The following is a 66,858-nucleotide window of genomic DNA, read 5'->3' on the forward strand; positions in this document are numbered from 1 at the left end:
CAGCTGCAGAGGAGTGGTGTCAGGTGGCCTTTAGCATTTCCCATTGCCTAGAAGACTGTCCATACAGGTCCTCTGCAGCACACACTAGCAGTGGACTTGCTGCCTCTTGCTCACCTGGTTGCATGTGCCCTATCCTAGGACTGTTTGCCTCTATTAAGGTGTGCTAATCTTTGTATGAGACTCCAGAGTCCCAACATTGTCCTGCTTCAGAGCAAGCACCAGGTCCTGGCCCTAGACCTTCCCTGGGCGCACTTCTATGATGGAGCTTTGCTCCAGTAGGTTCTGGGTGAGAATAAGCAGTATGCAGCTGCCCCGCTGGGGATGTTAAAGCGGTTTATGCTTTGGTAAGTGGCTGTGATGATGTGACACCTCTCCTTTGGCAAGGTTGGTGACTCCTTAAATCCTCATGCTGCTGCCCTCTGGAGCACAACAGGAGCTTGTTTAGAAAGCAGAGGTGAGTTAGCTCCCAAGTGAGGAAAGACAGACTCACCTTGGGGAAGGAGGTCATCTGTGTCAGCATCTTTGGAAGAAAATGCAGTCAGGCTTGCTATCAATATGACTACTGCTCTATGGCAGCAAGATAGATGAGCCTGAGGTTAAAGGAATTAAGAGGTTTGGTTCAGTTCCCTATTCTGCTGTGATCTCAGGCAAGTCAGCATCTCCTGGCCAGAGCTTACCCTTCAGTGATGGCATTGTGGACGCTCACAGTATTTTCAGTGTGTTTAGTCAACTGCAGTGGTGAGGGCCATGGAGATGTGCAGGGAGGGAATTCCCCCAGAGCCCTGCAGTGGCTGGGCTGGCTGGGAGGAAGAGCCACAGGTCTCCCGAGTTCGTTGTTGCAGTGATGGTTTGGACTCCCAGGGCCGCATGAACTGCACATACAGGCAAACATAATGTTCCTTCTCATGACCAATTTTTGACCTGCTCCCAATGGAGAGAATGCATCAGGCAGGTGAAAGCCTTCAGCAGCCCCAAAGGGGGACGGGAAGAGCTCGGCTTCATATCAGAGGGCCCTAGCCCATTGCAGACTTTCAAAGTGGAAGGCTTGTTTACTTCTTGGATATCAGGTTTCCTGCAGGAAGGCCAGTAACTGCCAAGGTTTTTATTGGATCCCACTAAAAGGAATTTGGAGAGTCTTGTGCTTGTAGTCTTTCTCTGTATCTGCAGTGGTTAAGGAGTATTTTTACCTTTGAATGGGAGTGAGAGTGCAGGGATTTGGCATCTGTCACCGGCAGTTCCATAGTGGTGGTGTAGTTTCAAATAGGTTACCTTGTTGTCTCCCTTGCAGGAGAGTCATTAGAAGGGATCAGGGCTGGTGTTTGTCTGGGAAAGCACTGAGAGCACTTTGGAAATGGTTGAAAGAATCTCAACTCCATAGGGCTTAAACCATGTGGGAAGTGTTGTTTCAGCTCCTCTCGTCTTAGTGGTGATGGGTTGGGGTATTTCACATTTGTTATTGGTTTGGACAAGGTTTTGACTGTTCTTGGAGGTAATTTTATAGGAGATTGAAATTCTGAAGACCATGTACAGTGGCTTGATTGCTTCAATGTGTTGTGGAGAAAACTCCAGAGCTCTGATTGCCCTTGAATGCTGCCAGCACTGACCAATATCCTCCAGGGCCTGAGGTATGTGCCAAGGCCCATTCCTGTCCAAGCATGAGGAACTCTTAATTTGGTGCTGGGGTTTCCTAGGGCCCCTTCTCACCATGGTTATAGAATCACTACCCTTAGAAAGAGAAAGAAGAGGGGCACCAGTTGTGGTTTGGATCTGGGTCAGCGTTGCACTTGGTAAGAACATGAGTGCAAGCAGTTTTCTGGCTCTCAGTATGGCGGAGAAATGAAACAGGTCATTAAGGCAATGAAGGATAATCAGTGGGTGAGAGTGGTCTTGAGCAGCGAGGCCACCCACAGTGGCCCATCCAGCTCTGGACAATGTGTGAGCTTTTGCAGTCTCTCTGCTTGAGTTCATCTCGAGCAAATCAGTTCCGCAGCACTGGGCCATTCTCTCAGTAAGAGGTGTTGAAATTTTGTGTCTTGTTTCCAATTCTTGGGCTGATGGGCACAGACGCTAGCAGTTCTGAATGATGGCTCCTAGGGTCGTTTCAAATACTAGAGTTCTTGGATATCTTAATTTAGGGCTTGATCTAGTGAAAGAATGTTGCTAGGCCCTGTGCACAGCAGCATTTGCAGGATTGTATCCCTGATTGTCCATATTTGGTGCTGGGTTTGGTATATGTGAGTGCCTGTTGTCTTAAATCACTTCAGACGAGCAATTTCTTCCCTCCGTTGGAAGGGAGACACCTCGGGAGTGGAGTGGTCTTCATACTGTAGTTTACCTTTTCTGAAGAAGGAAGGAAGGAAAAGCACTCTTGCTTTCTGCGATGTTTTAAGTGGGAGGCAAAACTCACCATTTGGGGGTTTTGGAGAGAAAGAGACCTCTTTCCTCCCATTTGTCACAGCGAGTACTGTGCACATGCTCTCCGGGTCGCTCAAACCGGATACTGAGCATAAGTAGTTTCCTGTTGCTCTTCCAGTTTCAGTTGCAGGATCTGGGATCGGCATCCTGCAGCAATGAGCACTGAAGAGTAATGTCTGTAGTGGTGGAAATTTTGCTTGCAAAAAAAAAAAAATGTGGGTACACTCTCTGATTCTTGGTTTTACTAGCAAGTTGATACCAATCTCATATAGCTGGGCATTGGCTTATGCTCTCCTGAACATCCCAGATAAAAAGGCTTAAGTATTTTCTGTGATTTCCTTCAGGCAGAAGCCCTTGTGCCCATAGAGGGGGAGAAGGCTGCTAGTCCTTGTACAGGCAGGTTTCCTATATTGGTGAAAACATGGGGGACAGCACACTCGGAGTGGGAGGAGTGAACCTGCCCTGGCGCCCGCTTTCTGCCCGGACTGTCTCTGCTTGCATGCAGCTTTAGCATACCCTCCGCCCACCTTGTGAAGCAGATGGTGCTCCCAGAGCTACCCTGCAAGGAGCAAAGAGGTTGTGAAGGGCATGACTGGCTCCAGAGGGGTCCTTGCCCATCACTACCTTACTGGAGGGAGTGAGCACCTGGACAGGGACTGAATGTACATCCACATCAGTTGGAAAAATGAGGCTGTTGGCTGGGTAAGCAGCTAGTGAGCTCTGCGGGAACCTTGACTGCTTACGCTCCCAAAACAAAAATGCATGTGGAAGCGACTTGGGAGCGTGTGCTGATGAGTGTCTCCTCTTTCCAACGCCCACCACCGCAGCGAGATCTATTTATTTAGAGAAAGGAGTAAATTTCTTTTTCCCTTCAGGAATTATTGATCCTGGAGAGAAACCACATTCCCAGAGCAGTCTCCTGTCTTCCTTCTGTGACCCTCTTCCTCTGCTCCCTGGCGCAGGGGTCCTGGAGACTTCATTGCGTGCTTTTGATCCCTTTTGATTTGAAACTGCAGTGAGCCATGTCCATGGAGAAGATGAGCCCAGGGTGGAGAGAGGGTCATGGGGGAACACAAGAGGCAGAGGGGACGTGGGGGGGGGGGGAGCAGGAAGAACAATATTGAACTTAGCGTGAAAACCACTGAAGCAAACAGAAACTTGAAAGCAACAAGGGAAGAGTGTTAACTGCAGTGTGGAGGCCAGGGGGGAGCTGAGCAGGGCGACCATGAAGTGAACCGCGGCAGGTCGTGCGCGGGGGGTGCCGCAGGCCCGCACGGCGGAGGGGGCGCGGGGGGCCCGTCCGCCGTGCGGCGGCCGCTGCGCGCCCCGTGCGCGCCTCTGGGCTGCCCGCCGACGGGCGGTACGGACCGCATGCGCCCGGGGCTGCGCGGGGAGGGGGCTGCGGACCTCCCCCCGGCCTGCGCAGGGCTCCGGCTCTGCACGGCACGGAGCGTGCGGGCGCCGGCGCCAGCCCTCCGGGGCCCCGGCCGCGGCAGCGGGGCGGCCGCGGTGCCCGCCCGCGGCCCCGGCCGCGCCGTGCGCCCTGCCGGGGCCGGGGCGGGGCCGGGGCGGGCCGGGGGAGGCGCCAGGGCCGGCGGCGGCGGAGCGCGGCGAGCGGGGGAGGCGCCGCCGGAGCCGCCCCGGGGAGCGGGGCGGCGGCGGGCGCGGAGCCGGAGCCCCTGCGCGGCGCCGGGGCCGCTGCCGGGGCCATGCGGCGGGCGGCGGCGGCGCTGGTGCTGCTGGCGGCGGCGGCGCTGAGCGGCGGCGGCGCGGCGCGGAGCTGCCCCGCGCAGAGCCTCGGCTGCAAGTGCGCGGCGGAGCGGCCCAAGGCGCCCGGCGGCCCCGGCGCGCCCCGCCGCCGGGTGGTCTGCAGCGGCGGCGCCCTGCCCGCGCCGCCCGAGCCCCGCCTGCTGCCCGACGGCACCGCCACGCTGTGAGTACCGCGCCGCGCCGCCGCCCCGGCTCCGCGCCGCCGGCTCCCCCGGCGCCGCGGCTCCCCGGGCCGCCCCGCGTCCCCCCTCGAGGCCGCAGCCCCCGGCTCTGCTCCGCCGCCGCCGCCGCCTTCCCCCGGTGCCCGCCGCGGCTCTGCAGCCCCGGCGCACCGCTCCGCCCCGGCTCCGCTCCGCGGCCGGGGGTGCGCGGAGGGCGGGTGGCGGAGCCGCTCGGGGCGCCCCAGGCCGGCCCTGGCTGCGGCGAGCATCCGCCGGCTCGGCGGGGCGCCGGGCTGCGGAGCGGGGCAGCGCGCCCGGAGAAGGGCCGGCGGCTGCGGGCGCCCGCGGCCCCCTCGCCGGACCGCCCGGAACGGCCCGACCCGGCCCGGCCCGGCCCTCGGGCTGCTGGGGGGGGGGGGGGGCGCGCCCGAGGTGCCAGCGCTGCTGCGGGGCGGATGCTGGGAGAGGCGGCTGGTGCTTCCCCCCTCCGTGCGTGCGCGCTGCGCCGGGAGCTCCGCCAGCGCCGCGAGGGACCCGAGCAGCTCGCAGCGGGGCCGAGCAGCTCGGATCGCCTGTCCCCGCTCGGCCCGAGCAGCCGCCCAGCCCGCGGCCTCGCGGCTGCTCCCCGGGGCTGCCGGGAGCGGGGCGCAGCGTCGGGGCGCCGCGAGCCCCGCGCTCAGCGCCCTGCGCGCCCCCGGCTCCCCCTCGTCCCCTCCTGCGCTCGCGCCTCCCGGGTCCCCTCGTCTGAGCCCGCAACACCAGGGAGTGCAGCACAAACTGGGGCTTTCTGGGCAAAGAAAGTGGATCTGCAGCAAGGAAAAGCTTTTTTCTGCTCTGTGTAACTTTTAAGTTGTCCTTCAATGAGGTTTTGCTAATATGAAATAGCTGTAAAGGATCGCGCTCTCCCAGTATCCCGATGGTTGTCGAAGTCTGAAGCGTGAACCTGAACTGAAAATCCAGGAAACTGGCTCCTTTTCTATGCTTTCCTCTATAGCGTTTGGTATTTTGAGTGCTGGGGAAGGATGTTTTTGTTGTTTCAAAGAACTACTTTTAGTGGAGATATTTATTGAAAACAAATCCATAGTCGTATGCAGGTTTAGAGGATCTAAAGCTTTCATTTTCTCCCTTGCCCTTAGCGCAGGGGAAGGTCTGGGGTTTGAGCAGGCGCTGGCAGTCTGCGTGCCTGCTCCTTGTAGCAACGGATTTCAGCGTTTATTTATAACTGCAGAAGAGATGTTTGAATTAAAGTCTGGTTTGGAGGGTAGGGAGGCAGTGTCGCTGCTGGAGGAAACGCTGCTCTCGCCCGGCTTTTCGCCCCGCGGAGGCTGCTGTGCTGTGTTTGAGCTCCCGCCGCCGGCGAGCGCGCGGCAGCCCGTCGCGTGAGCCCCGGGCTCCGGGCACGCTGCCCGCCGGGGCCGGCGGCCGCGGGCCAGCGCCCCGCTGCGCGCACTCCAGCTTCTCATGCGAGCTGCAGCTCGCTTTGGCCGGGCTTTATTTAACACCCCAAACGAGAGGGGCTGCGAAGCGCGAGGGGATGCAGTCGCCGTCCGGGGAAGGGCTGGCGCGCGCTGGACCCGCCGCGCTCCTGCCTGCTCGCGCGTGCTCGAGCCCCCTTGGGCGCGATTCTGCATGCATGCCGGTGTCCCGTCAGCTATTTTTAAAGAGGCTGTTGGCTCTGCACGTGCAAGGGGCATCGCCTCGGCTGAGCGGTGACGTTCGTTTGTGGAAACAGGGTGTCCGCGAAGGCGTCTCCGGCTGGGCGCCCCGGTGGAGAGCAGCTGAGGGGGCCGGTCCTGCCGGGCAGCCGTGTGCCTCTGAAACATCTCTGATGCACAGGCTCCACGATTTAAAGCATAAGAGTAACGTTAAAAGCATGAATCATCCTGAAACAACAAAATTGATGATGTTCATCCTGGACTTCACTGCCATCGCAGGATGCCGGGACGCTGCGGAGGCGTGCGCTAGCTGCTTCTGCGGTTGTGTTCTCCTCAGACTGAGTTTTCTCTTAATTTCCTTTTTATTTCTGCCCTTCCTAACGTATCAGCCCGTTCTGACTGTCCACAGGGGCTTTGATTCCTTTGTCAGCTCCTATCTGGGAGAGGTATGTGGTGAATTGCCTGCTCTTGGGTTTTTTGGGTGTGAGCGAGCATAACTGCAGGGCTGAGCCCGGCACTGAGGCTTCAGCGCGGCGCTGAACGGCCCGGTAGCGGCTCCTGGAGCACCGCGTTGGCACGCAGGCTGAGGCGAGCCGCGCGTGCCCCGTGCGCAGTCCAGCCGAGAGGGACGGGGCGTTCTGGAGCCGTCCGCGCCGCGCTCGCGGGCTGCCTCCGGCGAGCCCCGGGGCTGCGGGGACTGTGCAGCGAACATTAGGGAATTACAAGATACCACTAAAACGTGACACGAAACCTACAGACGTAGGCAGAAACCTACAAATATGTGGTGACCCTGGACTCTGCTCTCTTGCAGTAAACATGATTTATTCTAAACTTTTTCCAGATGGAAAAATCAAAACCAGAGGCTCTGGGTTTGTGAGCATCTCCTGGGGCTGCTGGGCTCCGGGGTGCAGTCGGACGCCGGCGGAGGCAGCGAGCCCCAGCCGCGTGGGTGCGTGGCGAGGTTGTGTGCACCTTGGGAGCACCCCACTGGGAAAAGTGGCGTGTCGAGCGCCTGTGGGCAAGGCGGGTCGGAGCAGAGCTCCCGCGCCGTTCCCTGGGGATGCTGCGCGTCAGCACTAGATCAGTTGCTCTTCGAAGTCACAGGAAATTTGTGGTGTGTTTTGTGCAGAACAATGGCGCTGGGCACTTAAAAACGGAGCCTGGTTCCAGTCTTTATCAGGTCTGGGCTGGGAGCAGGAATGCATTAGTGCTAATGAGCAACCCTAATTCTGCGCCCAAGAAGGAGGCTCTTCCCGGCAGCCGCTGGCGTGGGAGAGCCCACTGCCCAGCCTGGCCGCGCGTGCCGGCTGCCCAGACGTGCTGGGGCGCGAGCGGGAGGTCTCTTGCGTTACGCATCTCTTGTTCGGTCTCTCTTTTAGTTTTTTCCCACACTCTCGGTTTACTTTATTTATCTTTAATTATTAGGCCTGCCCTGAGGAATCCAACCAGGCGGTCTCAGCGGCAGCTGCTGCTTATTTACTCCGCATGACTGAGAAGGCTGGTTGGCATCGCGGCGCACGGCGGGGCGGCCGGGGGAAAGGGTCCCCCGGACGGGGACATCTGCGAGCGGGGGGCCCCGGTCCTCCAGCAAGCACCGGGCGCCGCCGCAGCATCTCTACCAGCAGCTGGTGGAAAGCCCTGCGGACGGAGGACCCGCTCCCGGCGCTCCCGCCTCGTGCCTAGCAGAGCTGCGGCTCGTTTTCTTCTTCCCTTGGTCTCTCGTGGGGACGGCTGCTTCGCAGAGAGATAAAACCAAAGCCAACGTGATGCCAGCAGATGTTCAGCTGGAGAAATTAACTCCATGTGGGGAAGTGGCTTTGGCAGAAGAACAGACCTGATGTCGGAGGATTGCACGGCTCCGGGAATGGGGGTGCTGCGTGCTGGGAACCGTCTGCGGTGCTCTTTGCTGGCTGCGGTGCGGCCCCCGGGGCCGCCGCGTGGGCTTGGTCCCACAGGGCGATTCCCCTTGTGGATAGCCCTGGATCTCCACGGCAGTCCCAGCAACGTCCCGCGGGTCTTTGGTCTTACCCATGAACCTCCCATTGCGGGGGGGTGATCAGAGATGTCCACGTGCACGAGGCAGTTCTGGCCTGGGTAGATGCAGCGTGCTTTATGTAGTGAAGAAGCACTTCCTGCACCACGGAGTCAACGCTTTGCTCCGGTGCTGTAGAAGAGCACGTGCAAATGCTGAAGGGAGGTGCGTGCGGTTTAGCGAGGGGGATATTGGTCATACAGGCACAGTATCCCGGCGCGATCTGAGCAGACGTTAGGGGATGCACACGTGTGCTCTCGGACACCCGCTTCGCTTTATGACGATGGTCAGTTTGAGGTGAATTATTATTTGCATCTAGCTCAACACAGACGGAGTTGAGGGGGGAGGAAGAGGAGACGTGAACCGTAATAGATGGGCCCGTAGCTCCTTCTGACAGAGCGGCCCGTGGGGTCGGTGGCCCGTTTGGAGGATGAGCCCGATGACCCTCTCCTGCTTCTCTGCAAAGTGCCTCGCAGCTGCGCCTGCCGCGTGGGGACGTCGCTGCAAAGCCGCTGCGAGGTGACGGGACCCTTCAGACATGTATTAACAAGGCTTTAATTCCCTCCCCCTCCAAGTGACCCCTGTGCTAATAGCCTAATGGAAAAAGTACTGTATCCCTAACAAGACCCAGATAGCCGCGTTAGGCCGTGGCCAGCCCTGCTGTCACACAGGCAGGAGCCCAAACCTCTTCCAGATGTGGAATCCTAGAGCAGGCCTCATTTATGTGCACAGCTTGATTGCACTGAAATTACAGATTTTCTGCAGGGAATAGAGGGTTTTGACTTATGACCAATTTCCAGTTCTACTTGAACTCCCTTCTCCGAGTCCTGTTTATCCCGGACCCTGCAGATGGTTTCTTTCTGAGACCTTTTTCAGCTTTTTATTTGTTATTTATTGGGCTGCAGTTTTGGCAGGTTAGTTTTGTCTCCCTCCAAGCCTCGAAAAAACAGCGGAGCCGGCCGGCCCGGGGGCGAGGGCTTGCCCGCCGTGCCGTGCGGTGCCGTGCGGTGCCGTGCCCGGGGGTGGCGAGGGAGAGGACGTCCGTCTGCACCTCTCCGCAGCGGCTCGGGCAGCTCCTGCGTGGCTGCGCAGCCCAGGCACCCGCTCTGCGCCGGGAGCACCGGGGCTCCCTGGCTGAGCCCCTTGGCCGTGCAGGACGGAGCAGGGACGTGCCACGCGCGGGTGCAGTCGGCCTCGCCGGCCGGGGCCATCCGAGGCCGTGGCAGGGGCCGGGGGCGGTTGCAGAGGGACCCTGGGGTGCAGCGCCCGGCGCGGTGCTGCAGCGCCCGCGTGCTCCCCGGCGCGGCGGAGCGTCCCGGCTCCGAGCGGGGCGGAGGAGCCGGCCGAGCGGCTCGCGGCGTGTTTGGGAGCATCTGCTGAAGCCTCTGTTCGTTTGGAGAGCGAGAAAAACCACCAACAACAAAGAACGGGGCTTTTGGCATTTGCGGAGAGGGTTTGGAAACACGAATTCCAGAGGCGCAAATGCCTCCGTTATTGCGAGCGGGATGGTTTGAGGAAGCCCCTGGCAAACGCACGCCCGGCTATTTTGGGACACCGTCTGCAGGCTCTCGCCAGCCTGGGGAGTCCTTCCTCCCCCGTCCCTCTCCACGCGAAGGTCGTCCTTGCTTACGCCACTCCGACTCTGGACGTTTCACACTCTCTCTGGGGCTTATTTTTCCTGTGCTAACAAAAGCCAAGGGTTGGAACAATAATTTTCACCATCCGAAATAGCCGGGCGTGACGCGAGCCTGGAGGCAACGCCCTGGGCACGTCGCGGGGAAGGGAAGAGCCCTGCGGCGCGGCGCGGGGAGGCCGGCTGGCCGTGCCACCTCCGGGCCGGGCGGCCCCCCGCACGCCATCCCCTCCGGGGCGCGGGCTGGCAGCCACCGCGGGCTCCGGAGCCCTTCCCCAGCGCTTCGCGACTCGGCGCCGCTCACCAGCCCCGGCGCCGCCCCCCCCCCCCCCCCCCTTTCCCGAATCCCTTGCAAACCGCTGAGCTCTGCTCAGGGCACAGCCTCCGCCGTATCTGCTCTGAGCATATGCTTTGAATTAACGCACTTCGAGAGCGAGGCGTAGCTGGCCCTCCCCGCCCCCCGCGCCCGCACCCCCGTTATTGACCTCCGCTTGGATTTTCCTTTCTGCTGCGCGTCCCTACCCCGCTGGCCGGGCCCTGGCGAGGGCAGCTAGCATCTCGCTGCCTCCTTTTTTGGTTGGGTACATAGGAAGTTTATTGTTTTAGCAGCCCGGTTTCTGGAGCCATTATTTATCCAAGTGGATTCCAGCACACTTGAAAAAACAATCTTGTTTTTCACTTTTGGCTCCTCTTTCGAGATGAAGAAAGAAATCCCTCTATCTCGCTGCCGGCACGGATCCTCCGCAGCGGCCTCGCAGGGACTTGGCGCCCCGGATGAGCTGCCCTCGCTTCGAGCCTCGAAGCGGCTCAGTGCGAGGGATTTCTGGCGCGGGCGGCTTGTGTGCGGGGGGAGGAGAGAGGCTGCAAACCCCCCCGGCGCTCTCCCGAGGCGCGGGGCTGCTGCGGCGTCGGCCGCGGCGCGCGGCTCCCTCCGGCGACCTGCCCCTGCCCCGCGCCCGCCTGCCACCGAGGAGCCGCCGGCTGTTTCCATTTGACTCCGTGCTTTCGTTCTTAATCCCGGCATTGTCCGGAGAGGCTTTTCCAGCCGCCGCTCAATTAGCCGATTATCGTCCCGCCTGGCAGGGCCGCGCTCCTGGGGGGGGACGGGCATCCCGGCCGCCCGCCCGCGCGGCTGAGCGCTGCGTCGCGTACGACGGCGGCGTTTTTACGGGTCGCGCTCGCAGCCGGCCGAGCTGCAGGCGCCGGCGTGGTGCCCTGGCCGGGGCAGCGGCGCGGGAGCCCCGGCGCGAGCCGGGCTTGCTCTCGCGTTTTGGGGCTTCCCGGCTGATCTCTCATAACCGCGTCGCGCCGGAGCCCCGCGTGCTGCGGCGTCGCCTGCCGCCGCGCAGGGCCGGGAAGTCAGGCGAAGGCTGATGGGAACTGGCTGAAAAAACAAAGTCCGTTTCAGAACATAATATCCATAAAAATAGTGAAAACTAAACAAAACTGTGTTTGAAAACGGTCGGTTTTAATGGGGAAGAGCAATCTGGCTGGATTCCCCAGGAGGGGGGAAGAAGAGGAGCTAGGATTTCTATGCGGAAAATATTTCTCAGGAAGAAACCTTTCAATCAAGCTGTTATTATAATTGGTATGTTCATTTGCCAAATACTCGTTTTGGTCGAGGGTTTCCTAACGAAGCAAAAACAATGTTCCGAGCGGGAACGTAACTAGCTCCCCGGTGGCGCGGCGCTGGAAGACGAGTCCCGTGCGCGCGGGGAGAGCGCGGCGGAAGGGGAGGGTGGAGGGTCCGCAGCCCCCTCCGCCCGCAGCCCCCTCCGCCCGCAGCCCGGCGGGGCTGATTTTCCACCGCGGAAGCAGGGCACGGCTGTGGCCTGCTTTGTGAACCGTGCTGTCACCGCGGGAGGCAGGCGGGGACCTCGGAGGTCTCCGCGGCTTTTGCGTCCCCGGCTCCGGCTGGGCGCCCGGGGGAGCCTCCGCCGCGGCGCTGCGCGGCACCGGGCGCCCCGTTCCCGGGAGGCGGCGCTGCGGGAGGGCGTCCCCGTCCCTTCCCGGCCGCCGCGGCTCTTCCTGGGCCGTGGCCCGTCCCGGCTCCCCGGGGCTGCTGCGCCGTCGGTCCGAGGGTGCCGCGGGCAGGGCGCCCGGGGGTGCCGGGAAGCTGCGCCGCCGCCTGCAGCGGTCGCGGTAGCCGTGCGGGGCCGCGGCGGGGAGGGACGGGCATCCCACGTGTATTTTCCAGGCCATCAGCACTTGGATTCCTCACCCCGGAGCCTGGCTGCAGATCACACAGGATGCTGATTTCATCTTGGACGGCAAGATCCTTGCCTTTTAAGGAGGGGATTGCGTTTTTACGGCCGAGGCGGGGATGGTCCCAGGGGGCTGAGGAACAAAGCGGCACCCCCGCGCGCCCTGCGACCGGGGAGCCCCGAGGCTCCCGGCTGGTGAGGGGCTGGGCGAGCGCTGGGCGCCCCGCTGCTGGGAGCGTCCCCCGTCCCCGTGCCGCACGCAGCAGCCTCGCGCGCTCCGCGGCCCGGCCCGGCTCGGCCCCGCTGCCTCGCAGCGCGGCTGCGCCCGGGTCTGCTTTGCCCGGGGTGTCCTCTCTCCCCCTGCCCGGCTGCAAAAATGAACGGGCCGAGCTAAGGGCCGTGTGCTTTACCTTGCCGGCGGCTCCCCCGGGCGCGGGCAGCAGCGGAGGGGATGCCCAGCGCGAGGCCGAACGCCCTCGCGCTCCTCTGCCCCGTGCACGTGCCCGCGGCGAGGACCCACGGGGCCGGAGGTTGGCGGCGCTGGCCGGCTGCGGATCCTCCCTCCCTCCCGCCGCCGCCGAGGTGTGGAAGCAATTTGAGGGCTCGCGGTGTTGCCGGCCGTTTCCTCTCCCCGGCGGCGGTGCCCGCTGCCGGCCCCTCATTAGCGCAGGATGTGGCCGCCCGCTAATTGCTGCCGGAGGGCTCGGGGCCCTTCTCCCGCCGCCTGCCCCGGCTCCCGCAGGGCTTTGCCGCCGTGCGGGCTCTCCGCCGCAGCGCCCCGCGCACGCGCACCCCTGGGGCGTCCCAAAACGAGGGGCCGGCGAGCTGGACCCCTGGCTCGCCGGCCCCCGCGCGGTGCAAACCGCTGGGCCGCCGCAGCTCGACTAACGGTGCCTTTTCCCTCTCTCCCCTCCCCGCTCCCCTGCTGCCGTCCCCGCAGGCTGTTGAGCAACAACAAGATCACGGTGCTGAAGAACGGCTCTTTCTACGGACTGCGGGCCCTGGAGAAGCTGTGAGTGCCCGGCGGGGCGGGGGCCGCCGGCGGGGGGCCGGGAAAGCCGCAGCGGCGGCGGGGGGCCGGAGCCGCGCGCGGGGGCTGGAGCCGCGTCCCGCCAGCCCGCCCCGACGCCGGACCGGCCGAGCCTCCTCCCGCGCGCGCGGCCGGCCGGGTGCGCGCGAACGCAGCGGGGTTTTGTTGCCGGTCTCTAATCTCGTCTGTAAACATGGTGGAAAGTGTTTATTGCACTTCAGGCCCGGCGGCGCGGCGTGTCAGGGAACATCTGGCGGGCGTTAGCACGGGAGGCGCGCGGGCCGGGCGTCCGCGGGGCCAGCGCCTGGCGTGCCATGCCGTGCCGTGCCATGCCGTGCCACGCCATGCCGTGCCGCGCCATACCGCCGGAGCACCCTGGCGCTGGCGGGCCCGGCTCCGCGCCCACGGGCCGATGGGGGGTCCCACGTCCCGGGAGCCCCCAGCAGCAGCTCCGGGAGCCGCGGAGGGGCTGGAAGCCTCAGCGGGGGGCTCCGCTCCCTGGGGGCCGATATGAAAAGCGACATTGTCCCCCCGAACAAAGTCAACTTTCTTATCTCCCCATGAAAGGCATCTCTATGGTGGAGCTTTAATAAGGGGAGATTTATGGCCCCCATATGGATTCGATCTGTAGGTATGCAGGAGAGGGGACCGGCGCACTGAGGGCGTTTTGTTCCCGCGCGGCCCTTCGCAGGGTCTCACGCATTCCTGAGCAAAACGGGCTGGAAGCGCAGCCCGGGCCGGAGGGGGCTGCGGCGAGGAGAGGCCCCCGCCGCGCGGCCGCCTCCCGGGTGCCCTTGCAGCGGAGCAGCCCGGAGCCGGCCGCGGGGCGCGGGGACCCCCGGGGCAGGCGTGCAGGCGAGCGCTCCCCACGCCGCTCTGCGGCCGCTCGGCCAGCGGCCGGCCTGGGACGGTTACGGCCTGGCCGAGGAGACGATGCATGATCCCTGCAGCCCGGGGGGCTCACGGGGGGTCGCAGTTGCTCCCCTGGGGGAGCAGGACTAGCACAGGCCTGGAGTTCATTAGCTTGAACAAGGAAGCATTTATTAACGTGGATCTTGTTTGAGTTACAGGGTGTGCACCTGCCCAGGCCGAGAGCAGCACCCAGCTGCTCTGCCAGGGCTGTAGTGCAGCACGCGGGGGAGCCGGAGGCAGGCGGGTGCCGGCGCAAGGGGTGCACAGGACCCGCTGCGGGGTGTTGCATTGGGGTGCAGGAGCTGTGGCGTGCCCGGCTCCAGTGCAGGGCGTTGGGGTGCACAGGACCCGCTGTGGGGTGTTGCATTGGGGTGCAGGAGCTGTGGCGTGCCCGGCTCCAGTGCAGGGCGTTGGGGTGCACAGGACCCGCTGCGGGGTGTTGCATTGGGGTGCAGGAGCTGTGGCGTGCCCGGCTCCAGTGCAGGGCGTTGGGGTGCACAGGACCCGCTGCGGGGTGTTGCATTGGGGTGCAGGGCATTGGACTGGGGTGCAAGCACTGCAGGGCATGAGCTGCCCAGTGCAGAGTACTGGGGCTAGTTAGGGATTTCCAGACTATGTTAATCCTCGAGGGACTGTAGGGGTTAATCCGAAGCAGTCAGTCTTGGGGACCCGAGCTATTCTGCCTGGGTTCCTTCCATCCCGAATAGTCCATCCCTCCTCCCCTGCTGCTGCTTAAAGCATGGGGTCACCTCTGCCCTCCCTCCTGGCACCGAGCTCTCATTAACGGGGGGGATTAACGAGTGCGCACAGGCAGGGCGCAGCCTGAGACGTGGCAGCGAGAGCGACGCTGGGCACGCGGCCGTACGGGGCAGGGACACGGTGGAGCCCGAAGTCGCCATCCCGCTCGTCCCTTCCCTCCTGCTCCCTTCAACCCAGCACCGAAACCGCTGGTTTAATCAGGCTGGACCCGGGGGTGCCACAAATCTCTTTTAAAGTCTCGTTCTCCCGGTTGCGGGGGGCCAAGAGCCGCCCCGAGCGCCGTGCGCGAGCGCGGCGTTATCCTCCCGGTCACCCCTGCGTGCCGCAATCCCGCGCGGGGCCGGGGGCTGTCAGGGGGGGAGCGGGCGCGTGTCCGGGGCGCCCCAGCCGCCCGCCCCAGCGCCGGCCCCCGCTGCTGCCGGCGGGCATCGCGCCTCGCCGCTCCCGACCTAATTGCACTCGACGGCAGCTGTAATTGTTTTCATCGGCTCGGTGGGAGCCCCGGCGCGGCCGCCGCGGGCCGTGCCCCCCGGGCGGGCAGCGGGGGACCGCGCTCCTGCCGGCACCCGCCGCCCTTCGGGGCTTGTCCTGGGGGCTGGCACGGCCCCCCCAGAGCTGCTGGCTCTGGCCCTGCCGAGCCCCTCCGGCCTCCCCGGGTGCAGGGGGGCCGCGCTGCGCCCGTCTCCGCCGCGTGCCGCCGGTGCCGCCGCGGACGCCGCTTTTCGGGTCCGCAGCTTGGCATCGCTAATGATTTGTAGCGACGTAATGAGATTAATGAGTCTGAGCGGGGCTGGTATGCAGCCCGGGACGGCCGCTCTCATTAGGAGCGGCTCAGCCGGGAAAGGTCCTTTCGCCGCGGGCGCAGGGGCCGCGCGGGGCCGGGGTGCCCGTCCCGTCGCCGTGCGGATGTGCCGGTGTCCTGGCCGGAGCCCGGCTGCGTGCAGCTGACCCAAGCTCCCCGGGGGGGTTTGCACCCCGTCCCCGGCTGCTGCGGTGTCAGCAGGACGGGGCTGGAGCATGCGCCGGGGCAGTGCGCTTCTGCACCGAACCTGTCCCCACCGTGGGCTGCCGCTTGCCAGAGGTGCTGCGACGAGGCCCGGTGGGGAGGAGCTGGGGAAAGGAGCCGGCAGGGCCCGGTGCGGGACTCCGGGCTGGCACTGCAGCCGCGTGCGCGGGAGGGAGCCGGGCCAGGGCCCTGCGGCCGCTCTGCTGCTTTCTGCAGCGCTCCTAAGAAATGCAGGCAGGTTGCAGCAGCCTGGAGGTTACTGTGGGCCCCCGAGCGGAAAGCTGGAGAGGAAGAGAGGTGGGCAGCTGCCGAGGAGGCGAACCATGTTTGCTCGCTGCCGCACTGAAAGGCTCTCGTGTAAAAGCTGCCCAGAGCCCGAGAGAAAAGTAGCTTTCATAGTAAATCAATCCCATGCTCTGTAAACACTGGCTGGTGGTGCGCCCGGCTGAAAGCGGCTATTAACTTTCCTTACATGAAAGCGCTGGGAAGGTCCAAGAAATCCTCTCGCAGGAACTGATGTGCTGCACAAATACAGCAGGCAGGGCAGGCAAAACATGAACCGACTTCTCTGTTTGGCACCATCCGAGCGCTGGGAGCAAGCAGAGCGAAGCGCCCGAGCCGGATCCACAAGCTCTCAGCACGCCTGTCCGTCCGTCTGTCCGTCCGTCCATTGGACCAGGCTGGGCGGCTCTCGGGGGCGGCGGCTGGGGGTCCCCGGGCACACGTGGCGCCTCGCGAGTCTCGTGTCTGCAGAGCATCTCCCGGCCGGGCCGGGGGAGGAGGAAAGGGCTCGGGACCGCAGGAAACGCTAAGCCAAACAAAAGCGGTGCGGAGAGAAGAGCCTTATCATAAATCAGCAGCAGCCCCGGGCCCCTGGCCAGCGGCAGAGGAAGTGACCGAGCGAGGAATGTGCCCTGGCGCTGGGGCCGCCCCGCGAGCGCCGGCTCCCGGCCCGCTCCCCGGGGCCCGCGGGAGGGACGGGTCCGTGCCCGGGGCGCCGGTGTCCCCGGGCATCGGCGGCCGGCCCCGGCAGGGCCCGCGGGGGCGTTCTGCCTGGCAGTTTGTGTGCCGGCTGTGAGAGTTTTGGGTGCGTGTCCAAGGGGCTCTCCCGCGGGAGCGCGAGCCGGGCTGCGAGCTGCCGCCCGGTTTGCGAGGGGGGTGCCCAGGTGGGCTGCAGCGAGCGGATCCGGCCGGGTGTGGGTGCTGCTGGCCTGTCCTGGAAAGCGCTGACGGCGGAGGCCAGAGCGTGGTGGTGTCTCGGAGGTGCCGTGCGGTTGTCTCGGCGGTGCCGCGTGGGTGCCGCACAGGCGGCGGCGGTGTCCCAGGTGTGCGGAGCTGTTCCTTCAGCACCGCCGCTCACCTGGGCCCCGCGCCCGGCCCTGTGCGCTGGCCACGCACAGGGTGTGCGCTAGAGCTGGGTAGACTCGGGGTGTGCACGCTGGAGCTGGCTGGATGTGGGATGTGCACGCTGGAGCCGGCTGGATGTGGGGTGTGCACGCTGGAGCTGGCTGGATGTGGGATGTGCGCACTGGAGCCGGCTGGATGGAGGTGTGCACGCTGGAGCTGGCTGGATGTGGGATGTGCGCGCTGGAGCCGGCTGGATGGAGGTGTGCACGCTGGAGCTGGCTGGATGTGGGATGTGCACGCTGGAGCTGGCTGGATGGAGGTGTGCACACTGGAGCTGGCTGGATGTGGGATGTGCACGCTGGAGCTGGCTGGATGGAGGTGTGCACGCTGGAGCCGGCTGGATGTGGGATGTGCGCGCTGGAGCTGGCTGGATGGAGGTGTGCACGCTGGAGCCGGCTGGATGTGGGATGTGCGCGCTGGAGCTGGCTGGATGTGGGATGTGCGCGCTGGAGCCGGCTGGATGGAGGTGTGCACGCTGGAGCTGGCTGGATGTGGGATGTGCGCGCTGGAGCTGGCTGGATGGAGGTGTGCACGCTGGAGCCGGCTGGATGTGGGATGTGCGCGCTGGAGCTGGCTGGATGGAGGTGTGCACGCTGGAGCCGGCTGGATGTGGGATGTGCGCGCTGGAGCTGGCTGGATGGAGGTGTGCACGCTGGAGCCGGCTGGATGTGGGATGTGCGCGCTGGAGCTGGGCAGATGCAGGGCGTGCTGAAGCCAGCTGGATGAGGCGTCAAGCTGGAGCTGGCCGGGTGCGAGCTGTGCGTGCCAGAGCTGGCTGGACACGGGGCACGTGCTGGAGCCCGCTAGATGTGGGACATGCATGCCAGAGCCGGCTGGATGTGAGGGGTGCGTGCCGGAGTCCGCTGGGCGGGAGCTGTGTGTGCCGGAGTCGGCGGGACACAGCGCAGAGCGTGTGCTGGAGCCGGCTGGGTGCAAAGCACAGGGTGCAGGGCACTGAAGGCCCCGGGACGGCTCCGCTTCAGCCCCATCCCTGCCGGATGGCTCCCCGGGGCTGGTAAGGGGCTCGGCTCGGCTGAGCCTGTCCCCGAGGCTTTCGCCGGGGTCGCACCGTGTCCCTGGCAGTGCGGCTGTGCGGGAGGCCAGACGGAGCCCGTTCACAGCAGAGTGCGAGGTGCTGGCAGAGCCACGGCAGCAGGTATCGCAGGAAAAGAAACCGAGAGGTGCGGGGGCGAGAAGCACCGCACATCGCCGCCGCCAGCCAAGGGTTAACATTCGTCCTGTGAATGTTCCCGGCTCGACTCCGGCTCCCTCCGCTAGCGGGTCCGGGAAAGCAAACACGGGTCAGTTGTTTGTGTTGGCCGAGCGGGGCCTGGCCCGGGATGAGGTCACCCGGCAATGCGTCAGGGCGCCTTTTCATACTCCGAATTTTGAACCGGCCCTCGCGGTGCTCGGCCGCCCGGAGCGAGCGAGCTCCCCGGCGAGGACGGGGTGCTGCCGGGGTGCCCGGGGCCGCCGTGGCCTCGGAGCTGCTCTCCGGCGGCCGTGGGCATGGCAGGCGACGGCGGATCCCTTGCAGACGAGAGTAGAGCCAGGGGCAGAGTCAAACGCCCGCGGTGTTAGGGTCTGGGGAACGGTGGCGAGGGGGAAGCCCCAGGCCGGGGCGGTGGGCTTTGCCCCCGTGCCGCAGGCCCGGCCGCTCGGCCGGATGCGTGGCAGCGCCGCACCGCAAGCGCAGCTTGCAGCGCTCGTAGCGGAGCCGGCTGCCTGCAGGCAAAGCCTCCTCCTTCGCCAGGCAGGCGAAGCCTCCTCCGCGGCCTGGCCCGGCTGTGCCCCTCCTGCGGCATCGTTCAGGGTAGCTCAGGGCCCAAGCGAGCCGTTTGCATGAATTTTTGTCCACTGGTTGCGTGGAAGTGAGCTTGCAGTTTGCCGGGGGAGGGACAGGACCCTCGCTGGCAGCACCCCGTTCTGCGGGGAGAGGGGTTTGCGCTGCTCCTCTCCTCCCCTGCGTCCTTCCAAGGACCCCGTCTAATGATTTTAGGGACTGAAATCGTCGCTGTCCCTGGAATAAGCAAGGCACAGCGTTGGTTGCTAGAGCCGGGCTGAGATGGGGTGCAGGAGGGGTGTGGGCCGTGCCGCGGCACCTCTGTCGTGGGGCTTTGCCTCGCCGGGCGCCTCTGGGGGTCTGCGCCGGGCGCCGGATGAGCGGGGGCTGTGCTCCGTGGATACTGCCGCAAATAAACAAACACGGGCATTCCCGTGCGTTTTGCATTTCTTCTCTCAGTAAATGTTGGCGATCAGCAAGCGGAGCAGCCCCGCCACTTCGGCGGGGAGCAGCGGGCGCTCGCCAGCACCGTGCGCGGGGCCGGGGCGCCGCCGATCCCCTGTGCGGCTCTCCCGCCGCGGCCGGAGCCGCCGCCGCCCCGGCGCATGCCTGGCATGCCTCTGATTAGATACGTGCCCCAATCGAGCTAATAAGCCAAACGCGTTTGTTCCAGGCCGCGCTGCGAGCAAAGCCCTTCCGCGGCCGCGCTGACAGTTGCGGCGTGCTCTTATCGCGCGGCCGCGATAACCCGCCGCGGATGAGGCTGCTGCAGAACCAGCCGTGCCCGCGGGCGGGAGCTCTGCGCCGCGGGGCTCCCGGGCCCGCGCCGCCCGCTCCCGCGGGCCTTGCCCGGCTCGGGCCGCGGTGCAGCGCCGGCAGAGCGGAGGGGCGCGGGGGACGCAGCGTGCCGGGGGCCCGTGTCCCCGCCGTGTCCCCTCCGCCAGCAGGGAGCCGAGTGCTTTCCCCGCTTCCCCTTGGAGAGATAATGAGAGGGAAATGGGACGGAAAGCTGCTAATGAGGGTCCCGCGGGGTGCTGCGCAGCGCTGGCGGGGAGGGACGGGAGCCCGGGCAGGGCGGCGGGCGGCTCCGCGTGCCCGGGGCCCCCGCGGCAGCCCTTGCGCCCGGGGCCGGGCTCGGGGGGATCGGGGCACCTTCCTGCATGCTCCCCGTCCCGGGGCGGGGGTCCCGCCGGGGCCGGGCTGCCCTGCTCTGCACGCTCAGCGCCTGTGCGTCTCCCCGCAGGGACCTGAAGAACAACCTCATCAGCACGGTGCAGCCGGGCGCCTTCCTCGGCCTCCCCGAACTGAGGCGGCTGTAAGTGCCGGGGCAGCCCCGCGCGGCGCGCCGGGGGCCGCGGCGGCCCCCGCGCCCACGGCCCCTCTGCTTGCTCCGCAGGGACCTCTCCAACAACCGCATCGGCTGCCTGAGCGCCAGCGTCTTCCAGGGGCTCTCCAACCTCGTCAGGCTGTAAGTAGCCGCGCGCGGGCTGGGAGACGAGCGCGAGCTGCCCCCCGCCGCCACCGCGCCCGTGCAGGAGCTCCTTCGCGGCCGCTGAGATGCGTCCTGCTGCTCCGCGCGAGCCGAAGGCCGCCGCGGCCTCTGCCTCTCTGCAGTGGGCACAACCGGGCCCGTCGGGGCCGGCACTCCCGGGGTCCCCTCGGCGGCCGGGCTGAGCCGGGCTCTGGCTGTAAGCGGCAGGGTGCTGGGACCCCCCGGGCACAGCGGGGCGCCCGGGTTTGCAGAGCTGCGACGCCTCTCCCCACGGGTCCCCGGCCGCTCCACGCCGCCTTTCTTTGCTGTCTTGCAGGAACATGTCGGGGAACATTTTCTCCAGCCTCCAGCCAGGCGTCTTCGACGAACTCCCCTCTCTGAAAGTCGTGTGAGTATGCGGCCGCTGCCGAGGCGCCTGTGCCCGTCCCCAAACCGCCCACTGGCCCCTGGGCTGCAGGCGTCGGGTGCGGAGGCGCGTCCCCTCCTCCCGGCACGCTGCGTGCGCCCGCCGCTGCGCCGCCCTCCAGCCGCGGTGCCCGGGGCGCGCCCGGTGCCGGGAGGGCCCGCGCGAGGCTCTCGGGGCCGGCCGAGGCGGCTGCGCCCCGTGACGCCGGCCCTCGCAGCGACTTCGCCACCGAGTACCTGACGTGCGACTGCAACCTGCGCTGGGTGCTGCCCTGGGCCCGCAACCACTCGGCGCAGATCTCGGACAAGACGGTGTGCGTCTACCCCCGGCACGTGCACGCCGCGCCGCTCCGCAGCACGCAGGAGAGCCAGCTGCGCTGCGGTGAGGCCGGGGCCGGGGCGCGCGGGGCCCGTCGGCGCCGGGGCGCGGGCTCACCGGCCGGCTGTGTCCCCCTGCAGCGGGCACCCCGGAGCTGCACACCCACCACCTCATCCCGTCGCTGCGCCAGGTGGTTTTCCAGGGCGACCGGTTGCCCTTCCAGTGCACGGCCACCTACCTGGACAACAGCACCCAGATCCGCTGGTACCACAACCGGGAGCCGGTGGAGGAGGACGAGCGGACGGGCGTCATCGTGGAGGAGAGCCTCATCCACGACTGCACCTTCATCACCAGGTGGGTCCAGGGCCGGGCGGCGCCCGGGTGGGATGCGAAGCGCAGACACCTCTTGTGCCTCCCGGCGCCGTGCTGGCCGTCTCCAAACGCGAGGAGCACGCTGGGGGCTGGCCGAGCCTGGGGGCGGCCCGCGGGGCCGTGCCCGGGAGGTCGGCCCCCGTCCCACCCCGCTCCCCGCTCCGCCGCAGCGAGCTCATCCTCTCCAACATCCACGTCTCGGCCAACGGCGAGTGGGAGTGCGCCGTCTCCACCTCGCAGGGCAACGTCAGCAAGAAGGTGGAGATCGTGGTGCTGGAGACCTCTGCGTCCTACTGTCCCGCCGAGCGGGTCACCAACAACCGCGGGGACTTCAGGTAGGACTTCGTGGAGCCTGCGCCCCGTCTCCTCCCGGGGCGCGCCGGTGGTCCGTGTGCGCCGGGGCGGGGGCTCGCTACGGGCGGGGGGCGGTGGCGCCCGGGCCCGCAGGTGACCTGGCGTCTGGTAGCGATTAGCGGCCGCGGAGAGCGTGCGGGCGCCTTTGAACGGCTTCCCGCGCCGGCGGCGCAGCCCGGCTCCAGAAGCAGAGGTGTTGGAATTTCTCTGGCAAGAGACGAAAGGCTTTGGGCGCCCGCCGTAACCTCGGCCGGGCCTTTATGGAATATAAATTACTGGTACAGTAAATGTGGCTTAGATTAGCAGTGCCCCCCTCCCCCCGGCTCTCCCCCCCGCCCCTCTGCGCGGAGCAGGATTCGGGATTAGGCAGCCGGGGAAGGCAGCTCCGCGGGAGCCCCGGCGGCTCCCCGGGGGTGCGGTGGCCGCGGCTCTGGCAGGTCCCCCGGGCAGCCGCGGTGTCTCCCGACCCCGTGTCGGCTCCATCCCGTGCACGTGCGCGGGGCGGGGGCCAGATGTTCCGGCAGCTGGGCCCGGCGGTCGTCTCCAGGGAGGGAACTCTAATCCCGTAAAAGTCTCGGCCGGTGCCTGGGTTGCGCGCGGGTTTTGCCCCCGCGGAGCCTTTCCTGCGGCTGGGAGGGGGCTGCCGGCGGGGGAGCCGGGTCTCAGCGTGCGTCTGCCCGCGGCCAGGTGGCCCCGCACGCTGGCGGGCATCACCGCCTACCAGTCCTGCCTGCAGCACCCCTTCGCCGCGGGGCCGGTGAGCGGGGGCCCGGCCGGCGAGCAGCAGGCATCCCGGCGCTGCGACCGCGCGGGCCGCTGGCAGGAGGGCGACTACTCGCGCTGCCTCTACACCAACGACATCACCCGCGTGCTCTACACCTTCGTGCTGGTGAGCAGGGAGGCGCCGGGGGTGGCGGGGGCTCGGCTCGGCTCGGCTCGGCTCGGCGGAGCGCCCGCCGCCAGGCCGGGGTGACCGTCCCCCGCGCCGCCCCGCAGATGCCCATCAACGCCTCCAACGCCCTGACCCTGGCGCACCAGCTGCGCGTGTACACGGCGGAGGCTGCCAACTTCTCCGACATGGTCGACGTCCTCTACGTGGCGCAGATGATTGAGAAGTTCATCGGCTACGTGGACCAGATCAAGCAGGTAATGCTCCCCCCGGCCCTGCCCGGTGCACCGGGGAGCTCGACGGCGGCGTTTCCGCGTCCTCACCGCCCCGCTCTCCCGGCAGCTCACGGACGTCATCGTGGAGATGGCCAGTAACATCATGCTGGTGGACGACCACATCCTGTGGATGTCGCAGAAGGAGGAGAAGGCCTGCACCAGCATCGTCCGCTCCCTCGAGAAGATTGCCCTGCACACGCTCAGCAGCAACTCCCAGCACATGGCCGTGGTGGGCATCTCCCGGGGCTGGGCAAGGGGCGGCGGGCCCGGCCGGGGCCGCCCTCCGGCGCGGGGGCTCACGGCGGCCCTGCGGCTCTGTGCCTGGCAGAACTCGCGCAACATCGCCTTCGAAGCCTACGTGGTGAAGCCGGAGAGCTACGTGGGCCTGAGCTGCGTGGCCTTCCAGCGGCGGGACGGGGGCCCGGGCGGGCGGCCGCCCCCGGCGGAGCGGGGCACCGAGCCTGCGCCCGACCAGCAGCTGCGGCTGCGCTGCACCACGGGGCGCCCCAACGTCTCCCTGACCAGCTTCCACCTCAAGGTACGGGACGTGGGGCGGCCGGGGGGGCGCCGGGGACGCGGTGGGGGCCGGCTGCCGCTCACCCGCGCCCGCCCCCCGCCCCGCAGAACAGCATCGCCCTGGCCTCCATCCAGCTGCCGCCCAGCCTGTTCGCCAGCCCCGTGCCCTTCGCGCCGCCGACGGACTGCAAGCTCCAGCTGCTGGTCTTCCGCAACGGCAAGCTCTTCTGCAGCACCGGCAACTCCTCCCGCCTGGCCGACGACGGCAAGCGCCGCAGCGTGGCCACGCCGGTCATCTACGCCGGGACGTGTAAGGGCTGGGTGGCCTGGGGGGGGGGGTCTCCTGGGGAAGGAGGGGGCTGTAGAGCCCCTGGAGACCTTGTGGGGCCTGGGAGAGGTGTCCCTGGGGTTGCAGTGCTGCCCGTGTGGGACCATCCCTGGTGGCCAAGGGTGTCCTCCTGGAGGGTGGTTGTCCCCGTGCTGGGGGTGCGGAGCAGGGTGCTGTGCCTTACTCGGTGGCAGTGTGGTTGCAGATGGCTGCAGCGTGGGCAACCTGACGGAGCCCGTCGCCGTGTCCCTGCGGCACCCCGGGGAGGGCGCCGACCCCGTGGCCGCGTACTGGAACTTCGAGGTGCTGGAGGGCATGGGCGGCTGGAGCGCCGAGGGCTGCCAGCTGGCCGCCCGCGAGCCCAACGTCACCTCCCTGCACTGCCGCCACCTCAGCAACGTGGCCGTGCTCATGGTAGGTGGGGAGAGGGCTGAGGGGGTGCAGGAGGGGCTGGCCTTGCAGGGCACCGTGGGGCCTCGCAGCACGTGGGGCAGGCGAGGGGGCTGCGGGAGCCGGGGCCGTGCAGGGTGTCTGACGGGGCGTCCGTTGGGCAGGAGCTGAGCGGGTTCCCCGGCGAGGCGCGGGGCCCCGTGGAGGCCCTGCACCCGGCTATGTACACCTGCACCGCCGTGCTGCTGCTCTGCCTCTTCACCACCATCATCACCTACATCGTCAACCACGGGTGAGTGGCTGGGTGGAGGGCTCTGGTCCATCATCGTGCTCCCACAGCACAGCACAGCACCCCAGGACCAGAGCAGAGTGCCGCAGGGGGTGCAGGGTGCCCACTGGTGTCCATCGTTAGGGGGAGAGCTGGGTGGGGAGCTCTGGGCAGTGCTGTGCACAGCTGGCTTGGAGGACCCCATAGCTTGGTGGGTTGATGGGGAGATGATAGCAAGCAGGTGAGGTGGTGGGCTCAGGGGTGGGGCTCACCCCACACCTGGGGCTCCTCAGCCCCCAGAGAGGGGCCAATTGGAAGGCAGGAGGCCAGAGCTGCTGACTGGCTGCTGAGGGAGGAAGAGGAGGGTCTTCCTCCCATAAAAGCAGCTCCAGGCAAGCGACCAAGGGAGCGAAGCGACCGGGGGACGAGCAACACGGCAGTTAGCAAGGCAGTTTGCATGGGCAGTGAGCAGGGCCAGGGCCCACCACACTGCCCAAGTCTTCTCAGGTAAGCTGGGCCTTTGGCCCACATTGGATGCCCTGGAGCTCCAGGGGGGCTCCTCTCCTACACAGGAGGAGCCTGGCTGGTGGGAGGAGACCCCTGGAGCTCCAGTGTGGGCCAAAGGCCCAGGTTACCTGGGGAGATGTGGGCCAACCACACTGCCCAGGTAACCTGGGTCTTTGGCCCACACTGGAGCTCCAGGGGGTCAACCCCCAGCCAGGCTCCTCCTGCGTAGGAGAGGAGGCTGGGCATGGGGCCTCCTTGGAGCTAAGGAGGCCCTAGGCAGCTGGGCTCCTCTCCTACATAGGAGCAGCCTGTCTCAAGGAGACCACCCTGGAGCTCCAGTGTGGGCCAAAGACCCATCCCAGGCTGGTACCTCCAGGCAGGCTCTCTGTAGCTCCTCCAGCAGCCCTGCAAGGCAACACACAGCAGTGTTAAGTGCCCACCCAACAAGCACAGGGCCAGATGCCTTCATCGAAGAGCAGGACTCATGTTATCAAGAGTCACAAGCACTAAAGCTGACCTTCATCACCCAAGTGGAAGAGCAGGCACCTGCTTCTGGGGCAGCCAGGTGGCCAATGAGCACCATTAGGGATGGGGGGGGGACCTGCATCTCCCACTGATAAACACAGCCCTGGGGACTCCCAGAGAGCACAAGTGCACTCCACCGGTAAAGACAGAAGGAAATACCCAACAGATCATATATGGGACACCAAAAGGTCTGGCAGGACAGACACCATCACTACCTCCCAGCCTAGGGAATGCTGCAGCCTCACAGTGTCTTGGTTAAAGTCCCCCCCTCATACTATTTAGACTAAATCACATTTCACAACTACGCTTCAGGCCTCAAAGGCTCCTCTCGTGGTCCCTGACATCTTAACAAAGTCAAGAGTCACTATTGGTCTGGATCTGCTTATTACCAGCTCACTCAGAAAGATTGTTGGTTTACTGAGCAAGCCTCAACAATCACAGTAATGAAAGTACTACTGATGCTGACCAAACAGCAGTGTCTACAGCACCAGGGTACCTTTCTTTCTGTCAATTTGCTGGGCATTTCACTCCTCACAGTCCACAAGTTGCAGTGGGGGAGGCCGATGACGAGCCCTCACCTCCAAGAACACCTTTATGTCCTTAGTTCCTTCTTTCTCAAGTCAAATTCTATTAAGTTATTTTTCCCTTTTAAGTTACCTACTCTTTCTTACTTAAACAGATTTATTTTCCTTGGTGGGCCAAGACACATGTATTCCTTGCTCTTTTGTCATTGCACTACACTTACTTGCTTACTTCCAACTCACATTCACTTAATTACTTAATTTCCTACTCTATGTACTGCATTTTCCTCCTAATTAGAATATTGGTCCTCAACCTCTAATCCTTGAGCATCAGTATTGCTCAGCTGCAGGGCTGCTTCTCATCAGCTTCCCAGTGGGGAGTCCTTTATAGCCATGGGGTCTCCAGGACCAAGCCTGCACCCCGGCTCTTATTATTACCCCCTACCTCACATCCTGGGTTTCCACCTCGCACGGCCTCTGCTGTCACACCAGGCCCTCGTTCCTCTGCTCTGCATCAGCACCGTACAGTCACCAGGACTTTGCTCTGCCCACAAGCCCTGCTGGTCCCTGCTGGCCAGATAGGCTGTACTGCCCTCCCGTACACAAGAGGAGCACACAGCCTTAACCATGACCACCGGCTGGAGCGGAAACGCCTGTTCCAGCTACAGACCGTGATGAGAAAGCAGCAGGCAAGTCGAGAACAACGGGGCTCTCACGAGTGTGGCGTACAGCCTGGCGCCTGATACCAGCAATGGCAATACCACGGTGGAGGGCTACAGCCCTGCACCCACGGGGCAGCCCCCACCACTGCGAAAACGCAGCCACCCGCAGCGGGGACCCCACTGCAGGCAGCCTGCCCTCCTGCCGCAGCCCTAGGGACACAGTGTGCGAGGGGCAGCACGCCGGCCAGCCTCCCGCACAGCCCGGCACGCGGCTCCGCACTGGCATCCAGCACTCACCTGGAAGAGCAGGATCGGAGCTTGGTTCGGGGAGCGTACAGCCAGGAGGAGCCTCTCCATGTGTGCTCCAGGGTCCCAGAGATTCAGCACCAGGAAATCTTCACTTCTGCAAGGCAGGAGACACGTGCAGACGTCATAACACAGGTCCACAAATAATCCCGAGCTCCTCGGGGCGATCTGATGGCAGCTGACCACGAGGTGTTCCCGATGCGTTCCTTGCACAGAGCTGGCCTGGCTGCAAAGGACAACTGCATTAACAGCTAGAATAACACCCCAGGCACCTCTTGCTTCCTCACAGCCTCACATGCGGTTTGAGTGCAACCCCAGGAGCTGTCGTGTTTTGCGCCTGGCCACCCGAACCCTGCGAGCGCTCTGGTCGCATTTACCCAACGCCAGGTCCGGGCACGAGCCCGGCCTAGGGCAGGGGCTCTTGCGGGCAGCACACCCGCAGCCCCCGGGGCCTCCCTGCCTGGCCGGACGGCGTCTCACCGCGACGGTTTGTGCCGCTCTTGCAGGGCCATCCACATCACGCGGAAGTGCTGGCACATGCTGCTTAACCTCTGCTTCCACATCGCCATGACCTCGGCCGTCTTCGCGGGAGGCATCACGCTCACCAGCTACCTGATCGTCTGCCAAGCGGTAGGTAGCGCCGCTTTGGAGCGTGCAGCCGAGCAGCTTGGCGAAGCCCGCTTTCACCCCGCCGGGCGCCGCGGGACCTGCGATCGGGGTGGGCGGACCCATGCGCAGCGACTCCCCCCTCTTACCCACCTTATTGCCTCTGCCCGCAGGTCGGCATCATTTTGCACTACTCCTCCCTGTCCACCCTGCTGTGGATGGCAGTGAAGGCCAGAGTCCTCTACAAAGAGGTGACCTGGAAGGCGCCCCAGCAGCAGGACGGGGACGCGTCCCAGCCGGCCCCTCGGCCCATGCTACGGTAGAGACGCGCGCCCCCGAGGGCCCCTTCGCTGGGGACACCCTGCTCCAGGGCCCCTGCAGAGAGCTCAGACCCGCCAGAGGCCAGCGCTGTTTTTCTCGGTCGCGGATGGAGGAGGGCTGGGGCAGGACTTGCTCCTGTCTTTTAAAAGCAATCATGCCAGCCCATGTCCCAGGCTACCCACTTCTCCCAGGACAGGCTCTGTTCCTGCATCCCCTGCACTGTCCTGGCCTCTCTCCCTGCTTCCCTGTGCAGTCGTGTTTCTCTTCACCTCTGCACCCGCGTTTCCCTGACATTCTTCCCCTCTTCCACCCTCCTTTCCACAATGGCACATCTATGTTTGTGCAAGCAGCCTACAAAGTCACTCCATAGCCGTGCAAGCAACCTACAAAGCCAAAGATCACGCTGGCTTCAGCAGGAGCCCTGCCCGTGCCTGGCGCCAGCCTCATGCAAACAGCCCCATGGCGCCAGGCCGGCGCTCGCCCTCGGCGCGCGGTAACACCGCCGCCTCCTCTCCTTGCAGATTCTACCTTATCGCAGGCGGGATACCCCTCATCATCTGCGGCATCACGGCGGCTGTTAACATCCACAACTATCACGATAACAACCCGTAGTAAGTGTCCCCGCGTGGCAACACCTTCTCCACTGAGCATGTTGCCTCCTCCGGCCTGATAAGGGGAAAGGGAATTGGGGCGCGCTTTGCAAAGGCCAGCGAGGTCTTTGCTCCTGTGCTTCTGGAAACCTGCAGCCGAGCCGTCCAGCGGACGAGCTCCTCGGGAGGCCTGGAGGCAGGGCATGGCTGCAGCCATTGCACCCCCACAAAGCCTGTCCCTTAGGGACCCGCTGGGCCAAGGGTGCTGAGCGCCGAGGACCGCGACGCGGGGCTGCGGCAGGAGGCTCTGCGTGGCCGCTGGGCGCGCGGGCCGTGGGCCTGCCGATCCGAGCCCCCTTTTCTCCCTTACAGCTGCTGGCTGGTGTGGAGGCCCAGCCTCGGTGCTTTCTATGTCCCCGTGGCTTTCATCATGCTCGTTACCTGGATTTACTTCCTCTGCGCTGGGCTCAACCTCCGGTGCCGATCTTCAAGCCAGAAAGATGCCCCCGAGCCGCTTGAGATGCCACCGAGGCTGGGAGGCAGCGGGAACCTCTTGACAGACTCCGGGTCCATCTCAGTGACACTGAACTCGGGGACGCCCTGCCCCGAGGTGGATGGTGTCTACTCCCTACAAGTGCAGTTGTGGGCACTGGTCACCACGCATTCCTTGTACGTGGCCCTGTGGACGTTTGGAGCCATGGCTGTATCGCAGCGCTGGTACCTGAACGTCATCTTCAGCTGCCTCTACGGAGTCACAGCTGTGGTGCTGGGGCTCTTCATCTTCATCCACCACTGCGTGCGGCGTCGGGATGTGCTCAACTCCTGGTTCAGCTGCTGCCCGTCCTACAGGAACGCGCTGCCCATGCAGGCGTACGTCCACCCTGGCGTGGCGGTGGAGGACGGCTCGCAGGTCTTCATCGGGTGCAACCCGGAGGCAGCCCATTCCATCAAATCCTCTTCGTCGCCCAGCAGCACCAACTCCACTGTGGGCCACTGCAAGCTCACCAACCTGCAGGTGGCTCAGAGCCAGGCGGACGCCCGCCCGGCCTCTTACGAGGAGCCCGACAAAGCCACCGGCGCAGCCCGGCACGCCAACAACCTCCACGGCCGCAGGACCCACAAGAGCAGACCGAAGCAGTACCGGGAAGGGAAGCATCACCGCTTGAAAATGCTGCGGGGCCCTGCCTCGGACCACCCCTCCAGCGAGAGCGGGAGCATCCACAACAGCCACTCCGAGAGCTACCACAGCAGCAGGAACAGCCCCTTGAACAACAGCCGCACGGGGACACAGGCCGTGGCCCCGCCGGAAGGGGAGACGGCACCGAGCCAGTCCGAAGGCAGCGATGGCGGCCGGCAGGCGCCGGACTTCAGCAAGGCTCGCCGGAGGAGCGCCAGCAGGGACAACCTCCGGCAGGCCAGCGCCATGGAGAAGGAGACGAAGCGCCGGTCCTACCCGCTCAACGTGGCCAGCCACAACGGGGCGCTCAAAGGGAGCAAGTACGACATCCACCTCGCCAGCGCCGACAGCGTGGCCGGGATGAAGACCGGCCTGTGGAAGAGCGAAACTACCGTATAAAGGATGGGAAAGGACCAGAGAGCCGCAGCGCCGTCGCACGTTCCTCCTTGGGCAGTAGGGTGGCTTGGGAGCGGCGGCAGGAGCTGCTAAGACCATCTGCCAGGAGGTCAGACGCAATCTTTGAGGAGCCAAGGGCTTCTGAGAATTGCTAAGTGCACTAGACGGGACCGGGCAACACGGCCCGGATGCTTTTGCTCGGCTGCCGGGCACAGGGCGATGCCGGGCCTGATCCGACCAGGAGGGGAAGGATGTCGATGCTTCCCAGGGTGCCGTCCACAGCGGTGCTGAGTCTCGAGGTGGAAGGCAATCTTTGCTCCTCAGCAGCCTGAATTGCAACAGTACTTTAATCACTTCTGCATGTCACTTCAGACTGACCCTAAATGCTATTTTATTATATACAGAGAAAACAAATGTCTATTTTTCAAATCTCTATATTATTGTATGTATATAGGTATAGACAGATGGGTAACCAATGCGAGTGCCTCCGTGTTACATGTCAGTGTTCTCTGAGGAGCAGACGAGCCCCTGGGAGTTTTGGAAATAGCTTGTTCGTGCCATGACTGCAATGTTCCCCCTGGGGCAGAGGAGACCAGAACCAGCACCCTTGACTAAAGATGCTGTAGCACGGACGCTCGTTTGACCCTAGCCTAAATAAGCTTTTTCTGAAAGAGTCAGAGAGAAGCTTCTTGGTTTGGAATGCTTTTAAATGTGAGCATTTTTATCCACATGTTCTTAAAAGACAATGTTTAGCCCTGTGGGTTACCGAGCTGCCAAAGTAAAAGCCATACTTAAAAGCAAGCACAAGGTAAGAGACGCCACCGTCGCGAGCAAAGCCGATCGTCTGCACTGTTCTCGTGCCAGACGCTAAAATCCCAGCAAGGAAACGCTCCCTCGTGGGGCGGGCGGCCTCAGGGGCATCGACTATGCAAACAGGCCGGCCGGCAGCGCAGCGATGGGCTCCCGGGGGGCCCCGCTGCCCGGGCCGCGCGGCGAGCAGAGATCGACCATCTCCGAAGAACCAAAGAGCCGAACCGCATCCAGAACCACAAGAGCAAATCCTCAGCTTTAGCGTATTCAGAAACTACCTGCCTTTGCTCTTCGCAGGCCCGAGCACCAAACAGCCCCGTGGTTAACGGCGTCGCAGCCTGCCCCACGGAAGGCGAGAGAGGGAAGAGCACTCAGGGGCCGGGGCTGTTCCTGGGAAATGAAGGGCTTGACTACGTTCAACATGTCCCTATGGACGGTTCAGATGACACTTTCAAGAGACGAGAACTTGGATTAGCACTTATTTTCCCTTTTTAAAACACAAGTCCACCTTTTTTCTAGCACACAAATGAAAATGGAGATACTCACTCGCTCGCTCACCCCAGAGAGCAGCAGGTTCTGGGAGCATCCACAGGCAAAGCCTTGCTTGGCTTAAAGGGGGTTTCCTGAAAAGCAAGACACAGTTATTTATCCCACTGCCAGGCAAGGGGCGGCCCGTACCCATTTTGCTACCGTTCAATGCAACGTGCTGCCCGGTGCCTTGCAACGGGGCTCTGCACTCCCCGTGCCCGCTGTGGCAGGCAGGTGCCACAGCCACCAAGCAGCGAAGGGGCTGGTGGCTGCTGCACAGCCGAGCTGCGACCGGCTTCCCGTGTTCCCGTGGACGGGAGAGCACGAGGGGAGAAAAGGGCCGGCCTTAAAGGCGAGTCCTTCCTCCCTCCTTCCCTGCGCCCCTTCCAGCCTCTCAGGAGCCGTGTCCCAGGGCTGAGGACGCCACGGCGCTGCCTCAGCCCAGAGTGTATTTTACTGCCCTCCAGTGCTGAGCAGGCATCTCCCAGCTGCCCTGTCCCTGTCCACTGCGGTCTAAGGCGGGAGAGGAGGCCAGACTGGGAGCCGAGCCCAGACTGGCCTCAGGTCAAAGCCGTTCCAGCCTCTCTGTGCCTCAGTTTCCCCACACGTGCCAACTACTTACCTACCTACCAAGAGGTCACGAGGATCAGCAGAGGACCAAGAAGTGCTAGAAGGCACGCAGGCCAATCCTAACATGCGCAGCGTGTCCGAAGGCTGGGGGATCCAGAAGTTAATGGAGTCAAAAGCACTTACTGACAGTTTTCCCACCTGCAGCAACTAGCTCCTCACCCTTCGGAAACCCCTCACCCTGCAGGGCTGGAGTACCAGCAGCCTTGCTGCAGTTCGGGCCCTCCCCAGCCTCTTTAAACTTCTCTGACTGATTGACTGCTTAACAACGCATCTTTTATTGCGCCTTGTATTTAATACAATTTGAATCGTTACGTCAGTACTGCAGCCTATGCAGTCTTGCTGATGCTGAGTTGTTATATATGCTTGCTGCACTGTGACAGTATTATATAAAAAGCTTTGTATTATTAATTACTTTGTTTACATTACAAGCAAACGACATATCAACAGAGAGCTTCTTGCAATATACGTGGGAGAGGGAGGGAAAATATGCCAAAGAAATGTTTTTAAAGGGGTCTTTTTGCATTTTTATATGAATAGAATGTTTCTAGCAGATATGTTTTGTTTAATATATTAAAGATTTGCAAATCTGCCATGATCTACTGTTACTTCTTGCAGACTTCACTGCTCAAATACAACAGGCCATTACGCACATAGTGGTCACTGTTTTATTGAGTTAAGCAGTACTTTGAAATGGACAGCACTATAATCATGCTATCGAGAGCTGCACAGTTGCAACAGATTTCCAGCAGCTTCACATCACTTACTTAACTGAGCTGGGATAGCTTCCCTCTCAGACATGAGCCAAGCTGAGTTTCCCAGGGGATCCCTGTAAGACCTAAGGCAGGCAACCCCAGAACACCACAAAGACCCATGCTATCTGGCAAATGGGACACAGCACTTAGATTTGCCATTAGCTTTTTCCTCAGAAAGCAGAGTAACAAATGAAGGTGCCTGTCTTTTCCAGTCACAAACCCACCCTCCCTCCCCACCTGTCAAAGCAGGTGATGTGTAAGGCAACATAAGAGATCACTCCCTCAGAAAAGCTCTGAAAAACAGGTGCCAATGAGGGAGCCAGAAACCTCTACCTTCCCTGTCACATTGCCCTACAATAATCAGACACTGGTACAGCCAAGCACTGTTAGGACAGTATTGCTCCCTCCCTCCCTTCTAAAACACAAAAATTACCACTGCGATTTCACATTGCCACAGACTGAAGCACTGCTGACATTGACAGAGCCCTCCTCACCTTGCCTGCTGCAGGGATCAGGATGTGCCACAAAAAGCCGCTGGCTCCAAACACATCCCCATAGATCGGGTAAGTCTGCACACATACCAGCAAGAAAGCAAATGACAGGCAGACAACTTGAGAGGGAATTCAGCTTTGGCATTACTGACACTACCAGTCTGTGCTGGTGAGAGCTCCTCAGCAGCACCAGCACAAAGTCACCCACTTTGACATGCTCCCTGCAAACAGGGTATCAGTTCAGCTGCCTACACAAACGTGCCCGGGCAGGACCGCAGCCCAGCTGTGGGCCAAGGCACCAAGAAGGCTCTCAGAAGCCGTTCTGCCCTGTTAGACTGGCTGTAGGCTGGGAAACCGCAATGACTCTGACTGACCAACCGCTTCTTAGGGAAGGGCACTTGGCTGGCTCTCTCCTGTGTGCCAAGATCCGTGTTTTACCTCTGTGTTAGTACACTGACTCGCTGGACTCGCTCATGATGTCTGCCCTACCATACCTGGTTTAGATAAAACACGTTTTAGCAGAGGTTATGAAAAGAGAGGCCAGAAACCACTTCTGGCACCCTAGTTCATTTACTTCTAGCAGAAATACAAGACAACCAAAACAGTTACTCCATAAAAAGCCTCCTTCCGGTCCATCTACCAAACACAAACACTCAACAGGAGTAGAGCTGTTTCCTGCATTGCCCCATTCCTTTGGTGACTGTCCTTGTGGTTAGTGTGGCTCTGCTACCACCAGGCTTTATGCTGCCGGTTCCTCGCCCTTTGCTGCCCTCGTGCTCGTGGCAGCACTCTCCTCCAGACCAACCAGGAGCCGCCTTGTTCACAGCCATGCCTTGGCCTTGCTGAAAGCCTGGATCTCCTCTTGGTCCCTCAGGTACTGCTCTATTTCACTGTCGGAGATGGGTTCATCGCCGGTGATGGCAAGGTCCGAAGCGCTTGGGGCTGCTGTGCGGAGTCTCTTCTTCGGCTTGATGAGGCAAGGCGGAAGCAAGGGCCTCCGCTCCCCGTCACGCTGACGTTTCCCTTCGGAGGGACGCACCTCCTCCTGCGGGGCCCCTCCGGCGGCCGGAGGGGAGCCCTCACCCTGGGCTCCAGCACGCTGCTCCTCCGCATCCTCCACACAGAAAGACTTCTTCAGCAGGAAAATTCGGTGCTGCAGTAGGTCCCCGATGTGCTTGACGGCCACCTTCTTGTCCATCTTAAACACCCTCAGCCACGTGAGCTGGGACGCCATCCTCAGCAGGATTTCGTGAAGCTCTTTCAGCCTCAAGTGGGCCGGCGGAGGCAGGTCGACACCCGCCACCTTGCAGAACCGCGCGAAGGTGCACGTCAGGCGGGCGGCGGGCTGCAGCGACTGCCAGGACAGGAACGCTGCGGCGGTGACGATGGGAATAGGGTGCCGGCCCGTGACCAACCACGTCTCGCTGGCCAGCTCCACAATCTGCATCGTTCGCGCTACCATCTTCTCCTTGTCCTCCACAAATGGGGCAGGGATGTCAGCTGCGCACTGGAACAGCCTGAAACTGCAAGAATAGAGAACCGTTAGCCGTTAGCATCAGCTATCGGGGTGCAGGGAAGCATCAGATCTGGCCACCCCTGCAGCTGCCACAGGTGTGGGAAGGGGTGAGCCACACCGCAGCACAAATAAAGCACCTAAATACACTATCCAGAAACAGACTCAAATGACAGATCACCTCTGCTTCCAGTCTCCAAGATTTGATTCAGCTTGTTCTGCTCATGACAACAGGGAGACAGCTTCCAACACCATGCAACACTTAAGTAAACTGAGAGCTGCAATAATGTCCTTCAGGGAAAACGTGCCCTGCTCCGGAGGCAGGTCTTTGCTCAGATTGCTCAGCAAAGTCCCTCCACCGGGTGCTCTCCAAACTGAGCAGTAAGGGGCAGGAAGAGAAGAATCTCAGCTCAAACTATGACACAGGAGGCAAAAGCCACCACAGTAAAGGCCACCTCAAGTGCTCAGGCCATTGCTTCCAGGACATCAATGAGGAGAAAACAGGGTGGTACTGCTCCTGTGTTTGCTCACACCCACCTCCTGGCTTCTTTGGTACACTAAAATTGCTGGCCATAGTAAGAACTCAATGCAATTTTTAATCAAGGGACAGCAAAGTGTGCTCCCAGACCATGAATTTTAGGAGCTACAACAACAGTATCACCACCCAGCCTCAAGGGTCTTCTGTTAGTACGCTGTCCCGCTTCGTAGGCAGGGCTGTGACCAATCCAAGGGAATACTTTTTAGATGATCTGGGTTTTGCCTTCATTTCCTTCAGTAAAAGTATGCCTAGGTAACAGCACAGGTCACTGTGCGTGCTTATGGCCTTCTGCCCTGCCACAGGCTGCATTTTAGATGCTTTTCCTCACATCAGTGTAAAGTGCAGAGCTCTGAACCGTTCAGTATGAAAGGGGTCATGTTACCTATTGAGGTGCGTCTTCACCAGATCCATCAGGCTCAACGCTGGCACGGACAGCTCAAGCTCTTTCTGCACGCTCAGGTAGACGCTGGCAAACAGCTCCTTCTTGGCGTAAAGAAGGGAACAGATCGTTCCCATGGTCAGGGGCCAGTTGTGTTGCCGACAGGTCACAAAGACGCAGCAGCCCCCCAGAAGCTCCTTCTTCTCCAGACTGACCAGGTGGAAGGAGGGATGCTGGAGAGCTCGCTGGAAGTATGACACAGCCGTTTCCTCGAACACTGACGGGAGCTGGAGGACTTTGCAGAGGTCCTGGACCCTCCTGATCCCTGCGAGAAGACACCACTTTTAAAATCAGCTTGAGATATTCATCGCTCTTTATATACATCTCTCCCTGATACCACAGTGCAGCTGGCATTCAGCCAGACTCAGGCAAAAGCACGAGAGCAGCCTGGTCACTGCAGCCCCCAAAATGGCAGGCAAAGACTCTTCCCCAGCTCCCTTCGTGCAGGTAAGGCAGCTTGCTGGCAAGCACCAGCTGCACATAGCACTAACTGCTTTCTTCCTGTTTTACTGCCGGCTCCCTATAGCTTTTAACTCATCACAGCATCAAAAATACATTACACAAATTAGACTAATGCAGTAAAACAGAGAATCAAAATATACAAATGAAACCGAATGGCAGGCTCTCACCCCGCTGCAGACAGCGGCTCAGCTGCTCCTTCTGGCCAGTGCTCTGGGAATAGGCCACCTCTGAAAAACAAAAGCATTAGGCCAGGTAACCTTGCTCTGACATCCTGAGGACGGAACCGCTTAGATCTTGTGCTACCGGGCGCGCGAGGGGCGGGCGGCAGTTTCCAGAAGGGGCAGTTCCAGGCTGCCAAGCGGGGCCCGGACAAGAGGGTCCCTGGCCCGGGAGGCTCTCGGAGCCGCCCCTTCCCTGCAGATGTCGGGGCAGACGGTCCCAGGGCTCCTCCCTCACCGGCACCGGAGGCTCAAGCGCCAGGGAGCAGCGCGCCGGGCGCGCCAGAGCCACGGGTGGGAGCCGGCGGGCGGAAAGGCTCAGCACTGTTGCCACGGGGGACGCGGAGGGCGACGAGGGGCGACGCCCAGCACCTCTCCCGCAGCCCCGGCGCGGCGCCGCTGCCCGGGGACCGTCGCAGCGCGGCGGCGGGGGCCGCTCCGCGCCAGGCCGCGGGGCCAGGCCGCACCTCGCAGGTGCTCCTCCTCGGCGTAGGTGGTGGTGAGGAGCCCCTCGGCCAGGACGCAGCCGCAGGCGGCGCACACCAGCTGCTGCTGCGCGTAGTGCGCGTCCTCCACCAGGGCGGAGGAGCCGCAGGCCGGGCAGCTCGCCCGCGCCGCCGCCGCCGCCATCGCCGCCGCCCTCACGGGGGACCGCTGCGCCCGGCGCACCCGCGCCCCGCGCCCCAGCCAATCGCGGCGCGGCGCCCGGTCCGCCCGCGCCGCGCGCCCGGCCGGCGGCGCCGCCCGCGCACGCCGCGTTCCGGCGCGGCGCGTTCCGCCGGCAGCCGGGGCAGAGCCGCGCCGGGCCCTTCCTCGGGGCGCGGCCGAAAGCCGCGGCGCCCCGGCAGCAAAGCAGCGCCGCCCCCGGGGCTCGGAGAAAGGGGAAGCTTCCCCCACGCGGAGGGCCACAGCAGCCGAGGTTTTACGCGCGGCCGCCCGGAGCAGGGCGCGGGAGAGGGGGGCAGCGCGCGGGGCAGCTTCCCGGCGCCCCAGCCCCTCCGGGCATCGCTCCCCGTGGAGGGGGGAAAGGTCCAACCAAGCGACGCGCTCCATCGCTTCCCGGGGAACCGCAAATTCCGTAAAAGCTTTCCCAGCCCCGGACTAATCAGCCGCAGCTCGTCTGTTCCAGGCCATCACCGAGGACACGGCCCCCGCGCCGTCTACAATGCCTCATCAGGGCCGAGGGAGGACGAGGCACTTGAAAGCTGATTCTTTCCTGCTCGCCATGTGGACGGCGGCGCCAGCCATCGACACGTTGCCACTCGCAGCGGGGACAGGCACGGCAGCACTTCAGGCTCCTGCAGCACAAACAGGTTTCAGGCTAAAAGGTCCTCGAGACAGTGGAAGGCTGATTAACTCTCCCGCCTGGCTCTGTGATTCTTTTTATCTGCTGCCCAGAATTTAAGGCCATTACAATTAGAGTCTGAGGGACCAGCGCTATTGCCAGGGTGATTTAACAAGGCCTCTGGCCGAAAACCTTTTGCACATTTTGCTCTTCACAGAAACTCTTGATTCTCATGATGCTGAGCTTGCCAAGCAGGTTTCCCCACCCCATGAGCTGTTTACTGTGAACGTCCTGCAGAGATTGCTTACAGGGATGGAACTAAACCAAAAATACCTGGAGGATGAGGAGTTTCGGGCAGCAGGGCTTGTCACATGGAATGGTTGACGTTCTCCTCTTTTAGCGCCACGGACTACAGTTGCATTTTACAGGTCAGCGACGTGCAACCACTGTATTTTTAACCTGCTTTTTATACACACAAAACTCGCCCAAGGCACTAGTCTAGTAGATCCTCCCTCCCCCACAAGGCCCAAACAACTTGTGAGCCGGAGCTGCTTTCTAAAGTCAAACCATCAGGCCACATGCTGCCACCAGAAGAGTCTGTGAAGAGACGGCAGTACCTGCAGGAAGAGTGAAAATGCACATCGTAGACTTCAGGAGAAATTATCAAGAAACCAGATTACTTTAATAGTCACAGAAAAAACTGCATAGAAATAACTGCTACAAGAGAGACCAGACAAGCCAGAGGCTGCTACTGTGTAGCATCCAACCATCTCCCCCACATCTCTGTATACAGTGTTCTCCACTTTCTAGAGGTACTAGTTCAGAATTCACTATGAAAAAAAAACGAAGTGAACAGAACACTGGATTTAAGATACTTTTATTTTAGTGTTCCACAAAACCAAAGATCATTTAAAAACACATAGGTACCCAGGCTAAAAGCAGACAGTATAAACAGTAAAAGATACATTCAGATCCTTCAGTAATAAAACAATATACTTGATTCTCAAGCCTCAAAGTCATTACTCACAAGGTTAAGCACCTTGTTGGACATAAAATGCCAAACCCCTTATGCCAAAAAAAGGCTTTAAATAATATTGCCAATAAAAGATTGAGGTAAAAGATTTGTGCAACATTTTCACAGCTACTGAAGTAAAGATGCAGCTTGTACAGGATTGTTACCTTGCAGCAGCACTCCTGCTGTTCAGTGAGAGACTTAAGGCCTGTAACCACAGGAGAGAACAACCCAGGATGCAAAAGCCACAGAACTTGGAGTTCACGTGACTGGATAAAGTCATAACTGGCAAAAAGGCTACCAAGAAAGGACATTTTAAATTTTAAGGCTTCATCTTCAAGATTATTATTGGCATATAGAGTGTGAGTGTGTGTGCGACTTCCAGATGCACACTCTTGCCAACAGAAATGCAGGTTATCAGCTGTATAAGCTTCATAAAAGTCCTTACTCCCAAAGGATTATACATACTATCACAATGATTTCAGCAGCCAAAGACAAAGTAGTACCCATATTATTTTAAAATAAGGCCAGTAAAAACCAAGAGTTAAGTTTTGCGTAACATGTGTCCAGTTATGACTACTGGTAATACCATTTTTTATTTCAAATCATTAAGCTGTTGTTCAAAGGCACTACTGGTTTCTCTGATTCTCTGAACCAGAAAGTCAGAAAGCTGTGGAATAAAGTCTAGAAGACAGGTTTATTAGTGAGGTACAGGCAATCATTTCTTTCCAGACATCCACTGAGGCACAAGGAGGAAACTGAAATTAATGTTCATCTTCCTCCCTGCTTCAAGGCACAAGCAGCAGCAGTAGTTTTCAGTAATGCCAACCAGTACCATTCAAAATTTAAACCACCAGCCAAGAGCTGAAGATGCTGCTAAAAACTTCTGCATTTCAGACCCTTCATTCATAGAAGAGGGTACTGTAAGAAAGAAAAAAAAAAAAGCTACCCCTTCACTGAAGACATCCGTTCAAATAAAAGTTCAGCATTCATCTCTTAAGTACTTGAAGTCTTAGAAGACTCTTAATGCTTAAAGCAATAGGTTTATTTCAACTCCAGCTTTCCCTGAAGGAGAGCTGCATCAGAAAAGCTTCAACTACTATGCCATACTTTGGTAACCAGCCAGTTTACAGTAACAAATGTAACTAACAGCATTTTTTTTGTATTTTCCAAAGAATATATATATATCTAGGCAAATATATTAAACTACTCTTCACTACAAAAATACAGTATTTGAGAAGCTTCCAGTAGTTTCCAGTGTTTTATGAAAATATTAAGCAGACTACTAACAAGTCAATCCAGCCAGTCTTACCACTCATTAAAGTGCTATGCTGTAGGAATGTCTGTTAGAAACTCACCCCTTTGGAGATGTAGAGTGACTTAATCAACCCTTTCCACTTCAGAAGGTAACAGCATTTGTTTTTGTTCTCTGCTACCTATTCTTTCAGTATTTTGACTTCCTTCCAAACCATTTCCTGTTATTACATCTCACACCCTCACAACCCTGATAAATCTAAGAGGTGTGAAGATGCATCTAATTTGATGATGATTGACAAGAACTTGCCACAAAAAAAATCATGTGTAGTTTTCCATGGAAGAGGTCTGCTGTAGCAGCTGCTTGACAGCATTATATCATTACTTTCTGTCTGAGGAAACAGGAAAGAGAATGTACCTGTCCTCTATGAAGCTGCAATCAGGCCACAAATTAAGGAAGGAGATAGAAGTATCTGATTGTCTTCCAAAACCAACACACTTTCAGCTACATAAAATCTTCATCTCATTCTGAATTTCAAACCACAGCGAAAACCAAATCAGATTTGAGAGTTAACATTCTAACTCCCATCCCAAAAGGAGAACGAATTGGTTCCTTTCTTAGATGTGTAAGGAATGTATGCAAGGAAGTATTACAAGACTGACCACCTTTGAAAGCTGTTCCAAGGTAAGCCCCGGTTCCAAAATCCAAAATATTTAGAATTAGTAAACTGCAATGGTATAGTATCGTAATTGTCACAGAACTGTCATACAGCAAGAGACACAGGCCAAACACACATACTGCAAAGTCCATACCTATTTCAGAATACAGAACAGGAACTGGGTGTACCTTTGCCTCCCTTGTTTAACAACCTTCAAATCAGGCTGTCAGGTTGTTTGATGACTATGAAATAACAGCTTCTAATTTACTACACCTTTGGCCCAAAGTTACATATATTTCTTGGAGAACACCCTTGAAACAATATTTATGTCAGTAATTTGCCTTCGCTTCTTCCTTTCCAAACTAAGAGTTAACTTGCACTCAATTGTTAGGGCATTAAATAGTTTTAAAATACACTCAAGCAGCCTTATTCTGAAGCATAACTCTTTTGGATTTCTCCAGTGTAGTTATTCAAAGCAAAGCAAACCCTCAAGCTCTACTGTACAAGGTTTTATATTGCACTACAACTTAGAGTGTGAAAAAAAAAGAGTAATTGATCTGTCAAAGTTGCTAAGAAACAGAACGATGAAAAAAAAAATCTTCATAAAGGATCATCAGTGCCTTGCTGGCAGGCAAAGCTTATCAAAAAACCCTTCATTCCTGACATCATGATCAGCCTGTGGATTAGATTCCGTAACAAATCTTCCCCAATAACAAAGAGATACCAAAAAATAAATACGAGAAGTTGACTCCATTTCTGGACTCCATATATAAAACCTGATGCAACTACAAATCAATTTGATAGTTGCTCAAGTCAGAAACAGGAAAAATGTCATTTCCTGTGGGCAGCACACCAGTCCCACCTACTTCACTTCCTTATTAATCAAACTCCACTGGCAGGAATTCAGTCTTTTGTTCAAAGTTCAGAGAACTCTCATATCTTTCCAGCTTTTTTATTTCCAGAGGTGGAAACACGAAGAATGTTTGGTGTTTCTTCCATGACCCTGACAAGCAAGTTATCAATGTAGTCTTCAAGCTCACGCACCTGGTGTTCTTTCTTGATAATTGTATCCTTCTGTTTCAAGACCAGCTGGATCAGCTCATCATATGTTAACTGAGCATAAGCATAGCCAGGATCTGAAGGATCATATTTCTTCAAGAGAGAAGATAAATAGGGTCACTGTAGATACACAGGCATTTCCAGCTAACAATAGCACGCACCTTGCTGGCTGAGTTTTTTTTTTTTTTTTAAAAAAAAGCACAACGAACATTTTCACACGTGGCATTTGTAGAAACACAATTACTTTTCAAAGGTATTCCTGTGCTTCCTGTCTTATTAAAAGTTCCTTGCAAACGACATTTCAGAACGGTCATTACAGCTTTACTGCTCAAGAAGAGCAGGCTGCCCAAAGCCAAGCTTCACAATAACTTAAGCGCTAACAATGACAGGGAGAGACTGGCAGGCCAGGCCAGTCCAGCTTTCCACTACAAAGCACCCTTTGGGCCATTAGCAAATCTCATCAAGTACTTTAATACAGAACACTACACATTCACAAACTTCCAGAATGCAGAATACATTTTTCAAAATATTTGGGGGAAGAACAGTTCCCTAAGAGTAAATAAACACTACTTGGCTATGGCAGAGGAACCCAATTTAAGGAGCTTAGAAGTCTCAAAACAGAAGGTAGGCTCAGAATGAGATGGCCCCTATGGAAGGCAACTAGCCAAACTCTTAGCATGAAAATCTTTGTATAATGTCAGTTTTTTAATTCAACACCTTGCTACAGTTTATGTTGAAAGAATGTCATGTTTACTCCAGGTAAAAAAAGTCCATTTTAGCTTACTGAAGATGCATGATAATTACAGCCATGCATCACGAACTACCAAAAAATGTTTTAAAGCACTTTCTGAATCAACAAGCACAGGGAGAGCTATTGCTTAAATAACTATGAAAGCCAAGTTCACATTAATTAGCAAGGAACACTCAAATAGCCCTTTCAGATTTAATTCTTTGTAAAAAAAACACAGAAGACATAGTTGCTGTTAAAAGTCTGCTTTCAATTTTTAAGCAAACATGACAAAGACTTAGCAGTTTCGGTCAATTTGTCAACCTACTTTATGAGATGCAAAAACAAAGTGTTAGCCTAGGCAATACTTTTGCAGGGAGTACTCATACAACAGGCTTGCATGATTGCAAGATCAAGTATAATTTTGAATGCAGTATCACCAGTTACAAGTTTTCAAAAAAGGCCAATTTAAATTGTTTAATATTTAATTTGCATTTTCTTCTTTCCCACTTTTGCCAGAAGGAGGCACTACAGCTATTTTGGTACTACCTCCCCATAAATCCCCAGTCACCCTTAGAGACAATCATGAAACCCAGTGTTTTTCCTCTGCTGACCCAGAGGTGCTTCTGTGCAGTTCTGATCGATACGGATTTTAAGCCGGGACTCAAGTCTCGTGATGCAACTGAAACCACCGTCTTTTTCAAATAAAGGTTTATTCACTTTAAAGATCTCTTTTGGAATAAAGATTGTGGGGAAAAAGTCTTTTAAGTCTAAGCAACTATGCAAGTTGCACAGCTACACTTCTAGGATGCAACCATGCTTTAATAACATGCATCTGGTCTCTCAAACTGCACAGGATATTAACGAGACTTATTTCAAGGCAAGAGCCACCTTGAGGCTAAGTTTTCCTGCCTTCTCAGCTTTAAGAGCTGCGTATTTTATTTCAGGGTGAAAAGAAGCTCTGGGGACAGACATGTCCAAAAAGATGATTAATTTGGGATCTCCAAAAAAGATTTTTGAAAAATTACGCAGCTCCTACACACCTTAAAGAGGACCTATCTTCAAGAAGTAGCAAAGCTCTCAAGTCATCTGTCACTCCTGTTGTAACTATCTCATGCACAGCCCGCTCATTTACTGGGAATCAAAAGAGGCCCCCAGTTCTCTCCACTGAGAATTCCCTGTAAAATTAAGAGGCTTCAATTCTGTTACAGATTAGTTTGCAGAAAAAACTGTCCCCATCACTAGGGACTGCCCACAGTCTGAGCATGACCACTGTTCTTTTTCGGCCAAAGACAGGGCATGAAATGAGCCTAGACAAACTATTACAAAAACACAAATTGTTCAATTTAGTGCTTCAGTTTAAAAAACTGCCACTTTCTTCCATACCTTTATGCTCATCTCAAGCAGCTTTTCATTCATAGTGCTGATGACATTCATGTTTTTAGTTTGAGACTTGCTTGCTGTGGCATTCATTGGCTTCACAGGCTGAAGTCTGTAATGTTAAAAAAGGCACACGCTATTTAGGCAGTGTAAGTCACACCAAGATTATACAGATCTTCAGACTAAAAACAAATACAGCAATAAATTAGGGGAAATTCCTATCATTCTCTCTCTCGATAAAAGAAACAACTTTAAGAAGATAAGGCATTTCTGTCTAAATTGCAAGCTTTATATAGGTACACTCCAGTTCTTTCTACTGTTTTTATTGACTTAAGGCATTCAAGATAAAGAAGCAGTAACACGGGAAATACATCCTGAATAGCATGTTACAAAAGAAAAGCAAGGTCAGTCTTCATGAGAAGGCAGTACACAGGAGCAGTTACTTTGGTCTTTTAATGTTTAAGCTTGTTCTTAACAAGAACATATTTGTGGTTCTTGCAAAATATCAAATACTTTTACAGTCCTGGGGCAAACATGAATTATCTTACATGAACTGAACTTGTGCTATAAACTACTAAAAGAGCCTAGTCAAATGTGCCATCTTCATATGTTCAAGAAGGATTTATATTGCTAATTCTAACAGGTAGGAAAATTATTTTATCTGTATCTCAGCAAACACCTAGTCAGAATCATTCTATACTCTCAATGGAGTTTAGCAGATACAAGTACTCAGAGTTAAGGTTAACAGCACTTTTCCTCAGACAACAGTACCCCAACAGGCAGAAGGAGCTGCAGACAGCTCCAAAAAAAAGCAACCACACTTTTTAAAGGAGCTAAATCTTTTAGCTGCTAGTAAGTTCACTGCAATTTACTTTAAGGCTCAGGAGCTCAGTTCTCCTATGAAAGCAAGCATCCCTGTTTATAAGGCTACCCGTGACCATTTTTTTTTTATTTCTGAAATACTGACAACTCCAGTCTCTTTAACCTAATTTGTTTGAATAACCCTATACATGACCTGTAACTGAGTTTCCTTAACAGCCAGAACTCATAAGAGGTAGTGCTGTTATGAACAGCAAGGCCGTACAAGGGCTCTCAGTACTGAGTAGACAGACAGATTTATCTGGTGTCATTCATTAAGTTACAGTGATGATACTACATTAGCATAATAGGATGCAGGCCCCAACAAATCCACAGGTCAGTGGAAATTAAGATTGTATAATGTCATATCACTGCAAAAACCAATAAATTTCTGCAGCTAAAAAGACAGATCCATGCTCACAGGAAGGAAAAGCAAGGCTCACAAACCAGCATTAAAATATTTCTATGCATTTCCGATATTCTCTCACCTGTGCTTAGAAGACATGGTTTCACCACTCTGCTGAGTTTGGTTAGGATATGTTTCAGAGGGTGAAATCCATGCCTGAAGAAGTTTCTTCTTGCCAGAATTTTCTGCCTTATCAGCGAAGCCCTCTGCTGTTGGCTTTTTCGAAGATTCTGCTCTAGTACTTTGAGTGTGAGATGGGTGGGAGTGAAAGGAAGAATAAGGTTGGGAAGAACTAGACACAGAGAAAGAAGAAGCAGAAGGCTCAAGGAAATCACGCTCTGCACTCTCTTCAACACCAGTTTCTATTTTTAGTTCTTGTCTCTCAAAATGACTATTACACTCACTGGAATGCGATGTCACACCTACGTTTAAGTCAGCTATCTTATTATTTACACTGCAAACGCGTACTCTTGCAGGTAACACAGGTAGTTTGCTAGAATTACAAGCATCAGGGACACTTCCTCCTTCCTGAGCAGACAGAGGTACACTGTTTGCAGGAGAATTGTTATCTGAATGCTCTTTCAGTTCTTCACTCAAAGGCATTATATCTATAGCGTGCTTTCCAGCCTCCAAGGTGTTTTTATCATCTGCAGTAACGTTATGGTCCTCTTGACAGTCTTCCAGCAGTTCATCATCAGAGCCTCCCTCTAGAATAACTGGAAGACTAGCCAATGTCAAACCATGGTCTCCAGCAACTGGAATGGCAGACTTCAGATTTGCAAGAGTATCAAATAAATCATCATCTTCATATTTTAAATGCCTATTACTGCTATCATCTCTAAGATTTATTGTTGGAGTGACAGTTTTTAATGAATCATTTCTGTAGGGGTATTCATAAGCACTTGAGGGTTTCTCATTACGTAATGGAAGCCCAGAAGCAGATTTTACATCATCATCTGAAGAAAGCACAGCACCACTTAACTCACCAGTCTGAGAAACTGGCATGCATGTCTTCAGCAATAAAGACAGTGGTGGTGCTGGTTTTGGTGTGACAAACACAGAACTAGCCTCACTGTCAGCCCTTCCTGCATCAGCTTCCTGAAAGGGCAGTGTACAAACTCTGAAGGTTGGTTTGGTAGGTCCTACTTGTGACAAGGAGTTATTTTTATCAGAAGGAATTGCTTCAATCTCTAACATGAGTTTACATTCTTCTGTTCTCTTTTCACTAAAGATTTCCTGATTCTCCTTTAGCTTGCTCTTAGCAGAAGATAGCTGTTCAGCATCATTCTCTGGTAAGAGGTTATCATTACACTGAGAAAGAGATGCAAAGTGTTCGGCATCCTTCATGCAAGTTTCAGTGCTTGTACTGCCTATTTCCACATCACCCTGAACAGTGATCTCCTTGCTCTGAGTGGAAATTACGCTGTCACTAGGGAGTTTTGAAGATGGGTTGCACTCTCTTTCTAGTTTGTGGGCAAACTCTGCTCTCTCTCCTGTTACATCTAAATCTGTGAATAACATTTCACAGAAATCAGAGGGCTGTTTTGCACATTGCTGCTCATCCAAATCCTCATCACCTGATGTAATACCTTCCAGTTCTTCAGAGAGAAAGGTCACAGGTTTCCTATCGCTTAACTGGCTTCTTTTTAAAGATGTCTCTACCTGAACCTTTGGTGAATCACATTGTTTCTTTGAAGCCAAGTCAGGGTTGTCAGAAAGAGTGTCTGGAGAGTTTGATACAGTATTTAAATTACTAGTTATAGCCACATTTGAAGAGCTCCCTGAAGCCATATGAAGAGAGTGTTTCAGATTACCAGTGTTTCCTATTGAGGAACAGTCTTCCTCACAAGGAATCAAGAAAGGAGAAGAACCAGCAACAGTTTTGAGACCTGGTGCATCTAGTTCAAACCCCGGCTTGCATACAAAGGGGTTACTCTCATTAAAATGACAGTCAGAATGATGACAAGGTTCAGATGGACCAGAGTGATCCAAGGAAGGGCAAGCACTAGAGCTTTCAAAATCCTGACCCTGTGAGCCCTGTCCCCATTTAGAAGTAAAAGGATTATTATCATTGCTAGAGATTTGCACAGAAAGAAATGTTTCAGGAACAGAAGCTGCAAGATGATGAGATAAAGAGAAATTGGCAATGCTTTCAGAATCTAGTGCTTTGGATTCTTTGTCCCATGTTGAAATAAAGGGGTTCTTGCTATTCAAAAGCTTTGCAGCAGAAGGAAGAGAAGGAGGAAGAGGTGCAGAGAAACTAGCAATGTTTTCAGAGTCTGGCACTTCAACTTTTTGTCTCGTTTTAGAAATAAAAGGATTATTGTCACTACTGATATGGTGTACAGAAAGGAAAGGAGGGGAATCAGGTGCAAAAATAGGAAGTGTGGCTTTGGTTTCCTCCTCTGAAGACACGCCCAGTCTGCAAAAGGGACAAAAAACTTGCATGTCACTTGCAGATCAACACGAGGCAGGAACAGACAAGCTTTAGCACCAGACTCTGATTCCTAACACACTGGAGACGAATTAGCCTGCAAGAGGCACGAAGAACCTATCTAATAGACTCAATGATATTTAAATGATTGCTTATATCATACTAGATAAATGTCAGAACACTGCTGCTGCAGACTTTGAACAATTAGTTGCTTAAAAGCAGACAACAGGGATCTATCTCATCTTTTGCATTCCAAGCAGTTTCATTAGTAAGACACACATGAAAGGCATTTAAACATGAGAAGCACTGAGAACAGGATGTTAAAGACAGATACAATACACAGTTTTATTAGTAGGACATTTGTTCTTACATATGTATGTGTATATATATACACACACATATATATATGCAGGATATACACATGTGAGATCACACACACCCATATATACACATATACATACACACACACAGATACATATAAGGAACACAAGAACAGAATTTTCGAAAAAGCCTTTATGTGTAAATTCACAGAAATGGATTTCACGTTGCTGTGAACAATGTCAAAAGCAGAATGGCTTCAAGATTAACTATTTTGAAAACCATAGCACAGAAGAAAAAAATAGAGATGTTAGAACTGGTATTTCAGGTCCTGGGTATATTTCAAACCACATAGCTTAGGTAGAATGTTAGTTTTTGCAAAAGATACAGCCAGAAAAGTTACCTCTGTAATATCTGAAAAAGATATTTGCACTTGCAGAGAACTGTTACTTCATCATCACCTATGAGGCATGTTGCTATGTCAACCTCTTATTCATATCTAGACAGAACTCAAATTACTAACTGCTATCAATGCATCCAATGTCTAGCACAAAAAAAACAGAATACCCTACAGAATAAAACATCTCTATGGCACACAGGATAACAACTTCAGAAGCTTTTCCTTGATCGAAAGCAGTCTAGTTAAAGCGTACGACTTCTGTACTTAGCTATTTTTATCAACAGCTGAAACAAACAAAACTAACCTGGGTTTGACAGCTTTAGTCTGGGTCGTCTTTGCCGATGCTGCAGCTTTTTCGGGTTTCCGGTCTTCTTCAAACGGGTTGAGTGGTTGCTTATTTTTGAAGGTTTCTTCTTCATTACTATTTTCAAAAGGATTTCCTTTGCTTAAATCTGCTGGAATTTCAAGATGTTTGGTCTCTTCTTCACTTTTCTCTTCTGAAACTTTGCTTTCTTCCTCCTTCAAAGACCTATCTGGAATACTTTCAACATCATTGTTTTTCACTGTTTCCTTTCTCCCTGTGACCAGAGAGAATAAGGCAGACTTTTTGTGGTCTATTTTTTTGTTCTCTTTAGTAATATCAACTGTCAGAGGAACATTAGTCTCCATATAATCTTCACTGCTAAGCAATTTATATGATGGTAAAGTCATAGATTTAAAAGTGTCCAGTGATGCAGACCCAGACAAAATACCACTAGGAGATGTTCTTCCTGTCTCTTCAGGTCCTTTAGCAAATTTGGAAGACAGGTTCTCTTCTGAAGTAAAGAGCTGCTTCTTCCTGAAGTTGTGAGGGGATGGGGAAGAAGCTGGAGTATTGTCCTTAGGCATATTCTCTTCCATGTAAACATGACTGCCATTGATACACAAACTAGACTTGGAAATAGGATCACTTTTGGATTTAAGGCCACCAAATAGAGAGAGACCTTCTTTCTTGGTATTGCTAATGTTTATTTGGTTTAGTTGTCTACTGTCCAAATTTGCTATTTTATGAAATTTAGATACAGGAGAGGGAGATGACTTCTCTTCAAGGGTGTTTCTGAAGCCTTCTGAAGGGAAAAAAAAAAAAAAAAAAAAAAAGCCATTCAAGACAAAAGAACATCCCTTGCTCTGACATTCATTACCACATTCTCAGCACTTCACAACTCATTAAGTGCTCACAAGAGAAGCATCACAAGAGTCTGGCTGTTCCAGGAACTTCAAGATCTTTTGGGTCTCTTATTCCCAGAAACCCTCAGTGTATTGGATCTCACCTGTACCTTTTAGGTAACTAAAAACACTGCACTGAAACTGCACTAACAACGTGTGCAGACATTGCTCATGCAGCCCTACATGTAATTTAAACTGTGAATGTCTAACTGCTTACATACGTACCCACTGCTTTGGACAAAAGAGACTTATTACTGATTCGTTCATTTAGAATAATCTAACTAATATCTTAGAAAGTGCGAAAACTGCAAGCAAAGCTTTGGGAAAAGGGCTTGCACTTCATCAGTGCAACAAGTGCAAATACTCACTGTCTGAAGTTGGAGATGTCTCAGATTCGTCATCATCATCCCATCTTGATTGAAAATCACTAGGTCTAAGCCTAACTTTCTCAGTTACAGGCTGATGTGTAGGTAAGACTGACATGGATTGGGAAATAGAAGTCTTTTGCAGACCAGGTTTGGAAAACAGCGTTTTGAACTTTGATTTCTTCTTTTCCTTCTCAACTGACTCATCTTCGCTGTCAGCTGGGGAGTGACTTGTGCTTGGAATGATTGCTGATGCCGTGTCAGAAAGCCCACTGCTCCTCTTTCCTTTCAGCTTGTCTTTGAGCTTGCCAAATGCAGAGCGAGACTTGTCTTTCATGGATAAATCAAACATACTGGCTGTCATGTTGCTCCTCATGAACTGGATATCCACTTCAATCTCTCCTCTCTCCTTTTCCTTTTTCCCTGGTTTGGAATGAAGCTTATACCACCTTTAAAAACAAAAAGATTTAGTACATAAACAAATTCTTGATAAGTGCAAATAATTTTGAACAACAGATGATATTTACATTTTAAGAATGGAATAAGCCTACAGTATAGAAAAATAAAAATCTTAAATCTTACAAATGTCATAATCATATGATCATGGATGCCAAAGAAAACAGTTTCTCATCATAAAGTTATTAGTGAAATTTTTTTAAATGCAAACCACGGAGAGTTAAGAGAGACACACAACATGGAATTCACATACTTCACTTTTCCTACACTCTTGCCTGCCTTCTCAAAACTCAGAGGTTAAGAATTTGAAGTGGGTATTTAAGAAGCAGCCTCAGAGAACTGACACTGGTATTAGAAAGCTTGAATGCGTATGCCACACCCTCATACCTTTCATTCCAATTTCTTTTCAGTTGCTATCATAATGTTTCTTAAGCTATAGAACCCCTAATCAACAGAATGAGAACCAAAACATATTATGGAACTTCTGGGGCTTTTCATTTACCTTAATGAACTAATAATTGCCTAGCATCAGAAACAATATTAATTACTGACAGAACCTTACCAATTTCTGAAATGCAGTTTCAGAATATTAATACAGAGCAAATGGTAAAGCACTGACAGTATCTGAACTGTTAGAACACTCTCCGCATGTGGCTATTATACTTACTCAATTGCCATTCCGCATGTCCTACTTAATAACATTCAAACCACATTAGCACAAGGGGAAAAAAGTTATCCACAGTACATACCAGCTTTTTTTTTTTTTTTTTTTTTTTTTTGTCTCGTGCTAGGAGCTGCAGATTTCCTGACTCCACAGAACTGACAGGAAAGGCAGCTCAGAAAATACTGGCTTTTTCCTCCCACAGCAGCCAGTAAATTACAATAAAGGAATCATAGTAGGCTAATCTACCTAACCATCAAATTTGCACTTCAATGCTTTCAAGGTATAATGGAAGCAATGAAAGCAAATAGGAAAAGGCAATTTACTTCAGGAGTAAATTCAAGCAAATGAGCATTAAGTTAAGGTTCCATGAAGACAATTCAAAAAATCTGCTACAGAGAAACATAATAAAGGAAAATGAGTACGTTCACTCTACAGTTACATATTCAGAAGTCACAAGACAACAGCACTGGGCATTATTAGAAGGGAACAGATTTCATAAGAAGATGTCACATTGTTATATTCATCACGTCCCTGAAACCATGCTCTTGTAATGGCAACATGCAGCTTCCTACGCACCCATCAAATCCAGCCAGGCAACTGTTAACATTTTGTCTTAGCTGCAAGTATGGGAAGCACAAATCTTTTGCCTTTAATGCACGACCTCACTAACCACTTTCATTCTAAAATGCACTAATTCCAAGGAGCATTCGTACATCTTTATAGTTTTAATGCCAAGGTGATGCGTTGCACGCATTCTTTGTGGTTTCTTTAAAGGAAAGAAAAAGCCATATTTACACAGGGCATCCAAAATAAAGACTATGGTCAAGGAAAGGTAACTTAACACTGACTTTAATATGGACATCATTTCTAAAAGGAATTACACTACTACATGCATTTAAATTTGATTTGCTGAAAGTAAATAATGTACTAACACACTCCCTCTGAAATTATATGAAACTTTTAAATAAAATATATCTTTTTTTAATTGCAAACAACCAGTATTTTAAGCCTTAGAATAGTCATACCGCTCTGAAATGAAATCAGTGAAATGCATCTTCAAACTATTTCTGCTTGGACAGATTTATTTTAATCATGTAAGGCTCATTTTTAGCAGCTTTAGGCTACGGCTGCATGAAGAGAATGTCACTCCTACACCTTTAAGTAATTCTAAAAGGCCATCTTGTTAATAAAAGTCTCCTCCAGCCTTCCTGTTACAAAGAAGCCTCCACACTTACATTTGAACATATCAAACACTACTGCCTAATGCTGCTTACACATAAGGGATCATTTTATGTATTGCAAGTAAATCCTCTACATTCATATGAAGGCATAAGATTCCTTCAGCCCCTACTTGAAAAGAAGTCAAAATAATTCATTTAGAAAAAGAAATTTGCCTGCATTGCTTTCTTCATTTCATTTCCTTTTTAACATTGCTAATAGGAGCTTTTGGACACAATCTTACTATTATATTAATATGCATCTCACAATTAACATGCATTTATTTTCCAAATAAAATCAGCCCTTTACAGCTATGTCAACACAGCAACTACATAATAACAGAAGAAACAGGCTTCAAACAGAAAACAGGGGGCAGAGGGGAGACTAACAACCAGAAAGATCTTAAGTTTTCCCAGGAGCATCAAAGTTGTATCTTTCCTCAATTAGTTTTTGGCCTGGACAGAAAGAAATCAGCCTGGAAGCACCCTCCATGCTTGCTTCACAGGGCTGACTCTGACCTTAACTTCGATGACCGAAGGCACATTAGGTTCTACAGCGTAAACACATTAACACCTGACACTACCTCCACAGCCTGTAATGACAGCTACATTATAATTAACACTTCTCAAGTAGCATTACACGACTTCGTCAAGAAACTCAGCTTCGGCCAAACTGGTGTTAATACCTGGCTCTGCTCAGGTGAGTTAAGAGGTGACTCACCAGCTACCTCAAACCACATCACTAATGAACATTCACGCTGCCCTAGTGCTGTTGACTCGCAGTAAAACCGTCTCAGTAACCAGCCCCGTGATTTTTAAAGTAATCCAAACGTGTTTGTGTTAAAAGGTGCAAGTATGACACAGACCTGGCACTCAGTACTACAGGAAAAGTGTCCCAATTCGGCGCCTTGCGAACAATAGTTCAGTGAATCCGTACAAGACTGGATTATCTACTCTTACAAGTGATTAGTATTTATTAAGAAAAACACACACACTGTCAGCTTGTACAGTGCTTTCTCTGTCGCACCAAGAAGGCGTTTCAAATGCATTAACCCTCTTTAATCAACATCACCGTTCCGAGTGCGAATTGTTAACGTTCGTGCATAAATATTTAAAAAGGAAACTCGAGCACGGAGCAGGGCTGTCCTGAAAGCAGCGCCACGTCCGCTTCCCGGCCCGCACAGAAGCGGGAGCGCGCTCCCTCCGGCCAGGCAGCTGCGGACCAGACCTGCCCCACGGCCCCCCACCCCACCCCCATGGGGTGTAAGGGCCCCCCCCGTCGCCACCCTGGGGTCTCCCACCGGGCAGAGGTCCCTATGGGACGCTGGGCACCCCCGCCGCTGTCCTCGGCCCCCCGAGGTGTAGGGGGGCACAGGGGACACGGGGGTCCTCGGCAGTCCTGGTGACCCCTGCCTCCGTGGGGCACAGGGGGCCTCCCCAGCACCCGGCCAGCCCCTGAGGCTCCACTGCTCGGCCCATCCACACAACTCCCCCCAGCCCCACGCAGGCCCTCTGCCCCACAGAGATCCCCCAGTGCCCCACACAACCTGCCCCCCAGACCCCTAACTCACCACAAGGATCCCTCCTGTCCCACACAGGCCTCCAAACTCCCCACAAAACCCTCCCAGCACCACACAGCCCCCCCCTCGCCCCACACAGACCCACTAACTCTCCACACGGGCCCCCCTGCCCCACAGACCCCTTAACTCACCGCACAGACCCCCCAACTTGCCACAAGGATTCTTCCTGCCCCACATAGGCCCCCTAACTGCCCCCCACACGCCCCCCAGCTCCCCACAAACACCCCTCATCCCATATGGACCCCTTAACTCCTCCCATACAACCCCCTTGGCCAAAACGGGCCCCCCAACCCTCCATATATGCCCCTCCACCCCACACAGGACCATAACTCCCCAAACAGATCCCCCACAGACCCCCGAGCTCCCCACAGGAGCCCCCTAACTCCCCGCACAGACCCACCTCAACCCCACAGGAGCCCCCCCTGGCCCACAGGGGCCCCCTAACTGCCCCCTCGGTCCCCCCGAGCCCCCTAACTCCCTGCACAGACCCACCTCAACCCCACAGGAGCCCCCCCCCCGGCCCACAGGGGCCCCCTAACTGCTCCCTCGCCCCCCCCCAAGCCCCCTAACTCCCCACACAGACCCACCCCGACCCTACAGGAGCCCTTCCCCAGCCCATAGGGGCCCTCCAACTCCCCCCTGCCCTCCCCGGCCCCACAGGGGCCCCCTAAACTCCCCCCTAGCCCCCCACACGGCCCACCTGAACCCTCCCCTGCCCCACACGGCCTCCCCTGGCCCACAGGGGCCCCACAGCCCCCCACACGGCCTCCCCCTGACCCGCACGGCTCCCCCTGTCCCACAGGGGCCCCTCACACCACCTCCCCCCGCCCCACAGGGGCCCCCCGGCCCCCCCCGCCCTCCCTTGGCCAACAGGCCCCATACAGCCTCCCCCCGCCCCACACGGCCCTCCCTTGGCCCATAAGGCCCCCCCCAGCGCCCCACACAGCCTCCCCCCGACCCCCCCCCAGCCCCCTACACGGCCCTCTCGGCCTACAGGGCCCCCCCCAGCGCCCCACACGGCCTCCCCCCGACCCCCCTGCCTACAGGGCCCCCCCAGCGCCCCACACGGCCTCCCCCCGATCCCCCGGCCTACAGGGCCCCCCCAGCGCCCCACACGGCCTCCCCCCGACCCACAGGGCCCCCCCAGCGCCCCACACGGCCTCCCCCCGACCCACAGGGCCCCCCCAGCGCCCCACACGGCCTCCCCCCGACCCACAGGGCCCCCCCAGCGCCCCACACGGCCTCCCCCCGACCCCCCGGCCTACAGGGCCCCCCCAGCGCCCCACACGGCCTCCCCCCGACCCCCCGGCCTACAGGGCCCCCCCAGCGCCCCACACGGCCTCCCCCCGACCCCCCCCCAGCCCCCCCGGCCTCCCCCGACCCCCGTCCCCGCACCTGGAGTGCCGCCGGGCGCCGTCGGCCCGCAGCGCCGCCAGGTCGACCTCGGCGCGGCCCAGGAACTTGTCGAGGCCGACGAGGGCGCGGTGGAGCACGGTGAGGCGCAGCGCGGCGGGCCGCGGCGGCGGCGGCAGCTCGAAGGCGGCCTCCTCGCGCCACACGGGCCGGCCCTGGCAGCGCTCCGCCACCGACGTGGAGAACTTCTCGCCGCCCAGCGCCATCACGGCGTAGGCGTCGCTGCCGCCGCCGCCCGCCGCCGCCTTGGCGCGCAGCCCCCGCGCCTGCAGCACCGTCACCTGCACGTGCGTGGGCGCCCAGCGCGCCGCCGCGCCCGCCGCCTCCATCGCGGAGCGGAGCGGAGCGGGGTGCGGAGCGGGGTGCGGTGCGCGGTGCGGAGCGGTGCGCGGTGCGGAGCCGCCGCCGCTCTGCGCCCGCCCCGCCCGCGCCACCGCCCCCCCCCCCCCCCCCCACCCCGCGCCGCTCTCGCGAGACCTGGGCGGGGCCGTGGGCGGGTCTGTGGGCGGGTCTGTGGGCGGGGCCGTGGGCGGGGCCGGGGCCGTGGGCGGGGCCGTGGGCGGGGCCGTGGCTGTGAACGGGGCCGTGGGCGGGGCCGTGGGCGGGGCCGTGGGCGGGGCCGGGGCTGTGGGCGGGGCAGTGGGCGGGGCGGGGCCTGCGCGGCCGCGCCGGGCGTGGGGGGAAGGGGTGGGGGGGCTGCTGCGTGCTGGGGTGTGCTGGGGTCACGCAGGGGAGCGCTGGGCTGTACTGGTGTGTACAGAGCGGTGCAGGTGTGTAGTGGGGTGCACTGGGCTGTACTGGTGTGTACTGGGGTGCGTGCGGCTGTGTGCTGGGGTGTACTGAGGTGTACAAGGGGGGGTACTGGGCTGTACTGGTGTGTACAGAGCGGTGCAGGTGTGTAGCGGGGTGCACTGGGCTGTACTGGTGTGTACTGGGGTGCGTGCGGCTGTGTGCTGGGGTGTACTGAGGTGTACAAGGGGGGGTACTGGGCTGTACTGGTGTGTACAGAGCGGTGCAGGTGTATAGCGGGGTGCGCTGGGCTGTACTGGTGTGTACTGGGGTGCGTGCGGCTGTGTGCTGGGGTGTACTGAGGTGTACAAGGGGGGGTACTGGGCTGTACTGGTGTGTACAGAGCGGTGCAGGTGTGTAGCGGGGTGCGCTGGGCTGTACTGGTGTGTACTGGGGTGCGTGCGGCTGTGTGCTGGGGTGTACTGAGGTGTACAAGGAGGGGTACTGGGCTGTACTGGTGTGTACAGAGCGGTGCAGGTGTGTAGCGGGGTGCGCTGGGCTGTACTGGTGTGTACTGGGGTGCGTGCGGCTGTGTGCTGGGGTGTACTGAGGTGTACAAGGAGGGGTACTGGGCTGTACTGGTGTGTACAGAGTGGTGCAGGTGTGTAGTGGGGTGCACTGGGCTGTACTGGTGTGTACTGGGGTGCGTGCGGCTGTGTGCTGGGGTGTACTGAGGTATACAAGGGGGGGTACTGAGCTGTACTGGTGTGTACTGGTGTGCGTGCAGCTGTGTACTGGGGTGTACTGAGGTGTACAAGGAGGGGTACTGGGCTGTACTGGTGTGTACAGAGCGGTGCAGGTGTGTAGCAGGGTGCACTGGGCTGTACTGGTGTGTACAGAGTGGTGCAGGTGTGTAGTGGGGTGCACTGGGCTGTACTGGTGTGTACCGGGGTGCGTGCGGCTGTGTGCTGGTGTGTACTGAGGTATACAAGGGGGGGTACTGAGCTGTACTGGTGTGTACTGGTGTGCGTGCAGCTGTGTACTGGGGTGTACTGAGCTGTACTGGTATGTACATGGTGTGGGGGTGTACTGGGGTGTACTGGTGCGTACAGTGGGGTGTGCATGTGTGTACTGGGGTGTATGGTGGTGTGTGCAGGTGTGCATTGGGATGTACTGGTGCATACATGGGGGCGCATCGCCGCGGAGCGAGCGGACGCAGCGGCTCGCGCGGGAGCAGCGCGCTGGGCGCGAGAGGACGCCGCTGCCGCTCTCTTCTGCCAGCCCCAGCGGTGCCCGCTCTCGCAGGCGCGGCCACAGCTCGCCGCGAAGCACCTCGGCCTGTCGCGGTCGGCACCGCTGCCTCGGCTGCGTTGGAAGCGTCAGCCCAGGCGGAGCCTCCTGCAGCAGACGCCGCCCCGCAGGTCTCGGGGCTGCGGGGAGCGCGTGGGGGCTCTGCAGAAGGCCTGCGCTGGTGGCCCGCCCTCCTGCCAGAGGCGTGCTCCTGTTGACGATTTGTGTCGTCAAGTCAGAGAGTTGCGGGATGAAGCCAGCAGACTGCGAAGCACGCGAGAAAGTGAGCAGGAGATGGGCAGGGCGTTCTTGGAGACCACACCGCTGCGGGAGTCCCGGTCCCCTGCAGCAGGGGAGATGCTGGAAGGCTCTGTGCAGAGTGAAATAGTTCAGCACAGCACTGCAGAAGAAGGCTGGAAACTAGTTGCTTCTCGTAGAAGAAGAAGAAGAAGAAGAAAGGCCCCTAATCCTCCTATAGACTTGGACTTACAGTTGAAGAACGGGTTTAGTACCCACCAGGGAGTGGAGGACCCAGACCTGACTTCAAGGGAAGCAACTGGGCTTTCAGACCCCGAGCTTTGCGTGACCACTCGGAAGAGGCGACGAGTGGTTGCAGTGGGTGACTCCGTGCTGCGGGGTACGGAGGTGCCTATCTGCCGACCTGACCCCTCCTCTGGAGAGGTTTGCTGCCTGCTGGGGCGTGGATACAAGATGTTTCTGAAAGGCTGCCAAGGCTTGTCCGCTCATCGGACTGCTACCCTCTGCTGCTCTTTCACATGGGTGCTGATGGTACAGAGAGCAAGCTGGAAACGAGCAAGCAAGACTTCAGGGCTTTGGCATGGTGGTCGAGGGTCTGGGAGCCCAGGTGGTCTTCTCATCTGTCTGGCTGATGAAGGGGAGGGATAGGAGGAGGAGTAGATAATTTCCCAAACTAACAACCGTTTGCGCTGCTGGTGTTGGCAACAGGGTTGTGGTTTCTGTGATCATGGGACCTTGTTTGAAGATGAGCAACTGATGGGGAGAGGTGGGATTCACCTCACCAAGCGGGGCACCTGTGTCTTTGCCAGCAGGTCAGCCAGCCTGGTAAAGATGGCTTTAAACTAGGTAGGAAGGGGGACGGGGAGAGTCATAGGGAGAGGGCAGCCAACAAAGCACAGCTCGGGTTGGGGGGCCTCCAGCGGGTGCGTGCAGCTGGGGATGTGCGTTCGGGACATGGCTGTGGGCGACCCCCGTACACCCCTCCTGGGAAACCTGCGGGCATGACCGCCTCTCCGAAATGCCCGGACAGCAGTGCCCGCAGCATGGGGAGCAAACAGGAGGAGCTGGAGATCTGTGTGCGGTCGCAGGGCCATGATCTCATTGCAGTCACGGAGACATGGGGGGACAGCTCACGTGACTGGAGTGCTGCCATGGATGGCTCTGTGCTTTTTAGGAGAGACAGGCCGGGAAGGCGAGGTGGTGGAGTTGCTCTTCATGTGCGAGAACAACTGGACTGCATCGAGCTCTGCCTAGGTGGGGAGGAGGAGGAGGAGGCAGTCGAGAGCTTGTGGGTGAAGATCAAAGGGCAGGCTAGCATGGGGGACACTGCTGTGGGTGTCTACTACAGGCCACCTGACCAGGAGGAGGAAGCCGATGAGGCCTTCTACAGACAGCTGGAGGTAGCCCCACGATCACAGGCCCTGGTTCTCTTGGGGACTTCGACCCCCCTGACATCTGCTGGAAGGACAACACGGGAAGGCACAAACAGTCCAGGAGGCCCCTGCAGTCCATCGATGGTAACTTCTTGACAGAGGTTCTGCACCTAGGGAGAAATAGCTCCATGCACCAGTACAAGCTGGGGGCTGACCTGCTGGAGAGCAGCTCTGTGGAGAAGGACCTGGGAGCGCTGGTGGATGACAAGTTGACCATGAGCCAGCAATGTGCCCTTGTGGCCAGGAAGGCCAATGGTCTCCTGGGCTGCATTAGGAAGAGTGTTGCCAGCAGGCTGAGAGAGGAGATCCTGCCCCTCTGCTCAGCCCTGGTGAGCCCTCATCTCCAGTACTGCGTCCAGTTCTGGGCTCCCCAGTACAAGAGACATGGAGCTACTGGAGAGAGTCCAGCGTAGGGCTACAAGGATGATCAGAGGGCTGGAGCACCTGCCCTATGAGGAGCGGCTGTAAGAGCTGGGCCTCTTCAGCCTGGGGAGGGGAAGACTGAGGGGGGATCTTGTCAATGTGTACAAGTACCTGAAGGGAGGGTGTGAAGGGGACGGGGACAAACTCTTTTCAGTTGTCCCATGTGACAGGACAAGAGGCAATGGGCAGAAACTGAAGCACAGGAAGTTCAGCCTGAACGTGAGGGGGAATTTCTTCCCTGTGAGAGTGAAGGAGCACTGGAGCAGGTTGCCCAGAGAGGTGGTGGAGTCTCCTTCTCTGGAGATCTTCAAAGCCCACCTGGATGCAGCCCTGTCTGACATGCTCTAGGTGACCCTGCTGAGCAGGGCCGTTGGACTAGATGATCTCCAGAGGTCCCTTCCAACCTCAACCAGTCTGATTCTGTGAGTGTACAGGTTTGTGTGAGCTGGTGTGTGTGTATGTACAGGTGTGCACGGGGTACAGGTGTGCATGGGGTACAGGTGCATGTATGTGTAAAGATGTGTCAGGATGTACAAGTGTGGGATGCACAGGTGTGCATGGGTGTGCAGGTGTGCGCAGGTGCATGTACAGTTGTGCAGGGTGTAGAGGTGTGGGATGTAAAGGTGTGTGCAGGTGTGTGTACAGGTGTGCAGGGTGTACAGGTGTGGATGCACAGCTGTGCACAGGTGCCTGTACAGCTGTGCAGGGTGTTCAGGTGTACAGGGGTGTGTACAGCTGTACAGGTGTACAGGTGTGGATGCACAGCTGTGCACAGGTCCATGTACAGCTGTGCAGGGTGTTCAGGTGTGCAGGGGTGTGTACAGCTGTACAGGTGTGGATGCACAGCTGTGCACAGGTGCCTGTACAGCTGTGCAGGGTGTTCAGGTGTGCAGGGGTGTGTGCGGCTGTGCAGGGTGTACGGGTGTGCAGGGGTGTACAGCTGTGCAGGGTGTTCAGGTGTGCAGGGGTGTGTGCGGCTGTGCAGGGTGCACAGGTGTGGATGCACAGCTGTGCACAGGTGCATGTACAGCTGTGCAGGGTGTTCAGGTGTGCAGGGGTGTGTGCGGCTGTGCAGGGTGCACAGGTGTGGATGCACAGCTGTGCACAGGTGCCTGTACAGCTGTGCAGGGTGTTCAGGTGTGCAGGGGTGTGTGCGGCTGTGCAGGGTGTACAGGTGTGCAGGGGTGTACAGCTGTGCAGGGTGTTCAGGTGTGCAGGGGTGTGTGCGGCTGTGCAGGGTGCACAGGTGTGGATGCACAGCTGTGCACAGGTGCATGTACAGCTGTGCAGGGTGTGCAGGTGTGGGACGCGTCGGGCCGCGGGAGCCAGCCTGCGGCAGGACAAGTCTTCGCTGTTTCTGGAGGTTTTACACCCATTTAAGGAAAGCCAAACGATTCGTTTAATGAAACAGCAGCCCCCAAGGCCGTCGCAGCGGCTAGGCGCTTTTCACCCCTCCGCGGCCCTCCTGCCGGCCTATTTCCTTGCTTAATTCAGAATAACGACGTGTCTGAAGGCACAAAGCAAAGCGTGCAGCTGCACCCTGGCCCCTGCGAGCCCCGGGAGCCGTGCCCGCGCCGTGCCCGGCGCTCCCGGGCCGCGGGGGCCTCGGCGGGGCCCCGTCAGCGGAAAATCCTCGCGTTCTCCGACCCCGCTCCGAACCCGCTGCTCCGCTGCCTGCCCGGCCCCGGCTCCCTCCGGTCCCCCGGCCGGTCCCGCCGGGCGCGCGAGCCTCCGCGAGGCGCCGGCCGCGGGAAACGCGCCCGGCCTCCGGCCGCGCGGCGCTGCGCGCTGTGAAACGCGGCCCTGGTTCCCCAGGCGGGACTTTGGCAAAGCGAAGGGTTTCCTGCCGCTGCAGGGCACCCCCCGGCAGGGGAGGTCTGGGGGGGGCGGACGGGGCGGGCCGCAGGCAGCCGGCGCGAGCGCGGGGGCTGCGGGGAGCCGGGACCCTGCGCCCAGCCTCAGAGCACGACGCTCAGGGCGACGCAGTTGGTGGTGGGGATGATCTTCTGCTTGAAGGTGAACATCTTGCGCAGCTCGCAGCGGAAGCGGTCGTGCAGCCAGGCGTAGAGGAAGGGGTTGCAGCAGGACGAGCTCATGGCGAACCAGTGGCACAGCAGCTGGATGAGCAGGAAGTAGTGCTTGCTGATGAGGTTGATGTCTACGTCCCGGATGATGTTGAAGACGTGGATGGGGAGCCAGCAGACCCCGAAGGCCGCCACCACCAGCACGATGAGGCGGAAGGTCTTCCTCTTCCTCAGCCGGTCGAACTCGGCCTGGCTCTGCGTCGGGTGCCCGGGCACCACGCGGTTCTTCAGCTTCACCGTGATGCAGATGTAGGAGAGGGAGACGGCCGAGAGGGGCAGGATGTAGGTGATGATGAGGGTGCCGTAGGCGTAGGCCAGGCGCTGCTGCTCCTTCCCCATCCAGAACTCCTCGCAGATGGCGAAGCCTTCCCTCCGAAACTCCACGTGGTAGGTGTGGGCGATGGCCGGCGCCACCAGCGCGCAGGAGAGCAGCCAGATGCCCCCGACCACGTAGACGCAGCTGGTGACCGAGATGCGCTTCCTCAGCGGGTGCACGGTGGCGTAGTACCTGCGGGAGAGACGCGCCGTGAGCCCCGGACCGCTCGCCGGCGGCGCCGCCGGCTCCTCGCGGCACCGCGCCATTCCTCCGGCGCGCCGGGGCGGCAGAACGGCCCCACGCGGAGCCCCACGCCGGGGCCGGGGCCCGCCGACCCGGAGGAAGCACCGTGCCCTTTCCTGGAGAGGACAGCGGCTGCCCGGACAGCGGGAGAAACTCGAGCAAAATCTCCCTATTCGCAAAATCTTTGCTGAAGAGCAAAACACCCCAGTCGCTCCCCAAGCCGGCGGCGGCGCCGCGCGGGTCCCGGCGGCTCCGCGCTGGCCGGAGAGCGGCGCGCCGTGCTGCGGGAGCTCCCCGCGCGCAGGCCTCCGAGCGTCCTCCCAGCCCTGCGGCCCCGGCCGTCCCCCTTCTGCCGCCTCCGCTGCGGCAGGCTCTTTCCTGCTCTGCTGCCGGAGCTGGAGGCAGATTCACATGAGCGGCGTTCCTTACATCCCTGTGTTAGGCTGCCTGCGCGTCTCCGTTCCCCGAGGGATTTGCAGCTTCTTTTATGAAATGATGTATCTATGGAAACACAGTTTTTATAACCCCCCCCCTCGCCGCCGGCAGGTCCTGTCCGTGTCCGTTTGGGAGGGCACAAGTGCTCCTCAGCCGCGTGCCAGAGCGCAGTGCAATTTTCACACGGATTTGTGTCACGAAGTACGAAGAACTGGGGGCCTGGAGGAAAACCGCGCACGCGCTGGAGGGACGGCGGGCCCTGTTTGCACAGCCGAGCCGAGAGGCGCTGGCGCGAGGCTGCCCCGAGGCAGGAGCCGCGTGTTTCTGGCAGCTTCCGCAACGTTGTTTTGTCCTCGGACGCTTTTGCACAGGTTGGGAGCCCCAGGATCGCACGCCAGCTTCGGTGCAATGCTGAACTGGGGAGAAAACGCTTCTGACGTTGTCAGAGCAGCCCAGATTCCCAGCAGGGGGGTGTTTCTGGCTGGAGGGAGCTTTTCGTTCCGAGTTATTTCTGTTTTGCATTGTGCGTCGTGCTGTAATGCAAACCAGCCTGGCCGAAAACGCCGCAGTTTTCCTGCGGCTGCAGGGCGAGGGGCGCAGCCGGAGCGTCGCCTCGCGGCGGTTCGGGAAGCTGGAGGAGCAGCTTCGTTCCCGCAGGACATCCCTAAACCCCGGACTTGCCCAGGGAAGGCAAAGTCCATCCTGAGGCCGGAGCAGTGGCCGTGCTGAGCTGCTCATCCAGGCGAAGCCTTCCGGGCACCAGCTCTCGGGAGAAGCTCCCCTTTGCGTACAGAAAACTCCGTGCTTCCAGGGCTGCCTTGAGCCAGCGGCGCTCGGCTCTCGGAAACCTGGGCTCGTCTGAGAGTTTGGCTCTCAGCTGGACAGGGAAATAGGGCGACCGAACTCGCCCGCTGCATCCGCGCCAAGTCAGCAGCGGACCTCGGAGGCGTCGCTCGAGGATGAGCACGGCGAACGCCAGCAGCCCCTCTGCAAAACCCGCGCCTGCGGTGAGCAGGCAAAGCGAACCCGGCGGGGCTTTGAGCCCAGTTTTGGTAGAGATCACTTCATACGGGCAAACGCAAAACTGCAAAACATCGCTTTTCAGTGCAAAATAACAACGAAGCAACCCTCCACCCCCCACCCTGTATTTCCTCTGCAAGAAGCAAAACTCTGGTGCTACAAGAAAGGATGCAGAGGAACTGCAAAGACGCCCTGGATTTTTCGATCCCGAGGCTGAGCGGCCCCCGCCACCCCCGCGGACCCTCACCTGTCGACGGCGATGGCGGTGAGCGTGAAGACGGACACGTAGACGGTCATGGGCTGCATCAGGAACACGAAGTAGCAGAGGAACTTGCCAAAGATCCAGCCCTGGGGGCTGAAGGCGTAGGCCAGGGTGAAGGGCACGCAGGTGGCACACATCAGCATGTCCGAGAAGGCCAGGTTCCCGATGAAGAAGTTGGTGACGTTGTGCATCTTCTTGGTCTTGCAGATGACGTAGAGGAGCAGGTAGTTGCCAAAGACGCCGACGAGGACCACGAGGGCGTAGCAGGGGATGATGAGGGGCTTGAAGGACTGGACGAGCTGCACGCCGGTGAACTGCGCGCTGGCGTTGGAGCCGTCCTGCAGGACGAGCTCGTAGAGGCTGGCGTTGGCCGCCGCTCCGTCCTGCTCCCCGCCGGGCTCCATGCCGCGAGGCACCGGGAGGGTGGCGAGGGGGGGACCGAGCCTGAGCGCTGCCCCCGGCCGCGACCGAGCCCCGCGGGGCAGGCGAGAAACCCCCCGCTCTGCCGAAAGCTGGGGACGGGGGTCCCTGCGGGGCCGGGCCGGCCCGGGGCAGCTCCCAGCCCGGCTCGCTGCCCCGAATCCCCGGCTGCCGGGTCCTCGGGAATGTCCCTCTCCACGGCACAGCTACAGCTCCGCCGCGAGGCCGGCGACTCCGGCGTGCCAGGAGGGAGGGTTTTGCTGCGGGCTCCTGGCAGGGAAAGGGGAAAATAAGGTTCAGCACAGAGATGACGCCGGTCTCCAGCCCTGCTCCGGCGCGGGCAGCGAGAGCAGCAGCAGCAGCAGGCAGCACAGAGTTAAATAGCTGTTACGGCTATTTGCAAAGAGCAGAAAGGAAAAAGGAGCAAATCTGCCCGTGGAGCTCCGGGGAGCAGCAGAGAAGGCAGCACTCACCGAAATCCGGGCTCATTCATGTCCCTTTGAAGCGAACATTTCGCAGCAGTCCTGCCCCTGCCCGACTCCGGCTGATGCAAAGGGGCAGCTCCCGGCAGAGGAAAAAAGGGAAGCAGCAGCTAAGCCAGAAATTAGTTTCTAATGTTTCTGGAAATAACAAAGGACATTAGTGGATAAACAAATAAAGATGCTCTGCTACTTTACAAAACGTCGTGCGCCTGCACTCTGCTCATCCATCCCTCTAACAAGATTAATCAGGTGCTCTTAAAACGTGGCGTCGGGCAGCGGAGAGGCTGTATTCCATCGCTGCTGCAAGTCGGGTGGCTCATCGCAGGCACTTTCACGCAGCGCCGCGTGGCCCCGCCGAAAGCAATGCCAGAATCGCATTTAGTCAGCTGCGAAGGAAATGCAAGGGTCAGGGGGCAAGGAGGAAATTCCTGGGCAAAAATTAGATCAGCCCCAGAAAACAAATCTCTGCCCCAGCCCTTGCCCGCTGCCGGCCACTCTCCAGCCACGTCCCTTGTGCTCTTAATCGCGTCCTTCTCCCCCCCCTCCTGCCCCCGAATCATCTCAAGACACGTCTCAAGCAAACTTTAATTTCCTAGGCTGTTTCTGCGTATTAGCTCCCACCCTTTCACAGCCCAGGATGTGCAACCCTCTTTCCTTCTCCCTGCATCAGCTGTTATTTCGCTCCTTAAGCCCCCAAGTACCTAATTCGATAAGACCAAACTGCAGATTTTGGAGGTCCCCGGTTGGACCAAAGGGAGAATTGCACTCTGCTAAGGAGTCTGGTAATACGTCTCCGAAAACCCACGGCAAGCTCGGCAGTCTGCATTTAAATTAACTGTGTTTTTAGTGAACTTCTCTGAGCCCTGCCTGCCTCCTCCCATGCATTTGCAAGGCCCCCACCGTAAAGGACGTCCTCGGGGAGAGCAGATACATTCCAGAATAAAGTCACTTTTATCAAACATTTGTTGCTGAAACCGAAGCCGTGCAGTCACCTTCGCGTTACCGCCAGCCCCTCGCAGCTCTTTGTTTTGTGCACGAAGCGATCCCTCCACCTGCAAAAAATCTGCCTCTCGCTAACCGTGGGGAGAAGCCTTCGCGCCCCGCTGCAGTCGCGTGGGCGAGCTCGCAGCTCCCCTCGGGTCACTCCTCCCGTAGCGGAGAGTTGAGTCGCGCACGCCGTCCGGGCACGCCAGTGCCGGCTGCGCACCGGGCGCTGGGCTGCAGCCCGCCCCCGCCGCACTCACCCGGCGCCGGCCGCGGCGGCTCCGCGGCGGCTCCGCAGCGGCTCCGCGGTGGCTCCGCGGCGGCTCCGCGCGCTCTCCATCGCGCACACCCTCTGCCGGCTGCGGCCGCCCCCGCTCCGCCGCCCTGCGCTGATCGCCCGCGCCTGATGCTCCTGCTCAAACCTGCCGCACGCTCCTGTGGCAGGCTGGTGTTTTGGGGGGCGACGGGCCATTCGGCTGCCGAGAGCTGCCGCTTACACCCCACGCGGCACGTGTGGGCGCTCGTGCTTGAGCTAGGCACCCACGTGCACGCGAATGGGGCGCCAAGTGGGAAGTATTTGGGCACTCACACATGAAGTGTTTGGGCACTCCTGCGTGCACTATGTGGGTGCTCCTGTGTGCACTACATGGGTGCTCCTGCATGCACTACATGGGTGCTCGTGCAAGCACTATATGGGTGCTCCTGTGTGCACTACATGGGTGCTCCTGCATGCACTACATGGGTGCTCGTGCAAGCACTATATGGGTGCTCCTGCGTGCACTACATGGGAGCTCCTGCATGCCCCACACGGTAACTCGTGCAAGCACTACGTGGGTGCTCCTGCGTGCACTACATGGGTGCTCCTGCATGCACTATGTGGGTGCTCGTGCAAGCACTATATGGGTGTTCCTGTGTGCACTACATGGGTGCTCCTGCGTGCCCCACACGAGCACTCATGCAAGCACTACGTGGGTGCTCCTGTGTGCACTACATGGGTGCTCCTGCATGCCCCACACGGGCACTCATGCAAGCACTATATGGGTGCTCCTGCGTGCACTACATGGGAGCTCCTGCATGCACTACGTGGGTGCTCGTGCAAGCACTACGTGGGTGCTCCTGCGTGCACTACATGGGTGCTCCTGCATGCACTATGTGGGTGCTCGTGCAAGCACTATATGGGTGTTCCTGTGTGCACTACATGGGTGCTCCTGCGTGCCCCACACGAGCACTCATGCAAGCACTACGTGGGTGCTCCTGTGTGCACTACATGGGTGCTCCTGCATGCCCCACACGGGCACTCATGCAAGCACTATATGGGTGCTCCTGCGTGCACTACATGGGAGCTCCTGCATGCACTACGTGGGTGCTCGTGCAAGCACTACGTGGGTGCTCCTGCGTGCACTACATGGGAGCTCCTGC

General features: G+C 57.9%; 4 protein-coding genes across 8 annotated transcripts; 1 reads left to right on the top strand and 3 right to left on the bottom strand.

Annotated features, from left to right (window-relative positions):
• The first annotated feature begins 4,124 nt into the window (after nt 1-4,124).
• Nucleotides 4,125-32,544, top strand: ADGRA2 (adhesion G protein-coupled receptor A2). 2 transcript variants are annotated; one of them, XM_062597076.1, is made up of 19 exons: nt 4,125-4,348; nt 12,811-12,882; nt 20,011-20,082; nt 20,164-20,235; nt 20,576-20,647; nt 20,883-21,046; nt 21,124-21,337; nt 21,526-21,690; nt 22,397-22,598; nt 22,706-22,855; nt 22,941-23,102; nt 23,202-23,411; nt 23,498-23,699; nt 23,923-24,131; nt 24,272-24,399; nt 27,403-27,526; nt 27,676-27,821; nt 28,345-28,434; nt 28,786-32,544. In XM_062597076.1, the coding sequence occupies exons 1-19, from the start codon at nt 4,125-4,127 to the stop codon at nt 29,987-29,989; spliced, it is 3,882 nt and encodes a 1,293-aa protein (XP_062453060.1). In that variant the 3' UTR covers nt 29,990-32,544. The 2 variants fall into 2 exon arrangements, with proteins under 2 accessions (XP_062453060.1, XP_062453061.1); XM_062597077.1 differs by lacking the exons at nt 4,125-4,348; nt 12,811-12,882 and having other exon boundaries at nt 20,071-20,082; nt 23,525-23,699.
• Nucleotides 32,545-32,946: 402 nt separating this feature from the next.
• Nucleotides 32,947-37,587, bottom strand: BRF2 (BRF2 RNA polymerase III transcription initiation factor subunit). Of its 2 annotated transcripts, none has more exons than XM_062596695.1 (4): nt 37,505-37,587; nt 36,317-36,376; nt 35,631-35,952; nt 32,947-34,720 (listed from the first exon to the last, which is right to left on the bottom strand). In XM_062596695.1, the coding sequence occupies exons 1-4, from the start codon at nt 37,539-37,541 to the stop codon at nt 34,018-34,020; spliced, it is 1,122 nt and encodes a 373-aa protein (XP_062452679.1). In that variant the 5' UTR covers nt 37,542-37,587; the 3' UTR covers nt 32,947-34,017. The 2 variants fall into 2 exon arrangements, with proteins under 2 accessions (XP_062452679.1, XP_062452678.1); XM_062596694.1 differs by lacking the exon at nt 37,505-37,587 and adding an exon at nt 36,835-37,004.
• Nucleotides 37,588-37,595: 8 nt separating this feature from the next.
• RAB11FIP1 (RAB11 family interacting protein 1) lies at nt 37,596-55,389 on the bottom strand. 3 transcript variants are annotated; one of them, XR_009960906.1, is made up of 8 exons: nt 55,043-55,389; nt 49,734-50,179; nt 48,464-49,265; nt 45,090-47,429; nt 43,750-43,855; nt 41,622-41,729; nt 37,986-38,269; nt 37,596-37,665 (listed from the first exon to the last, which is right to left on the bottom strand). XR_009960906.1 is itself a non-coding variant. In XM_062596693.1 (6 exons), exons 1-6 carry the CDS (start codon nt 55,387-55,389, stop codon nt 41,511-41,513), a joined length of 4,260 nt encoding a protein of 1,419 aa, XP_062452677.1. In that variant the 3' UTR covers nt 38,514-41,510. The 3 variants fall into 3 exon arrangements, 1 of the variants encoding a protein (XP_062452677.1); XR_009960907.1 differs by lacking the exon at nt 41,622-41,729; XM_062596693.1 differs by lacking the exons at nt 37,596-37,665; nt 37,986-38,269 and having other exon boundaries at nt 38,514-41,729.
• A 5,762-nt stretch (nt 55,390-61,151) lies between these two features.
• Nucleotides 61,152-63,957, bottom strand: LOC134151997 (prolactin-releasing peptide receptor-like). The gene is made up of 2 exons (XM_062596997.1): nt 63,539-63,957; nt 61,152-61,785 (listed from the first exon to the last, which is right to left on the bottom strand). The coding sequence occupies exons 1-2, from the start codon at nt 63,955-63,957 to the stop codon at nt 61,152-61,154; spliced, it is 1,053 nt and encodes a 350-aa protein (XP_062452981.1).
• Between the last annotated feature and the right edge of the window lie 2,901 nt (nt 63,958-66,858).

Source organism: Rhea pennata, chromosome 28 (genome assembly GCF_028389875.1).
Source record: "Rhea pennata isolate bPtePen1 chromosome 28, bPtePen1.pri, whole genome shotgun sequence".
Taxonomy (NCBI): Eukaryota; Metazoa; Chordata; class Aves; order Rheiformes; family Rheidae; genus Rhea; species Rhea pennata.

Excerpts from the sequence above, each read along its gene's own strand:
- RAB11FIP1 (XM_062596693.1), bottom strand. The coding sequence starts at position 55,389 with ATGGAGGCGGCGGGCGCGGCGGCGCGCTGGGCGCCCACGCACGTGCAG. Across the intron at positions 49,266-49,733 it reads GACATCTCCAACTTCAGACA|AAGGCTTCAGAAACACCCTT; the intron begins GTGAGTATTTGC and ends TTTTCCCTTCAG. Across the intron at positions 43,856-45,089 it reads ACCATGTCTTCTAAGCACAG|ACTTCAGCCTGTGAAGCCAA; the intron begins GTGAGAGAATAT and ends TTAACATTACAG.
- BRF2 (XM_062596694.1), bottom strand. The coding sequence starts at position 36,997 with ATGGCGGCGGCGGCGGCGCGGGCGAGCTGCCCGGCCTGCGGCTCCTCC. Across the intron at positions 36,377-36,834 it reads CGAGGAGGAGCACCTGCGAG|AGGTGGCCTATTCCCAGAGC; the intron begins GTGCGGCCTGGC and ends TTTGTTTTTCAG. Across the intron at positions 34,721-35,630 it reads GTGAAGACGCACCTCAATAG|TTTCAGGCTGTTCCAGTGCG; the intron begins GTAACATGACCC and ends CTATTCTTGCAG.
- ADGRA2 (XM_062597076.1), top strand. The coding sequence starts at position 4,125 with ATGCGGCGGGCGGCGGCGGCGCTGGTGCTGCTGGCGGCGGCGGCGCTG. Across the intron at positions 20,648-20,882 it reads CTCCCCTCTCTGAAAGTCGT|CGACTTCGCCACCGAGTACC; the intron begins GTGAGTATGCGG and ends CGGCCCTCGCAG. Across the intron at positions 23,103-23,201 it reads ACTCCCAGCACATGGCCGTG|AACTCGCGCAACATCGCCTT; the intron begins GTGGGCATCTCC and ends TGTGCCTGGCAG.
- LOC134151997 (XM_062596997.1), bottom strand. The coding sequence starts at position 63,957 with ATGGAGCCCGGCGGGGAGCAGGACGGAGCGGCGGCCAACGCCAGCCTC. Across the intron at positions 61,786-63,538 it reads ACCGCCATCGCCGTCGACAG|GTACTACGCCACCGTGCACC; the intron begins GTGAGGGTCCGC and ends TCTCTCCCGCAG.